The sequence below is a fragment of the Alosa sapidissima genome, chromosome 10, assembly GCF_018492685.1.
Source record: "Alosa sapidissima isolate fAloSap1 chromosome 10, fAloSap1.pri, whole genome shotgun sequence".
NCBI lineage: Eukaryota > Metazoa > Chordata > Actinopteri > Clupeiformes > Clupeidae > Alosa > Alosa sapidissima.
The window spans coordinates 2,523,781-2,595,869 of NC_055966.1; the positions used below are offsets into that span (position 1 = coordinate 2,523,781).

General features: G+C 40.7%; 2 protein-coding genes across 5 annotated transcripts in view; one reads left to right on the forward strand and one right to left on the reverse strand.

The window, feature by feature from the left end:
- The first annotated feature begins 670 nt into the window (after positions 1–670).
- On the forward strand, positions 671–40,700 carry entpd3 (ectonucleoside triphosphate diphosphohydrolase 3). Of its 3 annotated transcripts, XM_042107517.1 has the most exons (10): positions 671–815; positions 1,330–1,452; positions 2,704–2,821; positions 3,913–4,072; positions 17,272–17,431; positions 17,602–17,829; positions 18,732–19,004; positions 19,781–19,891; positions 37,997–38,131; positions 38,217–40,700. In XM_042107517.1, the coding sequence occupies exons 2-10, from the start codon at positions 1,333–1,335 to the stop codon at positions 38,406–38,408; spliced, it is 1,497 nt and encodes a 498-aa protein (XP_041963451.1). In that variant the 5' UTR covers positions 671–815; positions 1,330–1,332; the 3' UTR covers positions 38,409–40,700. The 3 variants fall into 3 exon arrangements, with proteins under 3 accessions (XP_041963451.1, XP_041963452.1, XP_041963454.1); XM_042107518.1 differs by lacking the exons at positions 671–815; positions 1,330–1,452; positions 2,704–2,821; positions 3,913–4,072 and adding an exon at positions 10,641–11,092; XM_042107520.1 differs by lacking the exons at positions 671–815; positions 1,330–1,452; positions 2,704–2,821; positions 3,913–4,072 and adding an exon at positions 12,282–12,388.
- Positions 40,701–48,100: 7,400 nt separating this feature from the next.
- LOC121720958 (gamma-aminobutyric acid type B receptor subunit 2-like) overlaps positions 48,101–72,089 on the reverse strand; it is a 26,125-nt gene continuing 2,136 nt past the window's right edge. Inside the window, exons 2-19 of one of the 2 annotated variants that reach the window (XM_042107487.1) lie at positions 71,628–71,765; positions 70,226–70,396; positions 66,755–66,856; positions 66,463–66,528; positions 65,228–65,416; positions 64,780–65,022; positions 64,503–64,563; positions 58,606–58,683; positions 58,368–58,518; positions 58,122–58,254; positions 57,925–58,032; positions 57,518–57,640; positions 57,263–57,367; positions 51,368–51,592; positions 50,730–50,912; positions 49,846–49,957; positions 49,625–49,697; positions 48,101–48,543 (exon numbers count right to left, since the gene is read on the reverse strand). In XM_042107487.1, coding sequence (XP_041963421.1) covers positions 48,417–48,543; positions 49,625–49,697; positions 49,846–49,957; positions 50,730–50,912; positions 51,368–51,592; positions 57,263–57,367; positions 57,518–57,640; positions 57,925–58,032; positions 58,122–58,254; positions 58,368–58,518; positions 58,606–58,683; positions 64,503–64,563; positions 64,780–65,022; positions 65,228–65,416; positions 66,463–66,528; positions 66,755–66,856; positions 70,226–70,396; positions 71,628–71,765 — 2,388 coding nt within the window. In that variant the 3' untranslated portion in view covers positions 48,101–48,416. The remainder of the gene's footprint in view (positions 48,544–49,624; positions 49,698–49,845; positions 49,958–50,729; positions 50,913–51,367; positions 51,593–57,262; positions 57,368–57,517; positions 57,641–57,924; positions 58,033–58,121; positions 58,255–58,367; positions 58,519–58,605; positions 58,684–64,502; positions 64,564–64,779; positions 65,023–65,227; positions 65,417–66,462; positions 66,529–66,754; positions 66,857–70,225; positions 70,397–71,627; positions 71,766–72,089) is intronic. The other variant, XM_042107489.1, reaches the window with a different exon arrangement.

Sequence of the window (72,089 nt, forward strand, 5' to 3'; positions counted from 1 at the left end):
GGCTAGCACAACAAGACCCTTACAAAAAATAACTGCATTTCTTCAAGTGTCAAACTGCAGACTTCTGAGTATCAAAACCACAGTTTTGGAGGAAATATTTGCAGTTCTTATACAGGAAATGCCATACAAAAAACTGCATTGTACTGCATACTGTAATTTATTGCAGAAATGCAGTATTTTGGACATGAAAATACTAGGCTACTGCACTATAGGCTACTGTAGTACTGAAACTGCAGTTATTTTTTGTAATGGGGTATGTACAGCAAGCATCAAATGCAAGCAACCCAGACCCTTAAACTGGGCATTTATAGCTGTGAAGGTGAGTCACACACAATTATTTTTGTTTTTCCTAGTCCTTTATGGGGGAAAACACTATATTAATGACCACTGCGCAGCGAAGCGGCGGTCATATAGGGTTTAGTCAGAGTTTTTTTGTTTTTTCCTTTTTTTCAATAATTTTGTGTCAACTATTCACGGGACACTGAAAGACCGGGTGCACGAAACTTGCCCGATAAACCTTCGCTGTGCGGCGGCCATAATAAGCCATCAATATCTGTGCATCAGTCTTCTTGATTCATATTTTGTAAAACAGGAATCCTCACCAAAGATCTTTGCTTAAGTGATCACATGCCTTTTAATGGTTAATGTGGGAAGAGCTTGCTTTTGTGGGAGGAGTTTAAATGGAATGATGTAGTCTGCTGGAGCAAAAGATAGACCCATGCAGTTACAGCTACAGATGCAGGCTCATGTCCAGGCAGGCTTTTGAACTGAAGCTGCATTCTCCAACCTCTCAACAACTGGTTTGACACAAAAAGGTAAGTAAAAATCCTTGCATAACAAGTGCCTCCAACAGCACTCTAAAGTATCTGTGAGTGTTAGTGTATGTATAGGCAAACTGTGATAGTCATTTAATGGATGTATTTAAATGAAGATACTGGCGAAAAATTACAAATCTCCACAAGAAGAAGTTTGAATAAAAGAGAAAGAAATATAGATCTGTACCTAGGATTAGGGATGCTTCGTGTCCATAATAAGAGTGATGTATACTTATGATTTCTTACTAAATATAAAAGACTCCATTGATTTAAGCAGCTTTACTCTCACAACAACGTAATATGTGTAAACAAAGTACGCTAAGCACCAGAAAAACAAATGCACAAGCCAGTTGTCAATCAACATCGGTGCTTTTACTGGTGTTTGTGCTACAAAAATAATTATAGATTGTTACGTCAGGTTAAAATATGTCAAGGGTGCTTATATTGTGATCTACTGCAGCTACAAAAAACACTGTTCACTCTTTTATATTGTTTTGTTTTTGCCTGTTCACAGATAATGGCTTCAAAACTGGTGGCAACCTTAGCTTCATTTCTTCTCCTGTCAAGTGTAGGAGTAATCATTGCCATTGCTATAATCCAGACATACAAGATAACCTATGTGTCTCCAGGATTAAAGGTATGTCAGTAAGTCATAAAAAGTGGCACACAATTACAATTAGATTAGCATAAAATATTAATATTTGAGGAGATGGATCTAATCTTTTCAGAAATTCTCTATAATGGATTTAATTGAGTAGGACACACGATTGCTGTGTGGTATCTTAAATGTAAAAAGTTTCTTGCTACAGACAGAAATAACGCACCATCAAGAAGTGGTGTCTATCAGAGAAGTGAAGCAGTTGAGTGTAATCACTGGTGCACCAGATGCATTGCCACGCCTGTTGGGTAACATACTGGGTGAGAATGGGTCAGAAATTCCAAATACTCTGTAGAGAAAAGCATATAATACATAATTTCCATATATTCAGCAATACAAAACAACATTCTTATATATTATGCAATGGACTCGAGTAAAAAGGTACATGTGTAAAAAAGTACAAAGTATCAAATAAAGGTCAATAATTTAGACTTGATTCAGTATTGCAGTAGTAACCCAATCTGCACACATTTCTCTATTTTATGTAAGTAATTGAATAAAAGCTGGAAGTAGATAGAAAGGAACAAAACAAATGAAGGGAGATGAGCAATGACTGTGGCATTAATATTCAGAGGTCAGTCTCAAAAGCACTGGAGAGCTTTTCAAGCCATATATTTTGGGTTCAAAAGATTGGAGCCAAAGCCCCCCCACCCACCCACCCCTCAAGTCTATTTAGAAATAGTGCTTCTATAGTGTCATTGTGAATGACATAGAATTGTATGCCATGGAAAGAATGTTAACATAATGTCTGATGCCTGGGGCAAACTGACTGGATCAAAGGTCATATTTGTGACTTGCTTTCTACTGAGGGAGAGGTTGTTAATTGCAGGCGTCCTCATAGTGAAGGCGCTTTATGAAAGTTTTGTTCAGACAGGAAAGATGTCAATGTGTTCCACTGTGATCCATTCCATATTAGTTGAATTTTGCTTGCTTGAGTTCCATCAACAATATTGGAGTGCTGGTTAGGTGAGAAGAATTGTTCAAGTCATTATTAGTATTAATTATTGTCATTATTCATAATTATCGCCAAAATAATAATAATAATAATAATAATAATAATAATAATAATAAATAATACATCAAGGTATGTTGAAACTACAAATCCACAAAGCAAAGGTGGTCAGTTTTCATATTTTTCCAGTGTTTTTGTGGTAATCATAAGAATGCAAGAATGCATAAATGTAAATGTAAATGCAATGTCATATGTTAATATCACTTTTCTTTGTGCAGTATGGGATTGTCTTAGACTGTGGCTCCTCCCGCACTACTGTGTATGTATATGAATGGCCAGCAGAGAAGGAGAATAATACTGGGATCATTAGAGAAACTGTTAAATGCAATGTTAAAGGTAAAATCAATATATCTATCTCTCTCTCTCTCTCTCTCTCTCTCTCTCTCATATATATATATATATATATATATATATATATATATTAAATAGTTTTTGGGAACACTGGATTCATATTACATACAATGTTTACCATTTAGATTTGCTTATTTAAATTTAACTGGAAATATCAATTTTGGATTATCAGCCAAATTGCATTTAAACTGCTGTTATACTATTTTACACTGTTTTTCTGTACAAGCCAATAAGGTAAATTTGTGTACCTGACAAGTTTCGGCTACCTTGCCTCTGTAGCCTTGATCAGAGGTGTCAGGTGATGTTGGTGTGACGTTGTCTGAGATGTGTTATATGGCGTTTTCCATCCCACCCAACATGCAATAAAACGTACATAGGAGAGACAGGCCGGCAATTCAGCACACGAAAAAAGGAACACCAGTAAGAATGTGAAAGGGAAACATCTGGAACGCTCACCCGTGCAACAAGAATGAAAGCAACACAGGAAAATCTGAAATCTGAAATTTTCAGACCACTGTAAGAGGGAAAACCATCTAATGAACTGGGATGCAGCCAAGGTCATCAGAACGGAAAGCAACAAATTCCATCGATGGATCAAAGAGGCGGTTGAAATCAGGAAGCGGGCCCCAAAGACTGTAAACCGGGATGAAGGAGCCTACCAACTATCCCACACCTGGGACACAGTCCTGCAGGGCCGCCCCCGGCTGTATGAAAAACCACCAGATAGCAGAGGGCGCCCCGGGGGGACACGGCCATCCCACCACATGAGGTGGGATGGAAAACGCCATATAACACATCTCAGAAAACGTCACACCAACATCACGTGACACCTCTGATGAAGGCTACAGAGGCAAGGTAGCCTCACAAATTTACACAAATTTGTGTAAATTTGTGAGGCTACCTTGGGTAACTTTACACAAATTTACCTTATTGGCTTGTACAGAGAAACAGTGCATTCAAATTATTTAAATCCCTGCTGCAGGTTTGAATGCAATAAAACAATTGTATTGAACTGAACATAAATATATATATTTAACATTGGTATTTCTATATACATTTAATTATTTACCTTCCAGGTCCAGGCATCTCTGACCTGGGTCGTAATTCAAGTCAGGATGAAGAGACATGGAAACATTTCAAGAGCTGTATGGTACAAGTGAAAGAAAAGATTCCAGCTTTCAAGCACAACTCCACTTCCATCTTCCTTGGAGCCACAGCTGGAATGAGACTGTTACAGTACGTCTGTCAGCATGATATGAATACTACTAAAGCTTTTAAGTGGGGTCTAATTGGCTAACCCTCTCTTTCTCGCCAATAAGGCTATATTAACAAGCAGGAAATTGGCTGATGAGATGCCTGTAAATCCCATTTCATATTGATTAGTCTGGCATTACTGCACTTACAAACACTAGGTTTGTTTTAAATGTGTTTGAATGTGATTTTAGCTGAAAGAAAACCCTCTGATGGAAAGAACAAAGCCATATCATTCTGTCAAGAGAGAACACCTAGTGGAGAAATGCATTTTATTGAAATGGAACGTACAGTACCATGCAGAAGTCTAAGGCCACCTTACATATTTTGCTTTAGCAATGTTAAAGGGACAGTATATATTTATTTCTCATGCTTTATTACAATGCAATAAGGAAATACAGGAAATACACACAGTATTAAAAAATAAATGTTTTTGTTCTGGTTCTGGTAATGTAAAGTAATAATGTAATGCAATGTGATGTAATGTAGCACACCAACCCTCAGTGCTGGTTTGGTGGGAGTGAGAGGGAAAACTTAACCTAATTAAGTGCTACGGGGTTCGTTATCTTACTTAACTATTTATATATAAGCAAACCAGACCACGGTTTAAAATGATTAGGACAAGGTTGATAATTTACAATTAAAAATGTAAGTGAAGGAAGATACAGATGGTAATTACAATATTTGCAGAATGAAGGTAGGCTATTTACCCCCCAAGAGATTTTGGTAACGCTTTAGAATAACATGTGCTTATTAGGTATTAACAGTGCATAATAAGCTGTTAACAATTGATTACTAACAGTTAGTTAATGGTTGTTATCCTTTAATAACATTAAAGGATGTTTAACATGCAGCTTGTAAGTGTAAATAAGCAGCCTTTTCAGTTACTTACAAGCACATTTGTTAACAGTTGTTGCGTGTTGATGGTGTATAAGATAAAGAGGTGGATAACTAATTCTTACCTATTTGTAGTAAATTTTGCAGCCCCCCAATCTAAAGTGAGGACCATGTAGCCTATAGTTCCACAAGCCCAACTTTCTATCTATACTGATGAACATTTTCGTCAGCAATATAGGAACAGGAGTGTAGCTCAATAAGTAGGGATGCACTCTCTGACGCAGGAGACCCGGGTTTGATTCCTGCTCACAGCAGCAATTTTGAAAGTGCATTTCTCACAGCTAAACCAAGCTAGATAGATAGATACAGTGTATAGAGATAGAAGGTTGGGCTTGTGGAACTATAGCCTACATGGTCCTCGCTTTAGATTGGGGGGATGCAAAATTTACTACAAATAGGTAAGAAAGGTCTTATACGCATATTAGTTATCCACCTCTTTGTCTTATACACCATTAACAAGCATTAACAAGCTGCTTGTTAACACTTACAACTGTTAACAAATATGCTTGTAAGTAGCTTAAAAGGTTGCTTATTAACACTTACAAGCTGCATGTTAACAGTTAGTTAATGTTATTAAAGGATAATAAGTAATCCTTTACTTGTTTTAGTAATGAATTGTTAACTGCTTATTATGCACTGTTAATACCTAATAAGCACATGTTATTCTAAAGCGTTACCGATTTTTTGTATTTGGTTTTGTACATCAAGAAAATATGTCCTCGTTTTACTAAATCATGCGCTCATTTTACTGAATTGTGCACTCATTGTAATAAATAGTTCACTGTGAGCTCATTTTACAAAAAATGGCACAATTTAGCTAAATGGCAAGTACAATTTAGCTAATGAGCCCAGTTTTTGTATATCAATGACACCGCCGGGGTTACACACACGCACACACACAGAGAGAGTGAGTTGGGGGCAGCCGTGGCCTACTGGTTAGCGCTTCGGACTTGTTACCGGAGGGTTGCCGGTTCAAACCCCGACCAGTAGGCACGGCTGAAGTGCCCTTGAGCAAGGCACCTAACCCCTCACTGCTCCCCAAGCGCTGCTGTTGTTACAGGCAGCTTACTGTGCCGGGATTAGTGTGTGTTTCACCTCACTGTGTGCTGAGTGTGTTTCACTAATTCACGGATTGGGATAAATGCAGAGACCAAATTTCCCTCACGGGATGAAAAGAGTATATATACTTATACTCTACTAAATACAGTAGTTTGCATTGTTTTTGCACAACCTTGAATTTAGTGTTGAATTTCATTGTTTATGTTTTAGTTACTTGATTTATTATAGTTATTTTTAAAAATTCAATTGAAATACATATGTGCTTACTATAGTAACCTCTGCTGCCCTTAAAGGGGCAGGAGCTACATAAATGGCCAAATGGAACAAATCAAAGAACAGACTTGACCTCTTAACCTATTTTGGCAACAATAAATATTATTAACCATACTATATTAAATACAAATATAACCGCAAGCGGTGATTTACGGGGTCCGAGCAAAACGAACATGAGGTAGCATAGCTTTTTAGTTTTACATATGCTTTGATTGTTTGGGCCCATTTGTTCTAAAGAAACGTGATCGGATTTCGGCTATCGGATTGGATCAAATCTTGAAAATGGCTTGTTCAAAGGGAAACAAGGATCCTGAAATTCGATTAGATCACATAATCTATCTGATCTGGATAAAACCTTCACTTTGTGTTGTTCAAAACTTTTGAGTTGGATTGGAATAAATCTGATGCTTAAAATTAGGATTACCCTGTGCTGTAACGTTATAGTGTGCTAACCAGGGTGCGATTTGTGTAAAAACCAGAGGGGGGGTGATTTTTGAATAAGTTTGTAACCCCCCCCCCCCCCCCCCCCCCCCCCCAAAAAAAAAAAAAAATGAACGAACGATTCATAGCCTAGTAATGTCATGGCTAATAATAGCCTATATTAATTTTGCCACCTTTGTAACATTTTAGTTTTAGTTTACCGTGGTGTATGACTTTAAACAGCGAGTGTGTTTGGTATGATGATCAGCTCCTCTAATGCAGGGTAGGACTACGTTTTGACAAGCATACAAATTCACCTTGTTCTTGCCCCATCTGAAATTACTCCTCTACTTTTGCTGCCTCCATCCTTTCTGTATTTGTTGTGCAAAAAAACGTTGTATATGATGGCACTGAAGTCTTAAGTTAGTGAATTGGCTAACAGTTTTAGTTGCGTAGGCTACGTGCATTCTCTCTCCTGCTGATTTGCGTTCAGTAGCCAAGTGCGTAATATTGCAAAAGTTGAAAAAATAAATGTGTTTTATTGTAGCCTACAGAAAATAAATAGCCTACTATCATACTGTCAGTTAATTGGCTACAGTGCAGTGAAGAGTTTGGAGAGTAAAGTTATAGGACAACTTGAAGTTTTATGAAAATAATTTATGAACCAGAACATAAAGACCATGAAGCTTCTATTTCTTGCAGCTGTTAAAACACCCGCTAGATAGTTTAAATACCCACCAACATTCGTTTTTGCAGTACAGATTATTTCTGAAAGTTATTTGTCTACTGGCTACTGGCTGATTTATCAAACGAGTGCTTTCTCGTTCGTCTTCCGCAAACTACAGGTGTTTCGATAAAGAGCCATTGAATAAGCGATGCCAAGCAATTTCTGTAACACTTTTTGTGACATTCAGCAAATATCTCCTCATTTAATGTAAGTTCCTTCGGACAATAGGCCTATACGTTCTACTCTACGTGCAGTTGTCCTCCATCTTAGTTGCATCAGTTTTCTAATTTTGAAGGTTCTAAAATATGACTATATGCTTCACTGAATCCTTCTCGTATTCTTTCATTTATCCAGCTAACTTTTCCATTGAAACTAGCCATTTATGATGGATTACACACTCGACATTCTGAAATGTCCTGCACGATCAAGGCCAAATTAAGTTATCACGCAGCCACTGTGTCAGCACAGCAGCATGAGTGCTGACGGTGACGGTGCGTTTCTGATGTCAGATTATTATGTAGGCTAGCCTACTAGACTGTTCTCACGTTGCAGCGCTTTACTTATATGAAGTAGCATTAATCAATATAAAGGGCAGAGGGGGATAAATATTGTCCCCACCAGGGATAAAAATAATTTAGCAGAGGTAGGGATAGGAAAACCAGAGGGGGGGAAATCCTCACCATCCCCCCCTACAAATCGCACCCTGGTGCTAACCTCCACAACCCAACAGTATTCTAACAGTAGTATTCTAGTGCGCTAATCTCCACAACTCAATAGTATTCTAACAATACTCTATTCTACAGGACTATGCATTTGTCATGGATGAGATGAAGGGTCTGATAATGGAAGGCAGTGTTTCCCACAGAATGGAATTGTATTTGTGGTGGTAGGTGAAGAGGGGTGGGGGTGGGTTCTGTGTTGGAGTCAATAAGATGAACAGCCTATAATTATGCAGTTATACTTGCCTTGCACGACAAGTCCTGACAAATAGCTGTAACGTTATAGTGTGCTAACCTCCACAACCCAACAGTATTCTTAACAGTATTCTATTCTAGTATGCTAACCTCCACAACCCAACTGAAGGAACTGTAGGGGGCGATGTGGGTCTAGGTAGAGTGAGTGTGTGGCGAGCAGGCAGAGCCTCGGTCAGAAGGCTCAATGGTATGGAGTGATGACACGAAGATGGCAGGTTTCGGTGCAACACAAGTGAACTTTGAGTTTCAATTCATTTGTTCTTTTGTTCTTTACTTGTATGTGTGCTGCATCAAAGAGGAAACAAACAGAAAATGGAGTAATCAGTGAAATGGGGTAAATCAGTACAGATCCCAACTCACAAACAAACCAATTGACATTTGAACAATAAACTGAAATCATATGGCTATATAAGGTACAACTAAACAATACTTGACATCCCAAGTCAACCAACATCACCTAATCATCTCTCACATGGGACTCCAACACACCAAACCAACAAACAAAGACCTTAACTTTACACATGATGGCAGAGCTACTCTACAAACTGATAAACATCACAAAAGTCATAGTGAGGGTCATTTATGGCGGCCTTACATTGTACGATTTTGGTCTGTTTTCACAGTCGCCGACTAAATTTCCAATGTCGGACAGAAATCATGGGAGTTGTACTGGAATCGAAGCGCGCTCCCGTCAACTAGATCGTTAAGTGTAAGGTGCCAGTCTTAGCGGTTTTAAGTCAGTCGGAGTCAGTCTTTTTCTAGTTTTGCCGTTACGACAATATCAAACATGTTTGATATTATCGCAAGTCTTTCTAGTCGTGGCTCATGCAAATAGTGACGTGAACAATATATAAACCAATAGTGACCTCTCTCCAACACCGAACAGGAAGGGGCAAAGTAGGCGACAGCTGTAGCAAGGGACCTGATGAAACCCATGAATATGATCATTTGATATTTTGTTTCTTATACATCATTAGTCGGCTCTTCCATGTGACAGAACAGCTCTATATCTGTTAGGGATGTCACGCATGAAACAATGCTGCAGAAACACGAAAATATGATTTTAGTAGGCTATCATTTCAGTTCCTGTTGATATCTATTGCACGATGGGTAATAATTTAAAGGAATCTAGTTGCAGTCTTGTAAATAGTGATCCTGCAAGATCTCTAGTCATTGCAAAATCATAGTCTGTGACTTAAAACTCTATTACTTGTCTTTAGATGTGAGAGGGTCTGAGACTGTAGTCTTTCAAAAATATTTTCCAAATCTGAAGATTTGATAATTTTTGAAGCCGGTGAAACTTTTTATGATGTTTGGCTTTTCTCTGAAATTGTGGCAAAAGTAAACATTTTTAGAGCATAAGACCAGGGTGAAAAAGATGCATCTAAATGTAGAGATTAATATGATGAAAGAATTTTGAGTCTAGGTCAATCTGGTAAGGAGAAATAAGCATTTTTGACAAGAGCGCCACCTTTGGGTGCAGTACCCAAATTTTGGGTTACGGGTAGTGGGGGGTACTGCTAACAATACTTGAAAATGTGAAGTTTCTAGGACTTATGTTTATAGGAATATAGGTGATCTAGGAAAAATGGCCTAAGTGGTCTAACTTGGCCTATATCTCTGAAATGGAACAAAATATCAAAATTCTGAGCGATAACTTTTGTGAGGCTTGGTCTAAACATTGTCTGTGAGAATTTTGGTGAAGATTTAATTATTTTTGAAGAGTGTGAAACTTTTTATAATGTTTGGCTTTTCCATGAAATTGTGTCAAAAGTAAACATTTTTAGACCATAAGACCAGGGCCAAAAAGATGCATCTAAATTTAGAGATTAATATTATGAAAGAATTTTGAGTCTAGGTCAATCTGGTAAGGAGAAATTAGCATAATTAACTTTTTTTTTCCAATAGCGCCACCTTTGGGTGCAGTACCCCAAATTTTGTACTGGTACTGGTAACCATACCTGAAAATTTGAAGAGTTTTGGAGTTACGGTTTAGGCTGCAGTATGACTTTTACAGAATTTTGGCCAAAAATGAACGGTACAGAAACAATAGGGGTCCTGCAGCTACGCTGCTCGGACCCCTAATAATATATTCATGACATTTAATAATATATATATGACATTTAATAATATATATATATATATATTACTTGTAGTAAGTAAAACTATTCACTACATTTTGTGCCCAAGCAACCTAGTTACACTCTTCCCCTTCTAAAAGTTTTTGATGTCCCCATCTAACTAAAGGTAAGAATTTAGTGCTAAGATCACTGAATATGCTGCTAAGATATAAAACCCCAAGGAAACTATTTGAATCTAGCACAACCAGAGCATAATGCCAAAGGGTGACACCAAAAGGTGTGGCTTCCACATCTTCCCAGGTCTTTGTAGGTCCCATAGCCGGCAAGCACTCCTCTGCTCAAGATATTCAGTGTTCTATCACAGGGATTTCCTGGAGCATCGTAGCCAAACCTCGTCACGGGTCTACGCTCTCCTCGGGGTCTCTCAGTCACCGGGCTTCTCTGAATGTCAGCCTCACTGTCTCTGGAGTCTTCTCCCCCTTCTAGAGCCATCTCTGCAGCAGGATCCAGGCTGGAAAAGACCTCTACGACTGGCATATCACCGGATCAGCAACATCACACCGTTCAGCTGCGGGTAAGTGGATCAAAGGTAAACACTCTTTCCAGGTTCCTTCTTCTCCCTTGATGCTGAGGACAGTTGGGATCCAAGGCAGACATATTCGGACTCAGAGGAGCTTGTAGCAGCAACCTCAACCAGACCCCCTGTCTATTGACATCTCAAGTCATCAAAGTCAGGAGGCGCTATCCGACGGGACCTTTCTCTGAATGGCTTTTTACCACTCAACCGGATCCAATGTTCCACCCCCTTGGCTAGTCCGACATCCCACTCATCCATGGAGAATACTCCTGTCCTCTCAGCCAGCTTTCTTGAGAGCCTCGCTTTCCACTCCTCAGGAACAGGAGAGTCTTGAAATTCAAACAGGGCTGGGTTAATCCTTCTAGTGGAATTCAGCTCAGCTCCTTTGGGCTCCACCATGGCATCAGCAACATGAAGGTGTACGATAATACAGTAGTGCCAGTAGGAATGGAGGTCTCCTTGAGCATTCCTTAACATGACTAGAAAATTGTTCTTGTCAAGAGCAGAAGAAAACAGCATAGTGGGCTGGACAAACACACTGGTGGGGAGAGCAATAGAGGAGGTGCGCTCTGTGATGAGGTTGCCTTTCTTTTGTGGCTGCACTTCATGTGCCAGGTGCTTGGTGTACCAGCTGTCAAAAATGATGGTCACTTGTGATCCACTCCACTTTAATCTGAGCTGTGGATGGTGGCCCCACAAGACCTTCAGGCACACACCCAGGTCAAGTTCTCACTGCCCCTCTTCTTACCCGGACATCAGAGGAATCATTACCAGCTGAGCCACCTCGTCCTCTTGTGCGCTGCACATCGATGAACTTCTGGAAAACTTCTGTCGGTCTTCAGGAGCTCTGCACTTTGTGGCAACATGCCCATCCTCACCATCCTCACCACATCGGTAGCAAAAGAGTCTGTGAGTATGCACGGCGCTAATGGGGGCTGGGGGAAGTCGGCTGGTGGGCTGGTCTCTCTGTGGCTGCTGAGGCTGGATGGACAGTCATGACTTTGAGCTGCTTTCTTAACTTTCTCACTTCTTTTTTCAGAGCATTTACATCTCCACTCTCACATTCATTGTCAGTGGAGGGAAATTCTTCGCCAACTGCTGAATGTATGGGCTGCACAGCTCTGTGCTTGGATGTTTGAAGTTTCAATGCTGCTATCTCATTCCTGAGTGCTTGCATATCACTGCCAGCATGCGCCACAGCACTTTTCACATGAACGGTAGTGTTGAGACAACCAACTCTTTTACGCAAGTTGGTTCAACCGGACAGGCCTACCTCGGTTACAGTCTCGTTCAGTAAGTAGCCTGGTGTGCGGTCTCTTTGTGACAACCGAGGCCAGCAACGTTAACTTTTAACATTTAACTTTATAACTACCCAGATAACGTGTATTTGTAGCCTACAGTATGTGATGTAGGCTACTTCCCCATCGATAATGTGTGAATTGCCATGAACATAATCATCTACGATGTACTAGAATAAGGCTTGGTTAACTTGCCGAGAACCTAGACCGTTTGATAACATTAGACTCACCTTCGGTTACGGTCTCATTCAGTAGCCTGGCACGGTCTTTGTGACTAGGCTACTATGAAGCCAGCAACATTCTGGTTAATGAATCAAACTGGACGAGAACCAAGACACGATAAAGGGTACAGAGCAGTTGCATTGTTACATTCGGTCTCCTCGTGACAGCCTGCAGCCTACAGTCATTCACTTCTAAGCATTTATTTAAAGGTAAACTATGCAGTATTGGCATATTCCTTACTGTTTTCTCGGTTTTTGCTTCTTTTTCGCTGGTTCTGTCATGATGAATGTCTGAGAAACTCCATCGCTACCTTTTTCTAGCCGGTGCCTGGTGTGTATGTGTATTTGAGTAAAGCAATTCGTTACACTCGTAATACTTCCTGACACTGCCCACCGCCGGCCCACAGTTGCAAGGGTGGTTTTTCCGCTCACAGGCGCTAGGGTGAAGCGAGACGGCCACCATTCAACCCGAAAAAAGTCATATAACCATTCCAATGACTCCTAAGCTGTTAAATTAAGGTAAATTAAGAAAAACTTGCACATTAAGCTAAAAAAACTGCATAGTGTGCCTTTAATGTAACTACCAAGATAACATTAGGCCTATGTGTATTTGTAGGTATGTGATATAATACTTTCCCATCGATATAAATTTCCATGAACATAATCATCTAGTTTATTATTAGTTTCAACGGGTTCTCGCATGTTTCTGCTGAAAAACTGCTAGTTTCATCCAGAGCTGCATGTTATCATGCATTTAAAGATGAGGTTTGTTTGTTTAAATGTAGCCAGTCGCCTGCATTCAAAAACGGAACATGTGATTATATTTCACAACTTTGCTAAGTACTGTGACTGATAAAGGCTGGCAAGCAAGCCGCAGACAGATCAGGAGATTCACTTCCCTGTTTGGTTGGCCTAGGCTAAGCCAGCAACACGCGCTACATGTAGACATCAAATCATGGAATGGACACAAGTTTACCCGACTGCTGTTCCCGCTGTTCATTCTTCAGTTTTTTGCCATGCCCGTCTCTTTTATTGAGCAATGCACCAAGGGGTGTGGGAATTAAAGTCACACTATGCAAGATTTTCAACTTTCCGAAGCCAATTTGATGGTAAACAAACTTGTACTAGGTTAAAACGTTCACCTAGAATAGCTGTACAGCATAGACGTAGCGAGTCCCTACCGAGAAAACCAGCCATGCAACTTCCAAGAGCGGCGCCAAGCCAAATCTCGTGAGAATCGTGAAACATTACCTTATCAGTAGATATAGCTCTTTGGAGATAGTTTTTGCCTATTGTTAATCATTCACCTCCCCAACAAAAACATTTGCATTGTGTACAGGGGGGCAAAGTCATGAGAAGTTTGCTATGTACAATAGTAACATGTAAATACATTGTGACTCTAGAGGGAACTCTACACTTGCCAAAAAATACCTAAACCTAGCTTTAAAAACCTAAGGAGGGGTCTAGCGCATTATCTAAAAATTGCTATCGTACATTACCTAAAACGCATTACGTCACTGACCAAGAGAAACATGGTCAGAAATCCATGATGAGTTGTTTATATGTTATTTTAAGAGTGCATTATCAACAGTGATATGGGCGGGTGCACAACACATCCTGCTTCTCTCATCCACAGTTACGCTGCTTGCTAATAAAGGGAATGACAGATGTCATTCTCATTGGTTTAAATTATGTTTTGATTGATGAATGATGACTGATTGACAATCATAGGAACGCCTTGTTGCGTCATCTGCTCGACGTTTGATAACGTTTGATAAAAAAAACACTCCCAATGTGGACTGGACAACCCACTAAATTTAATTAAGCAATTCACTAGTGACCATACGTTTTAGATCGCTAAAATAGGGGCCGTAAGGTATTTGAGCGCAGCGAAGCGGCGGTCATATTTTTTTCCGCATGTGTAATTTTCCATCAACGATTCCCGGGACACTGAAAGACCGGGGTGCACGAAACTTGGTGGACATGTAGCCCCACAAGGATAGCGTAGGTGGCACTCTTCCCTGTGGCCAAAAGTCACCAAACAAATATCAATCCCAATGCCCTATTGCAGTGACAGGGACACTGTACTGCAGGAGATGTTTTCCTTTGCATGAATGTTAAATTGAGGTCCTGACTCACCATGGTTGTTAAAGATCCCATGGCACTTATTGCAAAGAGTAGGTGGTTCCTTGATTTGCTTTATTTACGTACACATACATAAAGACACACGCACACACACACACTTACATAAAAACACACACACACTACACATGCACACACACATACATGCACACACACGACACGCACAAACACATAAACACACATACACACCCTCACACACATGCACCCACCGTGGCCCACTGGTTAGCACTCTGGACCTGTAACCGGAGGGTTGCCGGTTCGAGCCCCGACCAGTGGGCCACGGCTGAAGTGCCCTTGAGCAAGGCACCTAACCCTTCACTGCTCCCCGAGTGCCGCTGTGGTTGCAGGCAGCTCACTGCGCCAGGATTAGTGTGTGCTTCACCTTACTGTGTGCTGTGTTTCACTAATTGACGGATTGGGTTAAATGCAGAGACCAAATTTCCATCACGGGATCAAAAAAGTATATATACTAATACTAATACTATACAAACACACCTACATACACAAACACACACACACAAAAAAAAAACACACACAAAACACATATACACAAAAACAACCATACACACTCAATTACAAACACAAAAAAGGAACAAAGTAGGAAATAAACACAATTTGCTAAGCGTGAATTATTTGTGTGGAAAAAAATGTGCTGGACTGGGCAGCGGTCACATTTTGTACCTCTCTGCGGTACATATAGTCTCTGAAACAATCTCCTTCCAAACTTTCTGACAGAACCTTTTTTCTCCTTTAGTCCCGCTCCTGAGCCAATCAAAATATTACAATAAAAAAATGGATCTACTTCATAGGTGTGCAAATAACATACGGTTAATGGTCGTTACGGTTAAATTATGTAGGACAATGGGAAATTCAACCAAACAGTGGAATAAAAATACATAAACGCCCAAACGGAACAAATGAAAGAACAGATTTGACAATAAATATTATTAACCATACTTTGAATACAATAATATATTCATTACTTTTAATAATATATGTATTACTTTTAGTAAGTAAAGCTATTCACTACATTTTGTGCCTAGGCAATTCGGTTGTTAAATCCGATGTCACACGCCCAACAACTTTTTCGTCAAAAATGCTTACTAGCGCAGCTAGCTGGTTTTTGCAACTTGTAAACATTGTCACCCTCACCTACTGTAGCTGTGCAGCTAGATGATACAATCAAGGGGTAACGCCCAGGCTTCCGTGAAAAATAGGATTTTATTAGGTTGAGGCAACAAGTGAGTAGTAGGACGACAAAAGGCTGCTCTGAATAGTGGTAGAAATAGTTCATTGTTGCTGTCTAGGGAGAAAAACGAGCAGCTCTGAAAGCTGTTGGACCCGGAGAGAGTCCAGCCCGAATGGCTTAAACCACATTTGAATGTGTTGTTTTAGTAGTATTTTAATGACCAATTTTGCCAGGTTTACTGAGCCATCATTCCCCACCTAGGCCACTGATGGGCAATGTGTCAAAACTAGAACCAACCGGCTCCATCTACAGCTTCTCCCAGCGAGATTGTTAACACTGCTAAAACAATGGAAGAAGTGTGGTCTGCACAATGCAATTGCTCCAAAAATATAAACTCTATTATTTTAAAAACATAGCAACGTTTCAATCACCCTGGATCTTCGTCAGGCAAACATTTCTTTGGATGTGTGCGCCCACTCTCCAAAACATTGCTAAAACAACAAATCTAATGGTGGCCTAAGACTGATACCACAACAAGAAGTACTTGGGTAATGCTGTAAAATTATGTAGGATGTATAGTCGAATACATTTTCATTGTGCTGTTGTAACAGAGGTCGGTTCGTCCGCTGCTCACGGGCCTCGAACCCGCCACCTCAACACACACCGGTGTGGGAGTTGGACGCTCTAACCACTGAGCTAAAAGCCCAGGCTTCCAACTCTGTGGTTAGAAGTGTTCTTAAGGTTAGGGGTGTGAGGATTTACACGTGCAACTAGCATGCTAGCTCAGCTCGCTTCCGTTACACTGAAGTGTTCCATTATTTAGGTAAAATAAGAATAGTATTTCCAGAAAATGGGTCAATGATAAATAAGTGATGATTCAGTAATTCAGTGAAAGCAACACGATGGAAAATTCTTATTTACCCCTTAGCTTCAATTTTCCAAGCATCGGGTGCATCTTTAGGATCATTATTCAATGTGCACGGTAACATGAAAGTCTTATTTTGTAATTTTATCAGACTGCCTTTAGCCAGTGCGTCCAAAATTAGCCAGTGCGTCCAAAAATGACAAAAAGGGTCATGTTCCTGCACAGTACATAGTGCAATACCAGGCATTCTGGGCAAGCAGTAGCAAAGAGATACCATACTTCCTACTATAAGTAAGTCAATCAAAATAAGTTTACTTAACGATAAGTTTGGTGATGTTATTTTAAGGGAAAATAATTGCATAGTATCTCTTTTCTTTAAATTTGAATTTCCTAATTGAGTTAAAATTCCATTTCTGAAATGTACATTGTGAATCCAACATTCATTTCTAATCCCTCTGTAGGCTTCAGAATGAAACCGCTTCAAATACAATCTTGCAGGATATGAGGAATTACCTGCAATCATTGCCATTCCAATTTCAAAATGCTTCTATTATTTCTGGAGAAGAAGAAGGGTTGTATGGCTGGATAACAGTGAACTATTTAATGAATAACTTTCTGGAGGTTTGTCTTTAATATTCTGTTCAAGGGACACTTACCGGTATTCATGTAGGCTCATTATACCTATACAATTACCTAGAAGTTCTGATATTAATTTTTACTCAATTCTTTTGTAATATAACCAATATATATCTGCCTATCTAAATGTATAATTATGTTTTTTGTACCTGTAGAGGGACTTGTGGAACTCCTGGGTGCGCCCCCATGGAGCTAAAACAGTAGGCTCCCTTGACTTAGGAGGAGCATCCACCCAAATTGCATTTACAACAACTGATGACGCCATGGGGGAGGGCCTGACAAAGGTCACTCTTTACGGTTATGACTACACAGTGTATACTCACAGTTTTTTGTGCTTTGGGAAAAATGAAGCTGAAAAAACTGTGCTTGCGAAGTTCGTCCAGGTACTGGCTTTTCAAGGGTATTGTTAACATTTGAATGTGTTTTTTGTCATGCACTGTCTTCTGCAGTGCTGATGTATTTAGTAATAAATGCATTTCATGCTCTTGAATTTTGCACTAGCAGGGCTGATGGGGGCAGCCGTGGCCCACTGGTTAGCACTCTGGACTTGTAACCGGAGGGTTGCCAGTTCGAGCCCCGACCAGTGGGCCACGGCTGAAGTGCCCCTGAGCAAGGCACCTAACCCCTCACTGCTCCCCGAGCGCCGCCGTTGAAGCAGGCAGCTCACTGCTCCGGGATTAGTGTGTGCTTCACCTCACTGTGTTCACTGTGTGCTGAGTGTGTTTCACCAATTCACCGATTGGGTTAAATGCAGAGACCAAATTTCCCTCACGGGATCAAAAAAGTATATATACTTATATACTTATACTTGATGGATCCTAATAATATATTCTCTCCATAATTGAACAAAACTATGATGTCTGTTTATGTTTAAACAACAACAGATTAATCCTATGAATCAGTTATAGATTATACATTCTGTAAATATGCTAATGATATCAGAACATTTTTAATCCCATGGCACTTGAATCAAGTGTAGTATTAAATATAGTATGACTAAGTATTGTGATCAAAAAAACTAGTATGACACTAGTATGACACTAAGTATTGTGATCAAAATTATCAAAAGATGAAGGATACATACTGTATTCGGGTCAAATCTCTTGATCCATTTTTACAAGTTCCACGTTTAGTTTGCTGGTCATGGACTGTCATGCTCCCATATTTCAGATTCATAATTATATTTGGCCATAATTGAACAGAATGTTTACCTTGATATATGGTATACATTATTTTTCTATGTGTAGCATTTATATCTACAGATTCTACATTATCTGTTCTTTAGGGTTCTACTGACCTCAACAATGTTCAGAATCCCTGCTATCCTGTTGGATTCAACATAACAATGACCGAAGAGTTCATTTTTGGCAGTGAGTGCACTAAGGACTTACGAATATCCAACTACTCTCCAGAGCGGAACATAACCATATTCGGAGGAGGAGATGCAGCCGAGTGTAGAAATGCTGTGAGACAGATATTTAACCTCAGTTCCTGTGATGGTTCCCAGAATTGCTCATTCAATGGAGTCTATCAGCCACCAGTGTCAGGACAGTTCATGGTACTACTATCTCAATTAATCTCAATATAAATGCATAGTGTGTGTGTGTGTGTGTGTGTGTGTGTGTGTGTGAGTGTGTAAGTGTGTGAGAGAGAGAGAGTGTGAGAGTGTCAACGTAAATATAGTTGAGAATTGATACGCTGGGGCTTTACGTCAATGAGTAAATGACTAGTTCAATCATAAAACTCTACAGGTGGTACAGGTGTTTACACTTGTAATATGGCTTTATTCTTTAACTTTGACAGAGTGGGATTCTGTTCATGTCTTGTACACTGCCTGCCTGGCCAAAAAAAAGGTCACCACCTGGATTTAACTAAGCAAATAAATCTGGGGTTTCTGCAGTTAGTCAGGTACAGTACAGTAGGTTCAGTAACGTTATGTGCCCAAAGAATGAGGTCAGCTGACTACTTGAATATACTGAATGACCAGGTTATTCAATCAATGGATTTTTTCTTCCCATTCATTGAGCTCAAATTGTGAAAGAGTGGCTCAGGGAGCATGAGACATCATTTTCACTCATGGATTGGCCACAGAGTCCAGAACTTAACCCCATTGATAATCTTTGGGATGTTCTGGAGAAGACTTTGGACGGAAATAAATGTTGAGACATTGCAGAAGCTTGTCGAGATGCCGTAATCAAAGCTAAAGACGGTCCAATGAAATATTAGAATGTGTGACCTTTTTTTTTTGACCAGGCAATGTATGTAATATTTATGTTATTTATACTGTTTATATGTTCCGTGATATTTCGTCACCATGTGTGGTTTTGGATCCAGGCCTATGCAGGATTCTACTACACTGCCTGGGCTCTGAAGCTTGTTGGAGCACCTACTCTTGATAAGTTCAACTCCACACTGTGGTCATTCTGCTCCATGGACTGGACAAAAGTAAGTATGCTTTACAAGAATCTGGGATGGAATACAGAGTTACAGAGACAGAGAGACATGTATTGACCTGAATAGGATAATATCAGGTGTCAATAAGGGTACAAATTCATTCATTCATTCAACCTTTATTTATTCTCTGAGGTTTGTTGAAGGTAGTCCTCATTTCAGCAGAGGTGGGCGAAGTACTCAATTTCAGTACTTAAGTCAAAGTACAGATACTACTGGTCAAATGTTACTCCGATACAAGTAAAAGTTGCATATTCAAAATTGTACTTAAGTGAAAGTACTGAAGTACTTGATTTTAACAATACTTAAGTATTAAAGTACAATTTGAAATTACAATTGTAAGGTTTAACACTTAAATGCATGCCCCTGACTAGCTTGTATAAGCTGCAGAATAAGGGATTATAGAATGTTACAGAATGAAGAAACCCAACTGACAGAAAAAAAATGTTTATTTTCTATCAAACTGGCTTGACATGAAAGCAACATTCAAGCAACTTTACATCACAGGTCCAACAGTGGCTCATGGTTTCTGAGGGCAAGTAAGGTAGGTGTGTGTGTAGCACAGCCTACTTCATGCTTAAATCTAACCAACCATTTCAAGGAAACAAAAGAGACTACATGGGTGCACAAATTCCCTTTCCACTTTGTGTTTACAGTATAGACAGCCAACCATTTTAAGTAAACTAAACAAGTCTACATGGGTGCACAAATTTACTTCCCATCACTTAAAATGGTTGCCTGTCTATACTGTAAACAAAACAAGACTACATGGGTCCACAAATTCACTCCCCATCACTGTGTATAGACACCAGAATATGCTTCCACAGGTTGGATGGCGAATTTTTGTATGCAGTGATGTGGTTTACTTTCGGCAAACAAAGCACACATTTAAAACGATAGGAATCGTTCATCCGTTCAGTAAACTTAAACATTTTGTCGAGATACGGTCATGGGTGCGAGTACTCGACAGGGCATCCGCCTTCATCTCCGTCTCCGTCTACCTCCATCTTGCTGTCGATTTAGGAATAGAGAACGGTTAGACGTTGAACTTGGTTTTATAGCCTAGCGCACAGATGTGACGCAACCGTGATTAGTGATAGGCTGTCACCTGCGAACAAACCATCACATTTTAGAAGAGAGGGGAGGGGGGGACAGAGTTTCGATATAGGCTAGACCTAGTTTATTGAAAGTTAAAAGTAACGAGAGCCTTAACAGAAATGTAGTGAAGTTAAAAGTACGATTTTTGTCATTCAGATGTAGTGAAGTGAAAGTGAAAGTATTTTTTTAAAAATTAACTCAAGTGAAGTACAAATACTCAAAATCTGTACTTAAGTACAGTACTTAAGTAAATGTACTTCGTTACTGCCCACCTCTGCATTTCAGTGAAGCCGAGCTTACAGTAACAATGAAACAGCAGAAGAAATAGTATGACAATTGTACAACCCGAATTCCGGGACACTTTGTAAAATGTTAATAAAAAAAACAATGCCATGATTTACAAATCATGTCAACCCTATATTTAATTGAGAATAGTTCAAAGACAACATATCAACTGTTGAAGGAGAGAAATTTGACTATTTAATGGAAAATATAAGCACATTTTGAATTTGATGCTAGCAACAATCAAAAAAGTTGCGAAATGCTGGAAATGTTAGTGATGATAGGAACAACAAAAGGAAGAACATTTCACAACTAATTAAGTGAACTGAAGTCATGAATGGGGATAAAAAAAGAGTATCCCAGATAGACTGAGACGCACCCTGGGTGAAGGTTTAATAAAAGTGGAGTGCATGGCGAGAAATTCATCACTTTATTGGGTGTAAGATAAGAACAAGCCCTTCGTCGTGCTTTGTGCCAGGTGTACGATAAAGCTCTGAGTCTCTCAGAAATAAAGATGAGGAGGTATTCATCACTCTGTGTAAACCAGTGTGGGCAAATGATGAAACAATATATAAGGATTATAATGTTTTTTAACATTAAATTGCGAGGGATTTGATGATTTCATCAGTAGGGCATAATATCATTAAAATATTCTGATAATCCAAAGAAATCTTAGATATATTAGATGGCCATGTTCTTTTGAACCTCAGATGGCACTGCATTAGAACCAGACCTTTTTCTGTAAAGTAAATCATTGTGTGGGCTCAGGAAAACTTCTGATAACCATTGTCTATGAGTACAGTTTAACGCTCCATTCACAAATGCTAGTGCTAATGCTAGTGCCATGCAAAGAAGAAATTTTATTTAGACACGATACAGAATTATTGTATTTAGCAGAAGCTTTTGTCCAAAGTGACATACAAATAACAACAATACAAAGTTAAATTTAACATTAAACAATTTAAAAAGTTGGTGGGGCAATTTCTCTGACGCTAGCTTAGCCACTTTTTAGAGTTTAACATGGTTTAAAACTCGCCGGTGATGCAAGAAGTTACTTGACGTCTTAAGTTCCATTGCTATGTCATATACCTGTGGTTTAACCCGTGTTGGGATCGTTGCTCAAAAAAAGTAATGTATTACACATTACTCATTACTGTAAAAAATGTAATCCCTTACATTACTTCTTTACTCTCTTTACTCTTCCAGGCAGCGCTGCATGGAAGACATAGGATTAAGCAAGGGTTACAGTTAGGGATAAAGTTAGGGTTAGGTGCCTTGAAGTTGATGCTCTCATCCAGGGGTCGGGAACCTTTTTTGCCTGGAGAGCCACTTTTACCAATATTTTTTAATCTCAGATGAGTCACATAAAGACAAGAAAAAGTTTGGATATTTAACTTACAGTTACTTTCATTCAACAGAGGATTTTTTAATACATTTTCTACTAGTTTTAAAAGTAATGTGCAAGTAACTTGAAATGTAAAGTGGAATGACAGAAGTATAGGCCTTTAGGCTTCCCATGTAAGCTAAATACCACCCCCTATTTTACCAGTGTCCTTTGGTAAGCAAAGTAACATCATAGTTAACAACACAACACTCAATTTTCGAATGCTAAGATTACACTCAATTAGGCCTACTAGAGATTAGATTGGGTGATGGTCTTGTAGTCTGACTGGCTCATAATCAGTGAGGTGAAGTTTCATGCAAGAATTGAGGCTGTCATCATCTACAGTAAGGGCAATTCCACGCAAAACTGTCATATCATTAATGGCAACTAGTAGGCTACAGTTTTGCGCGGAATTGCCCTTAAACGTGAGCGCAGGTTTGTCTTTATATTTTTCATACGTGAGAAAGATTTCTCACATGCAAGTGGAACCGAACAGGGTTAGCACAGCAATACTAACTCGTTGCAGTGTGCGATATATAACGGGCAGTTCATTTCGCGTTTTCAGAATCAGTCTTCGGATGGAAACTTTCCCATTTCAGCCCACTTGTGCTCGCTCGCAAGCTATGTGTAACCTGCGTTGTGTTGAACCTGCGTGATTCAGCCCTGCACACACCCGGACTCGAACCCGCAAACAGCAGCACCTCGGATCGGGAGGCGAGCACGCTAACAATTGAGCCAATAGCCCAGGCTACCTGGCTCGCATGCCAGCAGCACTCTTGAGGCGTCGGGGAGTGAGGTTTACCAACGTTCCACAAGCACAGCTAAGCTAGCTGGCATCCGTTACATATGCTCGCTGACTTTTCCTTTTTGACATTTTCCTTATCTAGCCTAAAGCAAGCGCACACATCAACAATAACAATTAAAGTGTTCTCGTTGACTGAAATGGAGGGAGATCTGTGATTTTGTTTGATATTGACATCGCAACGAACCGCGAAACAATATTGTGCAAGCTACGGTTACGGAGTCAAGTGAGGTGGAAAGTTATATTAAATTACTCAGATAGACCTACATATTTGCCACGAAGCCTTGTCATTTTAATTTTTTTGTTCATCTTTCGCCAACCCATGCTCTCATCGCTACCTTGAAGTTGACGCTGGGGGCTTAAACATGTCCAGTCCATGTCCATGTCCATGTGCAGTCCACTATTCCAACCACCCCAAGCATACTGGCATGAAAAACGCCGTGGAGATGTCTCTCTGTTCATCCTCGTTTGCCATGGCTGTGTAGTTGAGGTGAAGTGCGGCGATCAATATAATTTTTTGCTCCTCGTAGTAATGTTCTATTCGTGACAATTGATTGATTGACTGATTTAATTTCATTAACACACTAGATGAGGTGAGGGCAGATTCAAATTCCAGATTTCCACTAAAACTAGCCTAGACTATTTCATGATACATGATCATGCATTGCAATACATTTCATGTATTCACACCAAGTTGACCTACCATAACTTCCCAACCAGGGTTGGGTCAGATTACTTTGAAATGTAATCCATTACTGACTACAAATTACATGGCAATTTTTGTAATCAGTAACAGTTTGTTACCAAAAACATGTAACGTAATCTGATTACTTTAGGATTACTTCAATAAATATGCCCATTAAGTAAAAGACACCACCACAGAATTGATGAAAGAATTCTCATTCTATTTTTCTTCTCCACTCTTCTCCAAACATGCACAACTCAGCTTAACCCTTATAAGGGCACACCTGGACAAATAATTTAGCTTTCGCTGGATTTCTTTGACCCAGGGACATGGCCTGAGATTGGCATAAAAAAGGGAAGTATAAACCCAAATGACACCATGTCCGTTTCAATTGTGGGGGTGAGAAAATTATTATTTTGGGATGTTTTTCAACTGGGGGGACCTGGTGACTTTCTCAAAGTAAACGGTAACACTAAAACAAGAGGCTACATTAAGATTAGGAGGAAAAGATCAGGCAGTGTGCCGAGAGACCTGCCCCAATAGTAGCCTATGTAAGTTAGTAAGTAAGTATATCTTTTGATCCTGTGAGGGACATTTGGTCTCTGCATTTATCCCAGTCTGTGAATTAGTGAAGTCGAACTGGCAAGCCCAAAGGCCGAAGCCCTAACTAGTAGGCCATGGCTGCCCCAAAAGGCAGCATTTGAACATTAAACCACACAATGATCCAAAACATACAGTCAAACAAGGCAAGAAATGGTTAACAGAGAACAATATCAACATTTTAGAGCGGACCTCAATCCGTCAAAAAAGTGAGCACAAGGCCAAAGTGATGGCAAATAATCGGTCCTGCCTCAAAACCCAGATTGCTGCTAAAAAGGTGCAGTCTACAATCATTGTGGAGACATGAAGAGGCTTGGTGGGTATTATATGAACCATTTTGAGAGCTGTGGTGGTAAATAAAGATGTTTCCAGTGATTGTTCAAAAAGGGTATGAATAATTTTGAACACGCAATTTTTCATAAAAATGTTAAAAAAGATAAAAACACTTTTTGTTTATTCCATGTTTTTACCACATTGTCTTGCAACCTTTTGGCATGTGCAAGTGTCATTTTAAGTAAGAACAAACATATTGGTCAAGAGAAAAATCAATATTTGCCAGGGGTATGAATCATTTTGTTCTTAACTATATCTTAAAAAAGTCTAAAAAGTGAACATCCGAATGAAATACTTGTCAAATTAAAAGATACCTAGGCTATCATAAAAAAGTTGCATTGTTTGCATGATAAAATGTAATCAGGTAATCCCCAACAATGTAACTGTAATCTGATTACACAATTTTGTTATTGTAATCTGGGCTGATTATAGTTACTTGATTTTTGTAATCTGATTACGTACTGTATTTTCCGGACTATAAATCGCTCCTGAGTATAAGTCGCATCTGTCAAAAAAATGCATCATGAGCAGGAAAAAAACATATATAAGTTGCACCGGACTATAAGTCGCATTTATTTAGAAATGTATTTCACAAAATCCAAAACCAAAAACAGACTATGTAACTGGATTATTGAGGCTAAAAAAGATTAATGTTAATGAAGACGAAGGAGTGAAGGCAGCCAAGAGGAGGGCAGGAAGGTAATTGCAAAGCAAAAGATCCACTGAAAGAAAATGCCATGTGGTAGACCAAAATGTATCTAAAATGTGGAGAATACAATGCAATCAAGCATTTTGGGCGATGTGGAGTCACAAGCTGGCAGCAGATTAAATGCTCAAGAGAGAGAAAAAGATGCAGTTTTAAAAAGGCCTGACGGTAATTGTAAAGCAATTTACAAAAGATTCACTAAACAAAAATGCTGATGTGGTACATAAAAATTTAGCTAAAAATGTGGAGAATGCAATGCAATCAAGCATTTTGGACGATGTGGAGAGACAAGCCGGCAGCAGATTAAATGCTGGAGAGATAAAAAGATGCGGTTTTAAAAGGAAGTGCAGACCGAAGCTGCTGCAAGCAGGTGATATTTAGAAATATATTTCACAGAATCCAAGACCAAGAACAGACAGACTATGTAACTGGGCACATTGAGGCCAAAAATATTGAGAATTCTACAGGGAATGTTACTGAAGACGAATGAGTGAATAGTGGCAAGAGGCAAGCCGAAGGCTGCTGACAAGGGCCCGACGCTAATTGTAAAGCAATTTACAAAAGAAATCACTGAACAAAAATGCTGATGTGGTACATGAAAATTTAGCTAAAAATGTGGAGAATGCAATGCAATTAATCATTTTGGACGATATATTGGCACAGGCTGGCAGCAGAACAATTGCTTGGCTGGCCACCTCCGAGAGAGCAAGAGAAAAAAAGATGTGCATTTAAAACCAGGGTCTAAATTCCAGTGCGGGATTGCAGGTATTGCGAATAAATTATTACTGGGTATTGAGCATAATAATAAAAGTCCCGCAAATCTAGCCATCATAATGCGAGAAATTCCCACACATTTTACAGCACTGTCTGACGTTAATATAATAATGGAGCGGCCTGAATGCGCAACTATTGACGGACCAACTCTGACTTCAATTGAACCCCATGCAGAGACACACACGCGCGTGCGCAGGACCACATTGGGGGTGCCTCTCTCTCGTTGCTCTCTCTCTCTCTAGGCCTTTTCACACAGATCACGCTAAATTTGCGGGAAGAGGGGACGTCTTTATGCCGTCTTTTTGTGTCTGAAAGCGAGGTGAAAATTTGCCGGCCTGCTGATCTGTTCACATGATGCGGCATTTTTATGAAGGTATATTGGGTGCAAAAGTGGCGAGCACATTTAACTGCAGATTTTGCATGTGCACACTAAAGTCATAAATGTGTAACAGTAAAGTTGAAGTTGTACATATTTTTTTATATCTTGTTAACACAAAATAAGGGCTACGGGCTACACAAAATAACTTCATATAGCTGGACTTACCCCACGTTTTTGTCTGTTCTTGTGGCAAAGCATGTTTATAATCCAACGCTATCATGTGTTTCTCTATGGCAAAGCATGTTCATATTCCGGTTTTGAGATCCTAGCAAATTCCTGCATGGCATCCAATTCAAGGCTCACGTTGCATCCCAATTTGTTCAACAAATAAACACCTTTTTACCTTTACTTTGTTCATGGCAATGCAGTAAAAGGTTGAGAATTATTATGACTGCATACACATAGGCACGCAGACTAACACGCAACCTCGGGTCAAGTCAGGTCAGATCAGTTCGTGTCACAGATATGGAGCGCAGAAAGGTCATTTTTCATCACTAAATAAAAAATGGCATTTATTTCCGTAAATCACACAGCACATATTTCTGTAGATTGCTCAGCCCCAGAGTATCCCTCCAACATGGCAATTATATTGCCCGATTCAGGACAGTCTGCCCTACACACACATGAAATGCATGTAGAGCTGTGAGCTTGCTGTGGTGAGATACATGTCTAAATATAAGAATTTCTATAATACACTTTTTATATTTTAATTCTTTAAAAATCTAAATAAAATCAATGCTAGTATTAATACATGAAATGATGATCTGGATAGCCTAGACTCTCCTGAAAAAAACAATATATAATATGTGTGTGTGGCACTTACAATGACCAGAATAAATCCTTATGAATAAAGGTAGTGAAAATGCCCTAAAAACAGCTTAGGGTTCTAAGGGTTAATTGAAACATGCTTCGCGCACAAATGATAGCCTAGGGCAAAGAGAATGGACATCTCAACATAAGGATACATTAGAAGATGATGATTAGTGTAAACTTTGTCACACGACGTAAAAACGCAACGTTCCATTCAGTCATAAATCATTCAAGCGTAGGCCTAGTGCTCGTTATGAAAAGAAAACAGCAGCTTAATATTTTTCAGATGTTTAACAGTAGGCCTAGGCGCACTGTTAGCAGTTATGCCGAAGGCAGTGAGATTATTAGGCATTGCATCCTGTCACTCAACATCGCAGTTCGGGTTGATAAGATTCAGTTAATGCAATTATGGATCGTCTCAAAGTTTGGGACAACCAAACAGCAGTGTAGGCAAAGCAAATCCTAATTGTTAGGTTACCATAGCTGTCTTTTCTCTAGGCCTGGGCCTATCGGAAATCGTGACATAAGCACATTGGTTTCTTTTTTCTTTTCTTTCTTGTTCGCGTGTTGGGTAGTGAAGCGATAATGCATTTAAAGCAGTACATCATGTGAGCCAGAGCCGATATGGCCAGAACTGCTTACTCTGTAAAGGTATTTCTGTCCCACCCAAATTTGCTGAACTACTTGCGAAGTAGCCTATTCATCACAGACATCATGTATCACACGAAAGAGCTTTTTCTCAGCCTTTAAACGATGTTAGTCTACCCATTCATCTTGGTGGAAACTTTCCCTCAACACATGACAAACCACCAGAATAAACAGCAGACCTCACCGAACATAAAGGTGTAAAGCCCTGCACAGTTAGCCATTCCAGAGTAATCCGGTTTTAAATTTGCAGCAATGTCTTTATGCATGTCTCCAACTTTGCGTTCCCAATGTGTTTAAATTGTTCAATAAGTCTACATGATTTTAACAGGCCGAATACAAAATAAATGTTACAAATATCGCCTAGATATCTGTAAGCATTACAATCAGAGGATAGCCTATACATATAAGGCAGACAGACGCTCATGAGTTCATGCTTTGTTTTATCGCTGGATTTTAGGATAGCCTATTATGGCAACTGATTCCATTCCAAGCTACAGTCAACTCTAGCAGGCATTGAATGACTGGAGACTTTGTGAATTTATAGATTGACATAATGTGCTGTCTCTGCTATTGCTGCTTTTGATCAGTTAGATTTATTTGCAATCTCCTGTGGTGGGCTGGACATAGCATTAAAATGCCCGCCCATTCCCCTTTCCGCCTTGACCCATTCACACTGGTGGCGGAACGAAAAAACTTGGCAAAATGTCTAGGGGGCTTGGTAGTAAATTTGGCGAGACACTTTGTCCCGCCGTTCCGCCTCGGTCTATGTGAAAGGGACAGTCGTTCCGCGATTCTGGTAGCCTACATAAAATCGCGGCGATTTTGCCAGTGAAAGTGAAGTGAAATTATAGCCTAGGTGCTTCAACATCAACCGCTATCGAAAGGAAAGGAAAACAAACGTTTAACGATCAGGAACCGTCAGGAATTTTGCAAACACAGAAGCATGACCGCCTATAACACGAGTGAGCTCCAGAAATTGAAACTCAATCAGGCCAATGAAATCGTGTATAGAGTCGTTAGGTGGGCTTAACATAATGATTGATGGCAGAGTTGCAACGGTTTGGCTTGAATTCCCTGCTACTTGAAAACAAATAAGATGGTACTGTTGGCGAACAGTGTGACACGAGTTAAGCTTTTATTAAGTTGGCAAACGTTTGAACTAACGAAGTAGCTTCCCATGGTGGGAAACGCATGGGACTCATAGCGCTGCCGCTGTCCTATTGCGTGCAGAGGGAATTTGAAAGACAACTGATTATCCCGCCCCTCGGACTGAGCACTGCGAACGCGCGCGGTCATAATTATGATTTCCGTCAAGGATTCCCAGGACACTGAAAGACCGGGGTAGACGAAACTTGGTGGGCATGTAACCCCATATGGATAGCATGGAACCATCGTTTTTCGTTTTGATCTGTAGCCCCCCCGCTGGACTGCACCCCTCGAAAGGAGGGTAAGGCAGACACAGTTTTCTGTAAATATCTCGAGAACCGTAAGGTTTAGGAGGACCTTTTTTTTTTGTATGTTGATCTCTAGGGGCCATGTCAACCCATTCCATAACCACTCATTTCATGTATAGCGCCACCTAGTTAAACACAAAAAAGTAAAAATGAGGTGTTGTAATCGCAGGTATCTGTGACCTAACATAGTCAAAACTGCACGAAATTGGAAGTGTAGGATCATTATGACACCCTCTGAATGCACGCCACGTTTCGTGGAATTCCGTTCATGGGGGGCCACACAATAAATTAATTTATGTTACTATACACCAACTGGCCTGTAGGTGGCCGGAGACAGTTTTCTGTGAATACTTAAGGGGGCATGTCAACCCATCCCATTACCACTTATTTCATGTACAGCGCCACCTAGTTAAAAATTAAAAAGCAAAAAATTAGGTGTTTTCATCACAATATCTTTGGCTGACATGGTCAAAACTGCACGAAATTGAAAGTGTAGGATCATTATGACACCCTCTGAATGCATGCCAAGTATTGTGAACTTTCGTTCATGGGGGGCCTTACAATAAAATAATTTATGTGTACATTTAGTGACCGTACACCAACAAGGATTCCCGGGACACTGAAAGACCGGGGTACACGAAACTTGGTGGGCATGTAACCCCACATGGATAGCATGGAACCATCGTTTTTCGTTTTGATCTGTAGCCCCCCCGCTGTACTGGACCCCCCGAAAGGAGGGTAGGGCAGACACAGTTTTCTGTGAATATCTTGAGAACAGTAGGGCCTAGGATGACCAATTTTTTCCGTATGTTTGCCTCCAGGGGTCATGTTAACCCATTCCATGTGCACACATGTGCATAAACAGATACACACGCACACACATACATTCACAGTAATCATACGTATGACACATACTCACACAGTAGACATATGTACGCATGCATGCACATGCACAAACACACATACGCAGGCAAACACACAAGCACGCACACACACACACACACACACACACACACACACCCACACACATAAACATAAACGTGTACACGCACACATGCACACAATTCAAGAATTTCTCAGAATTATGAACAGGCAAGATGGGGGTGGAGTTGTATAAAATGAATTTTACATGTGAAATATGAAATATTTCACATGTAAATATGAACTAATCATGATTTGGTACTTGTTGTCTAGCAGATACCAGTGAGAATTGAGTGTGGATAATGCAATTTAGTGAGACAGTTAGACAGCGTGATTTATTTTTGTGGAAAAAATGTGCTGGACTGGGCGGCGGTCATATTTTGTACTGCTCTGCGGTACATCTAGTTTCTGTCATTCTAGTGTCTTTCTGAGTGCATGCGTGTGTAGCCTACGTGTCTGTATGCCACAGAAATGTGATAGGTTTGCTTGTTGTACTGCGTCAAGATTGACAACAATTTCCACCAATCATGACTGACTTCAGATCTCAAAACGTTGAGTGCATTCTGAAGCCGGCCACTTGTTGATTTGTTGTGGATAACTTATTTTATTTTTTCTCCTCTCCGCATCGACGACAATCGAATAGCGCAATGTAAAATGCAGATGGCTTCTTTGCTACTGATGCATGTTGCAGAGAAACCCAGCCCTCCACACACACACAACAGCCCTCCCTGCATGAAACGTCCCTCTTCATTCTGCTAACATTTACAGTAGCTATTCTGACCTCTTCCTCAATTTGTCCCAGCTGGGTAACGTCTCTCTCCTCCTCCTCCTCGTAACGTCTCTCTCCACCTCCTCCGAATTCACCTGTACTTCTCCTTCCTCTGTGTTACTACACTGCACATCAAACGTAACGTCTCTCCTCCTCCGAATCCACCTGTACTTAAGCCTTCCTCTGTGTTACTACACTGCACATCAAAGCTGTGTTCCACTCCTTCAGCCTGAGCACTCGATGTCGACGATGTTCACCCCTGCACCCGCTGTAACAGTCAACCTTGGGGTGAACATTTCTGTGATTTTGACATTTTGCTGCGTCCACTTGTATTCTTTTTAGCCTTTTGTCTCGCCCCCCCCCCCCCCTTTGCGCTTTTGTGGTTTATTAGGCATATTAAATTATGACAGCACCGGCCCAAAAATGTGCGTCGGCCCACGGTACGCCCGATGGCCAGTCCATGCCTGATGACTTCTCCATTTGACGTTATAATCGATTGCGGACGTGAACAGACAGCTACAGACACAGAGCGCACAGTAGGCCTACTTTCACTTTCTGTGCGTATTCATTACGTGAAAGATAATTAGTAGCAAAACAGCGATCAAATATTACATGGCAGTGAGTTTTGTTTTCAAATGTTTTCATGTATGTCTAGATAACGGGTGAGGAATGTTTAGGAGACTCGTAAATCCTCAAATTTAGGCTGCGCAAAGCACAGCACCTTTATTTGGCCATGGCTTGTATTCGAGTCAGCTATATAGTCCTTTATTTCTTGCGTTTTATTGTGAGACATAGGCCTACTTTTCGTTTGGAGCGGCATGGGTAGGCTATCAAAAGCAGATGTTCAATTTGAGATTTAATTTACGTTTGGACTGTTTGATTATATTGCTAAATATCGGGACTGATGACCACTGAAATCTGTGGGGTATTTAATGGCTTACTATTAAGTTTCATGTAGTGTCGGGATTTCGATTGCCATCCACTTATTGCGAGATAAGGTATCCGCACTTTCATTCATTCATACGTGTGCTGTTCTGCAAGGGAAACCTTATTCCGTATAGCCAAAGAGGTCTAAGAGCCTAAATTTAGTTATTTTTTAAATTATGCATGATTTACTTTCATAGGCTTCATAGGCTGATGCCTGGCAGCAACAATTGTGTTTAAATGTAGGTTACTGCTTCAGCCTCTAGCTTTGAAGGGGGCGGCATGCGACTGGTAGCTTGAGAGCAATGAGAGCAATGTGTTGGAGACTCATGGTGTAGGAGAATGAATTTTCATTGGCAACCATTGCAACCAACAATATAAAATATTAAGAAGAGCTGTTTTATGAGTTAAATTTAAACAAAATTATACTGGCTTTTATTTGTCCAAATCTGAGGCCCGGCTATAAATAGAATCCCAGCCATAATTTGATGATTTAGGTATGCACGTGTGTTTCAGGCATAGTGCAAGCACTAATCTCTGACTGAAAGTGCACAGGACTTGTGCATTTGAGAGCGCTCTCTCGCGGCTGTAGACGTAATGTTTCACGTAGGGTTCATGTCAGTTAATATAAATTAACATTTAAAATAGTGCTGGGCGGTATGACCAAAAATGTATATCACGGTATTTTTCAAAATTCTTACGGTTTCACGGTATATGACGGTATTTTTTTTTCCATGCATAATCAGATGTTCACAGCATTTTCTACAGGTTGAGAGAGGAATTGCTGCAGTACATTGACTAAGGATGGTCTATTTTACTGTCATGATGTAGATCAGGGGTCTCAAACACCCGGCCCGCGTCCGGCCCACGACGTATGTCAAAATAATAACGTAATCCGGCCCTTGAGACTTTTTAATTGCGACAAACAATGATGCTGATTAAAATAGACGATAGTTCCAAGTACGGTGACGAATCTCATTTGTACTCTGCTCCACTATGTGCTAGACATCCAGAGCTTCATTCAAACCAAAAATCGCTGCGCAAAGTTTTCAGGAAATACTTGTATTACACGCGAGAAACACAAAGACGTGCAACTGTAATGACGCGAAAGCGATGCAGGCCATAGTGTTGCATAAATTGAAGCAGAAATTAAGCAGAAATAGGCCTACACCAAATGTTGAAAAACGTTTACGTGTGATGAAGTCTTAGGTAGGCTATGTTATTCACCTATTCTAAATCTGAAGGAGAATATCTTTTTGGAGATTATGATCGATCGTCTATTGAATGGAGGTGCGTCTGCGTGTATACGATGGTGTCCACTAATCATACCATGCTTATTTCGACCCTCCGCCCAACATAGCTTGGAGGTTGCAGTGGTAATCGTGATGATAGTGTCCGTAATGGACGTGGTACAGACAGCAGGCCTAGTAGAAATAGGGCTCTAAACTACAAAGTCACCCACAATATGATGCAAATTTCTGGGTACTCAGATTACCCGCGATAGGAACTGATTTGACCAGAATACTTTATTGTAGGCCTTGTGGTTTAGAAACCATATACATCTTAGGTGTTGGTATACATCTTAGGTGTTTTCCTGTTAATTTTTTATGTGGGTAATATGAAAAAAGGAAAGTAAACCTGCTCAAATATGTTCATCCAGTAGCCTATTTACTGAAAGGTGCATAATTTGAGGTGCTTGCCATCCAGTAGCAAATTAGATGGGTAAATGTACCCCCTTCATAAACTTTTGTTTTACTCAAAGATTTTTACATTTACAGTAGGACTTTATCTCTGACCACTTTCAAGCCATGGCCTTTTGAAATTTTGATATAAAAATCCAATGGTGTTGCTTTCTCAACCCTGACGCCTATAGTTTGCCAGGTTTAAAAAAGTTATGAGAGGAAAATATTTTTATTTGGTGTGAAACACACACATACCTGTTTTTATGCTTTTCATTTGTTTTATAATTTGTATTAATATTTATTTTATCATTATTTTATTTATAAGCTAAGGTTGCTAGCAGGTGTCTAAAACTAGATAAAAACACTTGCACTTTCTGTTTGCAGTTTTGTGTGGTATTTGAAAAAAAGAACACTGCATTTTCAGAAATAGCCGGCCCTCCAATCAGATGACGTTGGCAGAATTGGCCCCCAGCTCATTTGAGTTTGAGACCCCTGATGTAGATTAACTCCACACTATTGGTAATGCAGTTTCGCATGGCCCCAGAAAATGATTCTGTTTACAAAGAGCCACTCATGATTCTAATGAAGAATCTAATACAGAATTTTTACTGTGCAAATTTCACAAACATCTTGTATAAAATCAATACAAAAAGTAGTGCAACTTGCAATAATTATACTTTTTTGAAAATTATACAATTTAAAATAAAACCTCTCTCCTAATATGCTTAAATAGGCCTGTCAAATAGGCCTATCAGAAACATGCCTTATTGTTATTGTGTGGTTTACAGTGGTCGGCTAACGTTAACTTGATGTGGATGTCTTGTTAGCCTGCCATGAGCTTCGGTTCGGTTCGCTAGGCAAAACATTAACAAAAAAGTTAGTTTTGGTGCACTGATGACAGTCAGGATCCTTTCTAACTAGCCAGCTAGTATTGCTCAGTGCATGTCTATAACACATGCTTTACTTGCTACCTGGATAATTTCAGCGAATATTCTTAAGGTGAGATGAATGATAAGAACATTAAACTTCACTGGGTTGCTAACACGAAATCACCTACTAGCCAGCTAGTTACAGCTGTTGAACAATCTCAATAGAATTTTCGTGACGGTAAATCCCTTTCAATGCAGTATCCCTTAACGTTTTTCCTTAACTAGAGAAACAATTTAAGGTATTCTGTGCAACACCCTTAAATAAACCCCTTACCTAAGGAGAAATTAAGCCTTTAAGGCCCATTCACACCAAAAACGATAACGATAACGATAACTATAAATAAATATCGTTAATATGAATGACGACGTTCACACATAAACTATAACGATAACGACATGAAGAACGATATCGTTGGGGATCACTTTCAGAGCGATTTTCACAACGATAAAATGCTAATAGCCAATCAGAACCCATCGAATTTTAGCCCTCACATTTATTAACACAATGAGAGACTTTGTTTATCGTTGTTCAGTGTGAACGCTTTTATCGTTGTGGTTATAGTTATAGTTATCGTTATCGTTTTTGGTGTGAATGGGCCTTAAGGGTCATACTTCTTCAGGGAAAAACTTATTGGGGGCCAAGCAGCGAAGCTGCGAGGACCTCATTATGTTTCTACGTTTTCCTATTATTATTATTATATGCAATGGAAGTCAATGGCAGCCCATAGAACCGTCTGGTAAAAAGTTAGGAAATTTGGCACACTAATTGGGGACGGTCCCATGATTCATGTCACCAAGTTTCATGTCGGCAACTCGAACCCTCTAGCGCCACCAACAGGCCAAAGTTGGAAGTGTGTTCACTCACGTAACTTTTGACCCGTAGGTCCGATTTTCAAAAGTCAGGTATCGTTGGAATCCTTGGACCAAGCCGAGTTCAACTATGACGTCATTTTCCGCCATGATGGATTTTCCGCCATTTTGGATTTCATCAAAAACACTTAAAATGTATCAGGGGTCACATACTTTCTCTGATTCCCACCAAATTTTACACAGATCATCTTCAGACCAAGCCTCACAAAATTTATCACTTTTTGTCTTCGGAAATATTACCGTTCGCCCGTAACAGCCAATCAAAATTTGCGGCGAAGCCGCCAAACAGGAAGTGAGCTCATATCTCAGCAACCCTTGCAGTCATCAAATCCAAACTTGGTATATGAACTCATGACCCCATCAGGAGGACGCTCTAGAAATTTGGTGACCTTTGACCTCTAGGGGGCGCTGTAAATCAGTAACATGCCTTTTGGACTGTAGCTGCTGTTGTGCCTACAATTACAATGTACTAGTGGTGTCTGTGGTAATACTGTGGAAGATCCTTATGTCGACAGATGGCAATTCATGACATCAACATAATTGATTTGGCCGCCATATTGGATTTAATCAAAACCACTATCAAATTTCCCTAGGTCACAAATTTCATCGGATCCTCACCAAAATTGGCACAGACCATCTTCAGACCATGACTTATCAGTGCTTTGATTTCCATAACAATTGACGGAAGCGTTTGCCCGTAGCAGCAAATCGAAATTGGTGGCGAAGCCGCCAAACAGGAAGTGAGCTCATATCTCAGCATCCGTAGCATCTATCAAAAACAATATTTCAATATTTCCTGTAAAGTAAAGTTTGTAAACACGTTCTCAAAATCAACTTAATGCACGCACAACTTTTGTTTGAGCAGGAGAGAGAATAACAGCGCATGGACGCAGCAATTACAGAAGTTGTAGGCTAGGCTACTTGCTGCTTTCTTTTACTATCTATGGTTGCTGGTTATCAGCATACAATAAGCTGATTTAAGCTAATTCACTAACTCAAGACTTCAAGGCCATCATGGATATAAAACATTTTTTGAAAACAACAAAAGGATGGAGGGAGCAAAGGAGGGAGGCAGCAAAGCTAGGAGTTATTTCAAAAGGGCAAGAACAAGGTAGGCAAAATTTGGGTGCTTGTCAAAACCTTAGTGTTACAGCTGGAATAATGCTTAGGCTGATGTTAAAGCGCACACAATGTTTAAAGCCATACACAACGGTAAATTGGAACTGGCTAAGGCTGGCCAAATTTCAATAGCCGTGTTTCATTGGTTCGTTTAGGTAGGAAGGCTTTAAACATGAGGTTTCTCTCCCATCAGTGCTGACATCAGAGTTATGAGATGATCTCTAGTGGAATGGTTCCTGACAGAGATGTTATTATTTTTGCTCATTTTTGACCACAGGTATGATAGGGGAGTCATGGGAGGGTGGAAAAATGATCAGTCCCTTTATTTAAGTATAAGTATATACTCTTTTGCTCCCGTGAGGGAAATTTGGTCTCTGCATTTATCCCAATCTGTGAATTAGTGAAACACACTCAGCACACAGTGAACACACAGTGAGGTGAAGCACACACTAATCCCGGCGCAGTGAGCTGCTTGCAACAACAGCGGCGCTCGGGGAGCAGTGAGGGGTTAGGTGCCTTGCTCAAGGGCACTTCAGCCATGCCTACTGGTCAGGGTTCGAACTGGCAACCCTCCGGTTACAAGTCCGATGCGCTAACCAGTAGGCCACAGCTGCCCCTATTTTTTGTATGGATAAACACAACAGAGAAAATGAGGAAATAGATTTCAGCGCAATTACGACCAGGGTGGCGATTATAATGTAGACACCCACCACTACTGAAATATGTAAGGTTTACTGATTAATGGATGCAAGCTGGTAAGATCTTCCTGCATTTACTTATTTACTCGGCTCAGTGGAATCACTATTCAGTGCTAGTTGCAATTCCTCACTTGATTCCAAATTTAGTTTATTCTCCCTTTTGAGTAGTTTTAAAAATCTCATTCTGCAATTATTCAATCTCACTGTGTTGATTTGTTTTGGAATCCCTTAGCTCAAGAGGAACTACAACATTAATGAGAAGCATCTGAAGTCTTATTGTTATTCAGCAAACTATGTCTACACAATCCTTGTGGATGGCTACAAATTCAATACTGCGTCATGGAATGATATCAGGTTTGAAAGACAGGTAATTTGTGAATTTTACTTAGTAATTTGACTGTTTTCTCCACATAATATCATCTTGTAACTAATTATTGTATACATTGTTACAGGTGAAGAACACAAGTATTGCCTGGACACTGGGCTACATGCTAACCCTTTCCAACATGATCCCAGCAGAGGCTAAACATATGCATTTGCCAATGGAAAACACCCTCTTTGCTGGCATCCTCTTCCTTTTCTCAGCTCTGACAATTATAGCTCTTGTGTTTCTCATCATCCTTCTCATTAGAACCTGCTACTAATTTTTCTGTATACAGGGTTCCCATCCATTTTCACTGACAAAAGTTCAAAACCTTCATGACTTCCAAGTATGCAAGTATGACATTGCTGTCTTTAAACCACAGGCTAATTATAACATGTCACTTAAACAATGACATTGGGGAAAACATTGCTTTCTCTGTTTTCTCCTCCACTTTTCCATTTCCATGAAAAAGTGATTGAATTCCGTGGCATGTACACCATCTCCTACCTATGTCCCTGGTAAAATGAAATTTCATGATTTTTCCAAAACTTTGATTTGATTTCTCCTGGTCTGGAAAATGGGATTTAACATTTCCATGACTTTTCCAGGTTTCCACCGTGGAAACCCTGTCCATGGTTACAGAGCTTGATTTGTTTTTAGATGAAGATAATGACATTTGAACACCAATTTGATATGAATGATAAGACGATTACCATGGTCCAAAAATGTCATTGACCAACATTAGTCTGCATGTTGACTACAAAATTACAACAGAGCTACCAGATAACATGTAAGGGATAACATATTGTCCACTGGTCAATATTGGAAAATAAGTCCAAGAAAACAGGACAAACAGGACCCTGGCGTGAAATGGTGGGGTCTTGCTTCGTCCTGAATGAACTTATTTTCTGTGATTGACCAGCAGGTAATACATTATCCCACTTATTATAGGCTACTGATACCTTCAAAAACGAGAAAATAATCTTCACACAATGTATCTTTTCGTGGCTTCTGCTGAGAACTAAATAGTTTGAACTTCAAAGTTTTAGATGTTGAATAGCAACGATCTTGCTGACTTTCGATCTCAATGAAATTCCATTGTGATCAGTGAACGGACTGCATGCGGAGTGACATGAATCAGAAACACAAAACCTGTTGCCATTGACAGTGGTAATTATATGGAATTATCAGAACCTTGAACATTGGGAAGGCCCATTTATGTCAAGGAAACTTTCTGCAGCATTCTAAACAGTCATATAATACGCCAGTTGAAATTGATGAAATTCCTTTCTGTAAATATTAGCCCAAGCATGATATATTTCCGTATAAGCCTACTTTACTATAAAAACATATACACAATCTAATGCCAGATTCTCCCAGATTTGAACATGAGGTGTTGCTTACAATCCCTTCACTTTCCACCCAAAATGTTTGCAGTCACTCAGGTACATTTTAAAAGATCATGTTCCGGTGTGTGCCTTTACCAGACTCACGCAAAGGGAATTGGGAACTGTTGTTAGTTCCATCTCTCTCGTTGTCAAGCAGGCATAACATAACCCAGATTTCTGTTGAACCTTAGCTTTGTAAAATTGCTGTTTTATTACTTAGCCTTCTGCCTTGTAACTGAGCTAAAAGCCACCTCGGTCATATATGCTACAATGTTGCTATGCACTGAACGTTGCTCAAATCGCTATTTTTATAGCACTAATGCATCGTGACGAAAATCCCTGACTGTACCTTATGAAGGTCTTCTGATATTAAAATGGTCCTTTTCCTCTTGTATTGGGGAAATGTAATACTATTCTACCTTTGTGATGAGATGATGACAGTTCAAAATAAAGAGGATGCACATTTATCCTTGAGCTTCGTTATCTATGGTTTTGCAAAAATGTTTTGACCAATTATGTTTTGAAATACAAGTATGATTAATTATCTTGTATGGTAATCAAATGGTAAGAACTGAAATTGTGAGCTAAAGTCCAGATACCAGACCACCACTTTTGAGAATAGAATAGAACAGAATATACTTTAATGTCTCCATGGGGAAATTTGTCTTGGACTCATCAAAACATAACCCAGTGATAGACATACTGTACGTCAACAGGGACATGACAGAGAACATGTTACATAATAAATGTAACATAATAATAATGTAAACAGATGCAGCAACATGGGTTGTGTGCGTGTGACACTAAGCCCCAACGAAGAGTAGCCTACACTGATAGAGACGGTTGATAAAGAATATTTGGTATTGACATTGCAGCAGAACTAGCCTGCCTATCCCTGTGATCCCAAGGCTGAATGAGGTTAGGATGAACTGTATTGTATTCATATAGCACTGTACAAGCAGTGGGTAAAAGTGCTTTACATCGGCAAATCAATTAGAAAATATAAAAACAGAAAACAGAAAAGTTATATTACAAAAATAATTTAAAATAAAAAATGACCAAGTGATGTGCACACAACACAGGCCTGATCAATACGATAAAGTATATAAAAAAGTAAAACCCCTTTGTTTACTGCTTGGAAAATGTACATAAAAATAAATACAAATAAATGTTGTAATTGTGTATATAAGTTGTTTTCTGACATTATTATTACCATACCAAACTCTGTCACTGTCTACATCATATAGGTGCTAGTGGCAGAACATTTTTGGTTCTCATAAGCTTACTTGTAAAAAATTCAAGAATTTTGTGAAGCAGCACAATGGAAGATTTGATCTTGGGGTCCCCCTACACTTGATAAGTGCAATAATAAATTAACTAAGTGTGCTTCTTTGCCCAACAGTCTGTAAAAAGAGAGCTCCGAATTTCTGTAAGTGTAATAATCCGGTTTTGAGATCCTAGCAAATTCTTGCATGGTATCCAATTCAAGGCTAATTGAATCCCAATTTTGGATAGAAACACTTTTTTGCCTTCACTTTGTTTATTGCAATGTTTCAAAAGTTGTTGTCAATACAAGAAACGTCACGAGTGCACACACACGCTACTGCGCAAGCTCAGGTTCAGGTCAGGTCAGGTCAGTTCGTGTCACAGATGTGGAGCAGAAAGGTCGGAATGAGAGAAGTGAATGATCACATTTTTCATCACTAAATAAAAAATGGCATTTATTTCCTTAAGGCACACACACCATATATTTCTGTAAATTGCTCAGCCCCAGAGTATCTTATAATCAGTTGAAAATCTAAATCAAATCGATCAATCAAATGCAAGTAATAATACATCAAATGGTGGCAGATCTGGGTAGCCTGACTCTGTGCTAGTGAAATGCCCTGAAAATAGGCTGATACGGTTAAAGTGATTAACTGTAACATGTTTATATAATACCTGCGATATTTTACACTGTAGCAGACACAAACAAAAATGTCCACACGAACATCACCACCAAAAAAAATCCATGAAACATTGACCTGCACATGAGAGCTCAGTGTGTAATGTCGTGATGTGTATGTAAGAACCATCTTATGACATGGATTCAAGGTTTTCTAAACAAAACTTCAAAACTTATCGAGAGATGAAGCAAACCTGACCTTCCACGTGTGTGTTGGGGAGTGCAATGTTCCAACATTCCATTTGTTTACTATGCGAGAGTAGGGGAGAACCGGTGTTCCAGTTTAGCTGGTGAGCAGGTTAACTTGTGATATTTGCATAAAATCTGTGAATATTCAACAAGACCCTACCTACTTGTTAACAACGCCTGCCTCCGCCCATCGAGTGCTGGAGATTCACATTTTCATGCTTAAGCATCCACACAAAATGCTGCGCAAACAGGAAATGTGTCAAAGTAAAACAACAAAGGTTTTGTTGGGTTTGGAACATGAGTCTCACAGAGGCAAAATAAGCACTAATACCACTACACCACAGAGATCATCACTTGACATTAGTAGACTAATACTAGTCTACTAGCTTACTAGCTATCCTGATGTCCATGTTAACTGGTGATAGCCTATGACATGAGTGAATGCATCCCTTGAATAATGCAGATGAATTTTGCCTTACCAGTAATTTTGCATCACAAACAGTAAGAAATTGGCATGACCCCATCAGACGTTGTTCGTTTTTTGTGCAGAAATCGCAAAAATTATAAAGATCACTTGTGGGCCTCAAACTGCTCACTAAAATGACAAGCTAGAAGCAATACGTACCCTGGCTAACCAGTTAAGCCACCAAATCGAGATTCGTAACGATTAGCATATCTTCCCATTAAATCAATGCGTATGTTGTCTTGTGACAGCTTGTTACTTTATTAGTTACTTTCAGCAGCTGCCAACAACACCCCCACCGCCTCAACATAAAAATGATAACCGATTTTGCCAATACTCACTATACTGGAAGTGCATTTTAACAGTAATGTCAACAATGTATAGCAGACATCCCAACCTAACCTACTTAGATACTGAAATTCAGATGTTTGTTCAATAATGTCTAGTCAGTACACCAAATAAGGAAGGCCTATTGATAGAAATTGTGATAGTAAAATATGTAGATTTTGGTAGTTTGGCCTTTTCATGTAGCCTTGGCAACTAGCCATCTAGTATAGGCCTGAGTAATATGCAAATGAAATTACACTTGTAATCAACAAGTCTTTTGCAATCATTTAACCCGCCGTGAGCAATGCTAAAGTCACTGTTACAAACAGTGCAGTGTGCAAGACTATCATTATATTTTACTCTTATGAGACAATTGGGTACACTTTTGTGTAGTCTGATGTGAAGTGGGTCTTAAATGTTCCTTTTTGAGGGGCACTGACTCTGCCATGCCGTCATGATCTGATTAATTAAGTTCGGGAGAAAACAGATATAAGCCCACCTACACTGAAAACTGATTGGTTGATTTAGCAAAACAGACCAGGATGCTCTCTGTCTTGGATGCGCTTCAGGCACACACGCACCACTCCTCTCTCTCTCCCTCTCCGTTGTGTGCGTGTTAAACTCAGATGCACACGCGATTTGAAGTCCGGTCAGGCTTGCGTGCTCTAGGTTCCGGGAGATTTTATGTAATTTGCGGGCGTCAGGAAGCCGCTATCAATATGTGGGAGACTCCCAAAACTTCGGGAGACTTAGGATGTCTAGCTAGACAGCACTTTGTCGCCAGCACAGAATGTACAATGTACCTTAATGTTGTCATGTTTAGCTGATACAAACTCAAAATAATGACTGTATAGATAAAATGTGCATCTCTCTCCTCCCTCCATTGTTGTTTACGTTTGTGTCGCTGCGTGGTTTAACACGTGAGTTGTCCTCATGCTGAAAACGTGAGCATAGCCTATATTATTATATTGAGCAAGGCACCTAACCCCTCACTGCTCCCCGAGCGCCCACTGTCGTTGCAGGCAGCTCACTGCGCCGGGATTAGTGTTTGCTTCACTTCACTGTGTGCTGAGTGTGAATTCACGGATTGGGATAAATGCAGAGACCAAATTTCCCTCACGGGATCAAAAGAGTATATATACTTATACTATACTGTTAACTAAAAGTCCAATATATAAATAGAAATCGCGAAATCTTTTCAGCAGTTCGTGGTGTAGTGGTCTGGAAGATATAGTAGCAATATTCTCACCTCTTTTGTCATTGACATCCAAGGTTTGAATCCCAGCTAGATATCTGGTTGTTTTTTAATTTTGTTTCCGTTCATACAGTATGTGTCGTATTTGTGTGGATAATGCTTAAACGGACATGTATTAGACATAAACTGGTGATGTTTTCAGCGATATCTGTTTCAATTTACATAAAGACGGACTGTGAAATTTGGCCAGAAAGGAGTCGTACATGTTTACTCCATGAAAGTTTAAATTTAACTTAACGGCAACATGTAGCCTACCTTTGTTACAACCTGACACAGCAGTGTTTGTTTTCAAAACTGTGCAACTCACCGAGTGGTTAGTGGTGTTCGTTGATTATTAAAAGCAAATATATCCGCACAATGGATGATTTCCAGCCATCTTAACCACTCGGTGAGTTGCACAGTTTTGAAAACGAACGTTAAGGGTTGTTTTAGGACATGTTTGAGTAGCCTACTACAGTATGCCTGTTGGCAGCCACTCAGAGTAGTCAAAGGCGATTCAAAACGAGTCAGAAAAGTCGAGACAGGACCAATCGTCAAAATTTCGGTGTCCACCACTCTAGTTCATCCAAAACAAACCAGAAAAGGGACTCAAAGTGCTAAATACCGGAATTTTCCTTTAAAGGGTGTACTTTAGCAACACCCTAGCAACCATCTCAATTATTCTAGTAACAACCAATGAACATTATTACCCAAAGCAACCAACACAGCAACTGTTTCATTTAGCATAGCAACTGCCATATCTACTCTAGCAACACCCTAGCAACCATCTCAATAGACTATGTGCACGAAACGCTCTATGTGAGCTGGTTTGTTTCCAGTGGAGCTAGGTGTGTTTGAACCTGCCGCTATTGTTAATGTAATTACTGTCTACACGGACCCATTTGGGTGTTGCACTAGGGAATCAGCATGTTACGATAAAGGATTTATACATGTGTTAAAATTGTTTTGTGCACCTAGTCTATTACCCCTAGCAACAGCCACTTCTATATTGTCAACCAACATGATTACTAACCATCACTGCTGCTAAGACGGCTTTCTACAATGACAAAATCAACAGTGCTACAGACACTCGAAAACTTTTCTCAACCTTCAAATCGCTACTCAACCCTCAGCTCCATCCTGCCTTACTGCAGATACCCTCGTCTCATTTTTTACAAACAAAGTGGCGGCAATCAGCAGTCAATTCTCTACATGCCCACTCAACGCATCTGACTCAGATACCTACAACCTCCAGGGACTGCTGGAACATCTTTTTCAGCATTCACGCCTCTCTCCGAGAGTGAAGTATCTAGACTCCTGACATGCAGCCGTCCTACCACATGCTCGCTGGACCCTATACCTACGAGCCTACTTCAGTCCATCAGCCCGACCATCGCACCAGCTATCACACATGTGATCAATGCCTTGCTAACCTCCGGCACATTTCCAACAGCGTTCAAAATGGCCCGGGTAACACCGTTACTTAAGAAAGCTTCTCTCAACCCTGCTCAAGTCGAAAACTACCGCCCTGTCTCACTCCTGCCTTTCCTATCCAAAGGCATTGAACGCGCAGTCTCCAAACAGGTCTCTGACTTCCTTTCACAGAACAACCTTCTGGATCCAAATCAGTCTGGGTTCAAAAGTGGCCACTCTACCGAAACGGCTCTGCTGTCTGTAACAGAAGCCTTAAAAGAAGCCAGTGCTGGGCCCCCTTCTCTTTGCTATCTACACCACCTCCTTGGGACAGATTATCCGTTCGCATGGCTTCTCATACCACTGCTATGCCGACGACACACAGCTCTATCTGTCCTTTCCACCTGATGACCCCATGGTTTCAGCACGGATCTCGGATTGCCTCTCAGACATAGCTACATGGATGAAGGCACACCACCTCCAGCTGAACCTCTCAAAAAGCGCTTTCAGATATAACCTCCGGAGTACATGCGGAGGTTTGTCAAACGGAGGTCCTACCCTTTGGATGATTCAGATATGATGCTAACCTGCGGACCTAATACTGACCTTATACGGACGTATGTGTGAACGACATACACGCACATTACAGAATCTCCGTGTGGTTATCGAGTGAGGGGTGGGGGCTTGTAGAGTTCACAAGATGCGAGATATGACACAGAATATATGCGGCCGCTGCCTGTAACAGCTGCTTTTTGTTTACAACGTGTAGCCTATGCATTATGTAGGCTAAAGAAGACAAATCTATTGTGCATAGGCTAATACTTGAAGTAGGCTAGTCAAGTAAGCAAACAGTATTTGTATGTGTGCTTCGAATAAACACATTTATCTGTTTTCAACGTTATGTACCAGAATTACTTGGCTATAGAACCCCACATCTGGTTTGCGTTGGAGAGAGAGCATGCACAAACTTTATGGTAGGCTACCAGCCAATTCAGTAGGCTAACTCAAGACTGCAAGGCCATCATACAACGTTTTAAGCAATAAACAAAATACTAACATAACAGTTAAGTTCGTTTTTTCATGGTTTATTTTTTCCAAAAGCATCCTCTCCCCATGTGTCTATTGCTTTTACGTAAGGAGCTTGTAACAAAGTTGGCTTTTCTTCGTTTTCATTTTCTCTAGGCATATATGCTCAACAAATATCAGCGAGCTCAGCGAGGTATCAATGAACAGAAAACCATGTTGGCTAACAATTTATTAAATACTCCTGTTATTGTCGTCAACGACGTCGCTGTAGGCTACTGCCTTTTCAGCGCCTTCTGCTTATGGTGATTCAGTCTTTTGAATTCGTTTGCCATGCAGTTGTAGGCTACAACGTCTCTTGCCGTTCCCTTCATGTGTTCTATCAAAATGTTGTATGCCCTCATGGACAGTAGATCCGTGATGTCTGCATCTTACCAGGTCAGAGATTTTCTGGACAGCATTATGCCACTCCATCATAACACTGGCATTTAAGTAAGATCTAACCACATGGACGCACGAAAGAAACGTCACCAACACGCCCTCTCACTAGGTGTGATCTTAACCGCATGTCCTACGCTTCATTCAGACACAGCACATTTACATAATGTCCGGAGGAAATACTAGGGGGGGAGTAGTATAAACACCGGGTGAATTCGGACTTCCACATGAACGGTTATGTCGTTCAGATATACGGCCCCACCGTTTAACATCGGCAGAACCTCCGGTCTTACACGTATGTCTGAAAGCGCTTAATGACTGAACTGCTGGTCCTCCCAGCTAAACCTACCATACACCACGACATCAACATCAAATTTGACTCCCTGTCTGTTTCACCTACCAGGACTGCAAGAAATCTAGGAGTTGTTCTCGACAACCAACTAAACTTCTCAGATCATGTTGCCTCAGTCGCCCGGTCATGCCGTTTCGCACTCTACAACATACGGAAAATCAGGACTTACTTGACTCAAGATGCTACCCAACTTCTGGTTCAGGCAATAGTCATCTCACGCCTCGACTACTGCAACGCCCTCCTGACTGGTCTCCCAGCCTGCGCAGTGAAACCACTTCAGATGATCCAGAACGCGGCAGCGCGCCTGGTCTACAACCAACCCAAAAGGGCAACCCGCTGCTCATCCAGCTACACTGGCTACCTATGGCGGCCCGCATCAAATTCAAGGCTCTAACGCTTGCCTACAAAGTAGTCTCTGGTTCTGCTCCCACCTACTTGAATGCCCTCATACAGACATACACTACCTCCAGACCGCTGCGCTCCTCAGACGAACGACGTCTAGCTCTACCACCAGTATGCTCAGGCCAATCCAAACTTTTCTCATCTGTTGTTCCTCGTTGGTGGAACACACTGCCAGTTCCAACAAGGGCAGGGCCATCCCTCTCCGTTTTCAAAAAACTCCTGAAGACCCAGCTCTTTAGAGAACATCTCCTCTCATAGCAACACTTACAACAAGTCTTGCTGATCCTAGCACTCACCAGCCGTCTTAAACTGACACGTAACTGTTAAAAACAGCACTCACTGATGCACTTATTTTTACTGTACTCTAATGTTTTTTAAATTGTCCTAAAATTAATGAGAATTGCTCTAAAACTTAAACTGTTTACCATGTTGTTAGTCGCTTTGGCTAAAAAAGCGTCAGCCAAATGTAATGTAATGTAATGTAATGTAATGTAATGATTACCCTAGCAACCAGCATAGCAACCACTTTATTTAGCATATCAACCACCATATCTATATCAAATGCCTTTGTGTGAGCACAGAAGAGATCCATTACTTTTTCTGCAGGTTTCTTGTGTAAATGAGGTTTTTGGATAATATGTTTTTCACCTATGTATGTTTCTGTATGTTTCTAGATCAACCTGAAGGACTTTGCCTTCTAGACTGGTCTTTATTATTTTTGTAATAGTAGGATGATACATAAATACCACAGACAAATAGGTGTGGTCAGAGGTAGATGAATAAAATGTTGGAAAACAATTATGGCAACAGCTTAATGTCACTATTAGTAAGTAACAACATGTAGAAAAACATACTGGACATATTACATAACATATATTTAGAAATAATTGTCATCACTTAAGGCAAGAGGTCTTAATTGTAAGATCTCTGTATAAACTGTACAGATCAACAAAATAGCAGATAAGCAAAATAGCAATAGGCTTGTTTGCATATTGGGTATGGGTTTGTGTGTGTGTGTGTGTGTGTGTGTGTGTGTGGGGTGGGGTGGGGGGGTTGATCATTGAAGTGGTGGTGCATCAAAGCTGCCCGTAATGATCGATGCTTCTGATCTGTGTTAGGGACTGGGTGCAGGACTGTCCAGTGGTGTACTAGGACTGGCAAGGCTGGCATTCACTCCTCCAATAGACGGGAGGTAAGCATGGTGAAGGATGGGCAGCTGCACAGATAGCCTCCGCTGGATGCTGTTGGACAGAATTACAGAACTTTTGGAACAGATAGACAAATCTTTTCATTTTGCATTTGAAGAGTATTATGACAGTCAGTGGATCTTATAGATCAGGGATTCCCAAACTGTGGCACATGTACCACCGGTGATACGCAAGCTTCCACTAGGGGGTACGCGAGATGAAAAGGGCAATGTCGGAAAGGTATTACATTTTTTTTTTTAATCTTAAACCTATGTTCTCTTTGTTCTTTATGTTTCATAATGCGTCAGTAGAATGTTATACTTTTCTCTGTGTCAGATGGTGGGGGTACACGAGCCGAGTCAGGATGTAGGTGGTGGTACGCGGGGAAAAAGTTTGGGAACCGTTGTTATAGATGAAAGGATCTACACTAGGCCTACTTTTGATTAGTCTGGATTCACCAAACCATTTCACTTTGTGAATAGGGTCTAAGAACATTCTATTGGAGAATGTTTCCAATTGTAGTGTAACAGAGGTCGTAATTCGTCCGCCGCTCATGGCCCTCGAACCCGCCACCTCGACACGCACCGGCATGGAAGTTGAACGCTCTAACCACTGAGCTAAAAGCCCAGTCTCCCAACTCAGCGGTTAGAAGCGTTCTTAAGGTTAGGGGTGTGAGGATTTACATGGGCAACTAGCACGCTAGCTCTCCGTTACAGTAGCATCCTACTGTAATGGGCGTAGACTTTTGTTTTAACTTTAAAATCATTAGACCAGCCTAACCAATTGCATTTATAAAGGATTGCTAACCTTAGTATGTACTTTGCCACTTTTGCAAATTGATAATAAACATTGATATTCTTTGATGTTTTCTGGCATTGCAATTACCATTTTATTGCCTCATCTAGCTCTACCACTGCCACTTTCTATTTTGAAACTAACGTCATCCCCTCTGGTCGCTGATTGTTTCACCAACCTGTTGGCTGAGGGAAAATGACTGTTTCCAAACTGCTATCTCTGTGAGAAAATGAACTGAGATACAGGTGAGTGGAGCAAGGCTAGCACTTTGTCAAACTTCAGCTTCAAACTAACAATGTCATGTCATACAACAAAAAAAGGACAGCAATATTACAATTACCGTTCTGGTGAGTTAATGTCTCTCAGCAGATCATCATCTGTCCTGGAATCTTCAGGAAGGGTACAGCATTTTTCTTTGAATGAAAATATTTTCCAGTTCACCAGAAAATAACATCATGACAGAACATATAAGATAGTAAGACCTGCATGTGCCATGGAAATGTAAAGAAAATGATATAGCTTTAATCTTACACAGTATATCATAGCAGTGTTTGCATTTACCTGATATATCTGCATGGGTGATGACAACATATTCTGAGCAGGGTTCCGGAAAGTTGTGAGAAACTGGTATGCCATCTAATTGCATGTTGATCTCCTCAAGCTCACTATCAAGCTGATAAAAAAATCAGAGTAATGCAATGTATTTATATGACATACACAACATACCATCTATTGTATGTGGAACAACAGGGCATTCAACCTTGCCACCTAATGTAAGTATCATTAGTAGGGCTGTCAAAATAACTGATTAATTTCGATTAATTAATTTGAGAAAAAATAACTGATTAAAAAAAATAACGCAGATTAATCGATTCTGTATGACCATTGACCCCAAAACCGTTGTAGTCAGTAACCATTAGACTGTAAAATGAAGGAGAGAGAAGAAAATGTGCTGCCTACATCATTGATTGGAACATTTACTTTTCAAAAACGGCTTGATGGTATTGGTAAAAATAAAGTGTTGATTAAAATAAAGTCCTCTGCAATGTATGTGATAAAAAAACCTTCTTTCCGAAGCACTTTTGAATTTATTTCTTCAGCATATTAGGTCATATCATAGATTATTATGGCCATTAAAATAATAATAAAAGAGTTTTTGAACTTTAATGTCACTAATGCTGATTATTCAATGATTGATTTGAATTTAAATATTTAAAATACTTTCACAGCAAAAATCATATATGCGATTAATTTAGATTAATTAATCACAGAGTATGTAATTAATTAGATTAATTTTTTTAATCAATTGACAGCCCTAATCATTAGTATCATTTTCTAAACAGGTTCTAAGAACAGTTATGCCTCTTTTGGTGAAAATGTATCTTGTTAGCTCAACAGTGGTTTAATTTGTTTTCTAAAACAGTCTATGTATTTGTTTTATTTACCTCTACAACACGTCTCCTGAGCAGCTCATTGTAATTCTGATTGTCCTCCACCCAGAATGTCTTGTTTTGTCCAGCACTGGAGATGGAGCTAGATCTCCATTGATCCTTCCTCACCGTTGTCTGGCTTAATTTAAACTGATGAGATTGAATGGCAAACTTAGAAGGAGCTTTAAGTAGGATGAGCTATGAGAGAGAAGATCTCTTTGAAAACTTGTAAAAAATAAGTATGCCAAAATCACACTTTCAGTATGTAATATAGTTAGGTTTGGCTTGAATCATGTCTCTCAGGATGAATATTGAATGTGTCTCAGCAGGAACAAATGTCCTCCACCCTGCCACAAGAGTTCAACAGAGCTTGGTAAAGGATAGATTTGACACTTTCTCTTTTGTATACACTAACTTATCATGTGGATGACACTCAACTTATCCTCTACCCCAGATGACAGCTACAATCTCCTTTGTTGACTGAGCCTCTTGATATTCATCGGCCATCAGTGAGGACAGACAGTAGCCAATGTAACATGACTTACAATGGCAAGGCTCAAAAAATAACTGACTTATTTTGTACCATAGGTTTTTAAAACACATGGAAATAAATAACAATCAATTAGCTGAAAAATATTTGAAGTCCAAATGACCTTTGGGATGAAAAGCAGAAGTAGTGTCCCAGTGGTGGAGATGATGATGACCAGTGAGATGATACAGAACTGCACATTGGGCAGCTCTCTTGTCAGGACGGAGGCAATTGCACCAATCATACACATAACGGCCACATTGTATACACTCCATCCAATGTATTGGCTGTCATTCAGGACTGGAATGCTTACATGCCGGGTCTCCCAGGACAGGAAACAGCAAAATACCTGTGCAAAGGAATAGACTTTGTATAAGTTACCCATCCACTTGTCTTCAAATATCATGTTGTAGCTACATTAAGAGAATTTTATCCAATTGTTGAAATTCTTTAAGGGCATTTTTTTCTCTTTCTTATTTCTTATACATGGTGATAAATCACCAAATACAGTGGGCATTGCTTCGATTTGGCCAGCTTCCCTCGCGGTCCGCGTGCGGGATCACGCGACTTTAATTTGTATTTTTCCAGTGACGCTGCAACGACGCTGCAACAACCCAAACAACAGGCAGATGTCTCTTGTGAGCAGGGTGTCTCGTAAAAAGAAATGGAGCCTGGAAAACCCTACACAGACTTCACTACAGACTTTAGCAGACTGGTTTAGAAATAATTTAATAGCCAGAAATATGCCTGCCCTGCCCTAATAAAGAAATATTTGGTTAACTGCGAGTGAATCCCGTTTGCAGCTGTAGAAGAAACGCAGGACATTCCGGTTTTCTCCGAGTGCAACGATGATAGACATTTGGACAAAATATAGAGCATATTAACCACCGTTGCTCAGCTCATTGAACGGTTCTGTTCAGAGCTATACATGCAACTGCATTTGACAAAGGACCGATGTATGTTGCTAGTGACAAAGTATTAACTTTCAGTGTTTTACAATGTCTTTGTCATGTCATGGGGAAGTGTTTTTCCCCATGCATTTATTCTAGGCTAGTGTCAGTGACTGTCGCGAGAGAAGCGGGTTCTGTGTTGCGTTCATTTCAGTGACTGACGCGAGAGAAGCAGGGTCTGTGTTGTGTTGCGTTGCGTTAATTTACAGTATTTTCATTGGGCATGCCCTGCCGTGCCGTCCACAGCTCTTCAGTTCTGACAAAGCCGAAATTACTCATTTTGAAACAATGAGTGCAGGCCGCGCGTTTGTATGGTTATATTGCTTGACAGGGGGGGGGATCCCAAGCAGCTTTCAGCCATAAGGCTACTTTGAGAACATTTCCTAATTCACCTATTACCTAACTATTTCGGCATAGCCTATAAGCAGTTTAATTAAATGTTATGTTAGTTGTAAACAAAAGGGCTACTTTCTGAGGCTTGGCCTCACAGATGCGCTCGTGCCTTAGATGGCAAGAAAAATCTTCACGATATAGGCCTATTAACTGACCGCCCGATTCACGTTGGCTGGGGGCCATCAGACATTTGTGCCCAGTTAATCCGGCCCTGCCCCCAACAAATCACACCTTCCCACCTCTGTGACAGCTTATAAGAAGAAGAAATAATGTTTGTAATGATACCAGTTAGGCCTACGTTTAACAGTAACATAAGTGTAATGAGCTATTCATTGTCGAAGGTGCATGGTGAAGTAAAATTCTTACTTTGGAAAACAAACATTTGCCGATATCATTGGATAGGGGATAGGCCTACTTTTTTACGTAGCCTACAATGGCCAGTTCAGACAAAGCCGAAATTACTCATTTTGAAACAATGAGTGAGCAGGCCACGCATTTGTATGGTTATATTGCTTGACTTAAATCCCAGAGAGTATCCAATCCCCAGGCCATCCGAACTCTGAACTCACACTATACTGACTTTGCACTCATTCACTCCTCAGCACTCATGACCCCCCCCCCACACACACACCAACATGACTTTTAGCACTTTTACATCCCTCTCCCTATGCTACAGACCTTTTATTTATTTTCTTATTTCATCACACGTCAAAACACACACACACACACACACACACACACACACACACACACACACACACACATATCTGACTTTCTCCAACTTTTGCACATCTCCATAGAACTTTTTATTTATTATTTTTGATTTCTCCTCCATCTATCTACCCATGTCCTTGATTGCCTAGCCTTACTGCCCCCCCCACCCCCACCCCACCCCGATCCCCAACACACACACAAAAAACACACACACTTACATCATCACTGTCATCACCTCACATACATACAGTACACTGCTTGCTACAGTAAGCCTCCTCTACATACTTGCTGCACACTGCCCCCCCTCCCCTCCCTACATACCCAGCACATTGTCTTCAGGATCTTCTCCAACACACATCCTCTACATACTTACAGCACACTGCCCCCACCTACCCACACACACACACTACACACACACACACACACACACACAGTCACTGCTCCACTCCCCTCCCGCCCACACACACATCTTCACTGTCATCACTCACATACATCATACATACAGTACTCTGCTTGCAATAGTAAGTCCCTTCACCACACTTGCAGTACACTGCACCCCCCCCCCCCCCCCCCCCCAATACACAGCACATTGTCTCATGAGGAAGCTTCTCCAACACACATATTGCACACTGCCCTCTCCACACATACACAGCACACTATCCCATCTCCCTTGTCATCCCCCCAACACACACACCAAGACCCCTGGTAGTTGGGTTAGCCCCTTGAGCCGTGGATCTGCCCAAGGTTTCTTCCTTGGTAAGGGAGTTTTTCCTTGCCCCTGTTTCTCTTGGGTGCTCCTTGTTGGTGCCCCCCCCATCCCAATCCTCCCCCACCTTTCTTATGCAGCCCTTGCCACTTAAACAACTAAACCCCTCTTCTACTGCACCTTTTACCCCCCCCCATAAATGCACAAATAGGCTGACACCAGACATAATTTCACTGCTATAACTATATGCATGTGACAATAAACTTCCTTGTATCCTTGTATCCTTGAGTAGGCTACCGCACCCCACAGTGATGGGCCTAGCGGTCTTATGCGTTCAGTGTGGGGTATAAACAAGCTGAGAATTTAGCGGTGTCACGTCTGCCTGTCACAGACGTGGGGAGCTCTTTGAAGCTTGGGATAATGTGGTACAGTTACTACAGTAACAGTATTTTATTTTACTTTTATAAAGGCTTTATTTGAATGCTGTTGGAACAAATAGTAGTTGATTATAAAGGCAACTTTCTGTTGCAATACTCTGTGTGTTCTGGACTGCAGGTAACTTGTTAAGCCAGTGGTTCTCAAACTTTTTCTTTCATTCCCCACTTTGATCAAGGGGGCATTGACTGATGATAGTGGAGATAACGTGTTATCCCGAGGCCTTTGCAAGTCAGCATCTTCGACGGTAGTCTACCCTATTATAAATATAAGTTTTCGATGCCCCAAACGGAGAGCCATACTTTATTGTTTTAACGATCTCTATGCTACTCACCAAAATGTAGGCATGGGAACATGATGAAGTATCCAACTGTTGTGTGTTAAATTATTGTGATTACGAGCCGGTGGTTTTCAAACATTATGCATGACTCGGACATCTAACGAAATGCAACAGGCTCATATCGTCCTCGCATTCGCAAAATGAGGACATACAGACTGCTCAGATAACAGGTGTACCTCCAGTTTTGCACGGTTTTAGTCAAGTTATAGGCCGGTTTTAGTCAAGTTATAGGCCTGTTTACCTTTAAAGGTTCTGCATTCTGCATTTTGCAATGAGCAGTGCTTTCCCTTTTGAATTGGAAATGCTCTGTGTCATGGTGTGTGTGTGTGTGTGTGTGTGTGTGTGTGTGTGTTGTGTTTCTATGAATTGTTAATCCGGCCCTGCCCCAACAACTCACCTTTCCACCTCTCCACCTCTGGCCTATGTCCAGGAGGAGGAGGGGCCTGAGGCCTGGACAAAGTCATCAACAGAGTCATAGCACTGGAGGGAGAGGCAAATGCCATATGATCTCCCCACGGGCCAATGGATGTACAAGTTTTCTCCTGTGCCTACGATATTTAATCCAGTGTTTTGCCAAATTGCAAATTGCTATTCATTTTAACGAATTTGTATGATAGTATGAAGTACTTTTTGTACAGGCTACTATCTTAATTGGTTTATACTCAATACTTGACCAATGGCTATTGCATCTTTCTATTGCAAGTGAGAATGTGGCAGGTGATCTACTGTATAGGCTTCATAAAATAAAATAAACGGGTGCGTTTCCCGTACAACTACGGAGGTTAGCTTTTTACTAACGTAGTACGATGCATCGTTCAACTAACCAACATGTAAGTTACGACTGTTTCCCAAAACTATTGTACTTCCATAGTACTTGTAAGTTTGGACCATGATAGTTTCCAAACTTCAGTAGTCTGGACTAAGGTGGTTAATGACGTTTAGTAGCACGTGACGGGCACACCTGCACATACAGTAACAGAGACTTAATGATGGACTACCTTAGTTTAATCCGTGAAATCTGTTTTTCTCAGGGTCATCAAGTTAATTCGTTGGTTCATATAGACTGACCTTGTAAATGAACCACTGCTTTGAATTAACGTTTAACACGTGTCATTTAAATGTGCTGGTGAAACAGTTGTGTACTCTATTGTTATTTATCCCCTATTCACCCAGGCCGGGTTGAATCTGGGTTAAGCGTAGTTAGCTTTTGGGAAACGCACCCCTGATGTCTGATGTGTGATCAGTGGAATATGGGGAGGGAAGTGGCAGTGTTTTTTTGCGTGTCTGCAGAAGTCAAATATGAATGTAATTCTGCAGCATAAAGCAGATGTATTTGTTTATTGTACAGAAAAATAAAAATGACATGTCAAGCAGTCAATTGACTACATTGCAGTCAAGAAGTAGGGCAAATTAATTTACGAAACCAAAACGTGGGTCATAGCCTAATTGTCTAAGCCTCTATTGCGTAGCCTGTTAAAAACGTTGCTAGATAGTATTAAATCGCCAACAACATTGTTTTCTGCAGAAGCCTACCCAAGGCTACAGATGAATTCTGAACAGTTATTTCTCTACTGGCTCATTATTATCACACAAGATTTGCGTAGTTGCGTTACCCCCAACACTGACAATAACGTAGATAGCAAATTAAGATATTTTTTTTGTTTTGTGGAGCGGCACTGGTAGGCTATTAAAATCAGATTTCGATTTTTGTTACCACCGTGTAGTCAAGCCTTAAGCCATACCCAAGTAGCCTAAATCGAGGTAATGTTTAATTATGCATGATTTATTTTGTTATTGAATTCGTAGGCTGGGATTCCTCTCTGCAACAATTATGTTTAAAGGTAGCCTCCTGCTTTTTCAGAAGGGGCGGCAGTCAGGCTACTGACAGAGCGATGTACAGTGGCAGAGCGACGCAAAGTGGCTGAAAGTGGTGCTAAAGTTTTACGCAGCTTCACGCCATGTAATGCGCGACTGAAGTGGCCATTTGAAAGCAACGCCCACTGTATATGTATGTATGTTTGCAGTAATCTTCAAAATGTGTGCTGAAATCCAGTTCAGAAATATCATGCTCATGACTGTATGCTTGGCAAAGCACATTGAATGACCTCTGTGTATGAAATGCGCTATAAATAAACTTGACTTGTATTGACTTGACTTGACTTGGCACTTCAGGGCATTGTTCTCTTCAGGGACATCACAGATAAACATGATTTACTGTATAAATGACTGTCTGATCAAAAGATCGGATCTCAACAAATAATTATTGAGCATTAGCATACAGTTAGGTCTTTTCTATTGAGCAAAACATTTTAAATGGGAAATTATGTTACCTTTTTTGAATAGTTCATATTTGCATATATTAGCATGTAGTTTATATATGAGCCCCCTAGCTCAGTAGTTAGACCATTCCATGGAACCATTTGGGATGATTCCAATTTTTTTTAACAACCCCTGTCCCATCACTCCAGAATTCATTCTTACCATGAGAACACCCTTGTAAACAAACAGAATGGCTAGCCAGGTGGCTGTGTGTGCACTCTCACAGCGCTCCAGGAGTGTATAAAGAGCCACATCATTCCCATCAACCTGCAACTCAAAAACAGATATCGGAGTGAGTGTGGCTTACAATATGATAATGTATCATAATTTCAATGAGGAAAGAACACTGGGCTATTAAATTGGGATTTGTGTGTGTGTGTGTGTGTGTGTGATGCTCAAATCAACAAGATAAAATACCTCTGTCCTGTATTCTTCTACTGTCCTCCTTAAGGGATCCATGATATGCCAGCAGATTAAAATGCAAAGATCAATCAGAAGCATTCCACCAACCACCACAAGCAACCGTAGATCTTTAATGACCTTCATGGGGAACAGTAGGTTTGTGGTGAGATGAATGGATATATGGGTCCAGAAAATGGGAAAATAAGGGAGAAAGAACAATAGAGAGAGATTATTGTCATTATTGACATTTAGGCACCTGCAAAAGAGTTATACCTGTGCCAACAATACTCTACTTTACCACGAATGGCAAAACATGTGTGTGTTTTCACAAACAGAAATGATTCATTGATTTTGATACACATCAAATAAAGTCTGATATATTTACAATGAAGTCTTATGGCTATTATGATTTACACAATTACCTTTTTCTTAAGATGCACATTTTTAAAGATTGCATATACTCTCCATGTTTTGGCAAACATGGCGCCAAATGCCATTGTAAACCCAATGCTTAGAATCCATGAGCGAATCTGTCCGAGGAAAGTACATTTACTTGGATTAATATGGTAAACTTCAGACCCTAAAAAACTGAAATGTATGATTTGTTTGAGTCTCTTACTTTGCATAGGATTTCAAATGATCCATCTGAGATTAATGACCCATCTAGACCAAAAATGATGACGAAGGAGTAAGAGAGCATTCCACCCAAGATTATTATATTGTTTATGAATGGACTGGACATTTGTATGATCCTGGTAAAGGAGAACAGTTGATAGTTTAATATTCTTTGCACAGTGCATACCAACTTAATGATTTAAGAATGGAGAGCAAATGTAAATATGTTATGTCAAAAATGCATGCCTACCGATGATGCCGATGTTTTATGTTGAAGAACAGGAAAGAACTGGCCATAAACATGCCTAATATGGAAATAGCTGACAGTATGCTATAGACCACAATGTTTATCTGTCCTCTCTGATGCAGCACCATAGTGATATCCCTTGGGGGGCCTTTTGCTATAGAATAGTAAAAGGAAGGAATATTAGCGTTGGTCTACTGGGTGGCCTGCAGAAATTTGCTGAATTAAGGTCCTGAGCTCCAACCTGTGAACCGCATGTTTTTGCTAAGATCCAGTCTGTCTTCAATTGTGTTGTATTCACCAACTTGTATTTCACTGCCATCTGAAGACAGAGAAGAAAAGTGTACGATCTGAATACCTGTTGGCATACCTATTCTACATGTTTCATAATGTCAATTTATTAGCCATTACCGTTAAATGTGGTCACCAAGTCTAATGTTCTATCCTTCACTAGCCTTGATGCACTAAATTGTCGCAAGTAGTAAATGCACCTAACCAGCAATCACAGTCGTCTGAATAATATAACTAGATGTACCGCATAGCGGTACAAAATATGACCGCCGCTCAGTCCTGTACATCCGTTCCGCGAAAATAAATCACACTTCAATTTGTCTCCATATTTTACTCCATCCCCCACTCTTGAAACTTTTGTGTATGCTTGTTTGGTATGCCTGAGTGTGTGTGTGCGGCTGCACAGAAAGTAGCTTACTGGTGCTGAAAAGGTGAATAGATTGTAGAATAGCCAAAGAAGATGTAGTATTGTTATAAAACCTTTAAAATCTCTAAACAATCACAAGAAGGGCAGTTCATCACAGTTCATCCATTGCAACTGAATTGATGAAAGGTCACTTACACCTGTAGGCTACATTGTATTTTGGAAAAGCAAAAGGTATCAGCATAATGTTATTTATTTATTCATTTATTTTTATGTATTTATAAACAAAAACATCTCTGTCAGTTCCATGCCGTTTTCAACAGCTATCAAAAACAAAGGTCATTTTTGGATGGATGGATTTTTTGTGAATGTTTCTTCTTCTACATAAGATTTTAGTCATCTTTAGTTCATGTAATACTTTATTGTCAATGCACAAATTAAGTAACAGTAGTCTGAAACGTTATTGTTGATGCACAAATTAAGTAACAGTAGTCTGAAACGAAATGCTGTTTTACATCTAACCAGTGGTGCAAATAACTGACATGTCCAAATGGGCCTTGATGAAATGCGTCGCTAGACTGTTCAGCTAGACTGTTCGCTAGACTGTTCGGCAGAGGCAGGAGGGACCTTGGTGAACACTGATTCCTATGAAGGTGGCACTGATAACACCACTAGAACACCAACGGACCCCAGAACACCTTCACGTTCAGACACCCAAGAACCAGGACCGAGGACTGAAAGGAAAGAACCAGGGAGGAGGCAACCAGTGAAATGGCCAAAAGCGAATGAGACCGCAGTTTGGCAGCAGCTGGACAAGGACCTCAGCATCATCCTAGAACACTCACTACGCGGGCAGGTGGAGACCAAGCTGAACAACATTGGGGACATACTGTATGAAGAATGCAGAGGCAGGTTTGGGACACTGGCAGCAAAGCGGAGCACCGGCCCAAAGCAGAAGGGGAGGAGGAAGAGGGAGATTGAGGCACTGGTGAAGAGGCGGCGTCATCTTCGAAAACAGTGGAGGAAGGGGAGTCCAGAGGAGAAGGAGGGCCTGAAGCCACTGTGGGAGAGGGTGAAAAAGAGCATCGCCAGCCTACGGAGGGCGGAGCACATCCGCAGGCGCAGAAGGCGGAAGGAGAAGGAGAGAAGCAGCTTCTTCAGGAACCCCTACCAGCATGCAAGACGGCTGCTTGAGGATAAGAGGAGTGGGAAGCTGGAGATCAGTCAGTCAGAGCTGGAGAACTACCTCAAGGAGCTCTACAGCGACCCAGCAAGACAAACCCCGCTAGGACCACCAGGGTATGTTCCTCGCCCAGCTCCGCCAGCTCACCTATTCGACACTGCTCTGCCCAAGCTCAGTGAGGCAGCAGAGGTTGTTCGGAAAGCAAGGGCAGCCTCAGCACCAGGCCCCAACGGTATACCCTATAAGCTGTACAAGTATTGCCCAGGGGTCCTGAAACATCTATGGAAGCTCTTGAGAGTGGCCTGGAAGAACCAAGTCATCCCGACAGAGTGGCAAAGAGCAGCCACTGTCTTCATCCCGAAGGAGGCTAACTCCACCACCATCGGTCAGTTTAGGAGTATTGCGCTCCTGAACGTCGAAGGCAAGATCTTCTTTGCCATCCTAGCCAGGAGGTTGACCAGCTACCTCACAAACAACGGGTACATCGACACCAGCTGCCAGAAGGCTGGGGTGCCAGGCTTCCCAGGGTGCGTGGAACACTCTGCAGTGATATGGGAGCAGATCCAGCGAGCAAAAAAAGAGAAAAGCGACCTGCATGTGGTGTGGCTAGACCTCGCCAATGCATACGGGTCAGTTCCCCACCAGCTAATCAAGTATGCCTTGGACTTCTTCCATATCCCTGTCTGCATTCGCGCCCTGGTGTCAAGCTACTTCGCAGACCTCCAGATGTGCTGCACACATCAAGACTTCACCACGAGCTGACAACGACAGGAAGTTGGCATTGCCATGGGATGTTCAATCTCTCCCATCCTGTTCGTCGCAGCATTTGAGGTCATCCTCATAGGAGCAAGGAAGATGGCAGGAGGGGTGAAGCTACCATCTGGACAAAGGCTGCCACCAGTGAGAGGCTACATGGACGACATCACCACCATCCTCCAGACAGCAGCATGCACAGCGAGACTGCTGAAGAGGATTGACGAGCTTGTGACCTGGGCAAGGATGAGAATTAAACCTGCAAAGTCACGCAGCCTGTCCCTTAGGAAAGGGGTCAGGAGCGACCACACCACCTTCATTGCAGGTGGCGAGGAGATTCCGTTGCTGGCTAGTCAAGCCGTCCGTAGCCTCGGTCGGACCTACACGGCAGACCTCTCCGACAAGCAGATGGGGGAAGCAGTGAGGAAGCAGCTTGCAGAAGGCTTGGCAAGGATCAGCAAGAGCCAGCTCCCTGGCAAGTACAAAGTATGGACTTACCAATTCATACTGTACCCAAGGGTGATGTGGCCACTGAAAATGTGCGAGGTCCCCTCCTCAGTGGCAGATAAGATGGACAGGTTAGCAAACGGGTTCATCAAGAAGTGGCTGGGACTGCCAAGATGCCTGTCAGATGTGGAGCTATTCGGGAGGAACATTCTCCAACTGCCATTGCAGTCCGTCAGCCAGGGATACAGGCAGGAAAAGGCTCGAATGGTGCTTGAGCTGAGGGAATCCACTGACCAGCTAGTGAGAGCAGCTGGCGCCCAAGTAAGAACAGGGAGGAAGTGGAAAGCCCAGGAGGAGGTTGACATGGCCATCAGCAGGTTAAAACACCAGGAGGTCACTGGAAGAGTCCAGGAGGGTCGAGCAGGGGTGGGGAGGGGCGAGACCCCCCTCTTCTGGTCCAAGGCCTCCAAGGAACAGAGAAGAGCCATGGTGGTGGCAGAAGTGGCAAGGACGGAACAAGACCGTCTACGTGTCAAAGCGGTGTCTCAAAGCCGGCAGGGAGGCTGGATGTCTTGGGAAGGCGTCACAGGCAGGCCCATGTCATGGGCAGATCTGTGGAAGACCCCCCAAGCCAGACTCCGCTTCTTAATCAAGTCCACCTATGACACTCTGCCTTGCCCCCGAAACCTCAACCTATGGTTTGGCGCGGAAGAAAGCTGTCCCCTGTCCAACACCATCAACGCAAGCCTCCAGCACATCCTCTCTGGATGCATGACGGCACTGTCACAAAGCCGCTACAGGTGGCGGCATGACCTGGTGCTGAAAAAGCTGGCAGAGGTGGCAGAGGTAGGCAGACAACAGGCCAACAGCCAACCTCCTGCCCCAGTGAGACGGCACATCTCCTTTGCTAGAGCTGGGGAAGATCCCAAACCCACCCACCAGACAGCAACACCAAGACTCCTCTCACCCGGTGGTGAGTGGACCATGAGAGTTGACCTGGGGAGACAGCTCCATTTTCCAAGGGAGATAGTGGAAACATCGCTCCGGCCAGATCTGATCTTGTGGTCAGTTCCAGACAAGACCATCCTGATGGTGGAACTTACTGTCCCGTGGGAACAAGGCATGGAGGCTGCCAATGAACGCAAACGTTCCAAGTATGCAGACCTGGCAGCAGAGTGTCAGGAGGCTGGCTGGAAAGCCATTACACACCCTGTTGAGGTGGGGTGTAGGGGCTTTGTGGGCGCCTCAACAGTTCGCCTGCTGCGAGACATTGGCTGCACAGGAGCAGGGAGCTGGAAAGCCATCAAGGAACTGGCGGAGGAGGCAGAGAGGGGCAGCTTCTGGCTGTGGCTGAGGAGGAGAGATAGAGGGTGGGGGCAGAACACCTAGGGCATCAGCAGGGGGTGGCAGGTAGAGATACCAGCCATCGCTCCGCCACCAAGAGATGTACTGGGGTTAAAGGAGCGAAACATCAGTGACTGGTGGTCCCCAGCTGATGACCCGTTCCTGCCCATAGGTGTATAGGGGAACACACTTGCATAGAGTGCACTGGTGGAGATAACCTAATTTTTTGGTTACACATAACCTAATGGTGCACATAACCTAATTTTTTTAGTCCCTGGGGACGAAATGAAATTTTTCCGTAAAAGTCTAGTGGGGCTACATACCCACCAAATTTCATGTACCCCGGTGGTTCGGTGTCCCGGGTATCAATGACCAAAAATTCAGGAAGTAGATGACGGGCAAAATTCTTGAATTGTGTGCATGTGTGCGTGTACAAGTTTATGTTTATGTGTGTGGGTGTGTGTGTGGGTGTGTATGTGCGTGCTTGTGTGTTTGCCTGCGTATGTGTGTTTGTGCATGTGCATGCATGCGTACATATGTCTACTGTGTGAGTATGTGTCATACGTATGATTACTGTAAATGTATGTGTGTGTGTGTGTATCTGTTTATGCACATGTGTGCACATGGAATGGGTTAACATGACCCCTGGAGGCAAACATACGGAAAAAATTGGTCATCCTAGGCCCTACAGTTCTCAAGATATTCACAGAGAACTGTGTCTGCCCTACCCTCCTTTCGGGGGGTCCAGTCCAGCGGGGGGGCTACAGATCAAAACGAAAAATGACGGTTCCATGCTATCCATGTGGGGGTACATGCCCACCAAGTTTTGTGTACCCCGGTCTTTTAGTGTCCCGGGAATCCTTGTTGGTGTACGTCACTAAATGTACACATAAATTATTTTATTGTAAGGCCCCCCATGAACGAAAGTACACAAAACTTGGCATGCATTCGGAGGGTGTCATAATGATCCTACACTTTTAATTTCGTGCAGTTTTGACCTTGTCAGCCAGAGATATTGTGATGAAAACACCTAATTTTTTCTTTTTAATTTTTAACTAGGTGGCGCTATACATGAAATAAGTGGTAATGGGATGGGTTGACATGCCCCCTTAAGACCAACATACATAAAAAAAGGTGGACCTCCTAGGCCCTACGGTTTTCGAGATATTCACAGAAAACTGTGTCTGCCCTACCCTCCTTTCGGGGGGTCCAGTCCAGCGGGGGGGCTACAGATCAAAACGGAAAATGATGGTTCCATGCTATCCATGTGGGGTTACATGCCCACCAAGTTTTGTGTACCCCGGTCTTTCAGTGTCCCGGGAATCATTGACGGAAATTTGGGCATGCGAAAAAGAAAAAAAAAAAAAAAATCTGACTAAACCTATATGACCGCCGCTTCGCTGCACGGCGGTCATAATAATGACGTTGATCAGTGGTTGAAATATAGCAAAAGCTTTTGAGACTAGATCTATATGTGTCAAGGTAAACCAATTTCACAAAGTTGCATGAAGTTGTTGTGCAGTGTTTCTGGTTATGGCTGATTCATTTATTTATTTATTTTTTATTTATGTTTAGTCAATCTAAACTATGGTTGATGGGTTTCTAGGAGCATGCACACTGACATTATTGAGAAAATAAATATTTCAAAGGATAAATAAGACTGCAAAATGTGGTTTAACATGTCTGTGTAGACAGCACACCATACTTAACTAATTGTGAAAGTTTGAGAAAGAAAATCCTCAAATAATTAGTTATTTACCTTGAAGCTGGGTAAATCTGATGATTCCCATTCTCTCTCCATTTTTAAACCTCACTTGGCCCTAAACAAAGAAACGATCATCATGACAAGCACATTTGTGGAAAAATCAAAGCAAGATACTATAATTATAATTCTCTCTCTCTCTCTCTCTCTCTCTCTCTCTCTCTCTCTCTCTCTCTCTCTGTTTGTTATGTTTCTATGTCAAAAATGTCAATTTAATAAAAGTGTTATATAAGGCAGTGTTGCAGTGTTGAACACAATATGTTTTAATACTCACAGTGACACCCAAAAATGTGGTTTCGTTCATGGCCTCAATAATCATCTGAGACAGCTCTTCATCACTGACTGTATAGTTGTGGTGCAGACTGTACTTCTCATTGTGTCTCATAGCCTCCATAACTCGTGTTAGTGCTTTTGTGACAACCCAGATGGCATCATAGGCAAAACCATGGAACCTGCTGGAGTTAACACCTTTCTGAATGCAAAGCTGGTCATATTCTTTCTGATACTCTTGTGGTGTCTGAGAATAAATGAGATGTAAACAATTGATCACCAAACCTTGCTGAAGGCAGAGTACAGACATATCTGTACTCACCTAGTATTTCTATGTAGCTATCCATCTATCTTTCTATCTATCTATCTATCTATCTTGCTATCTATTTTATAAGGCATTTTACAGTTTTAGTTTGAATACTTTTCAGACAGAAATTGTGAAGCAAACTCACCTTTCCAGAAATGCCCCTGGTCTCTTTGGAACTAAGGGGCTCAAAGTCCACACTGATAGATCCCTCCATGGCCTCCATGAGACTCAAAGAGGAACAATTCACTGTCCCTCTGTTAACCCACCAGTTCCTCTGGTTCCATCTTGGAATAACCCACTGATACCTACTGCTGAACATGTTCAAATGGTAAGCCTTAGAAAGGATGACAGTAGAAAAAGGAAATACGTTTAGCTGATTTTACAACTTAATTTGTATGTATCTCTCTACAGAGTGTTATGGTTTGTCCTTTTTGATCCAATGGCAGCACAGCATTGCAGACTCCATCGAGGGGGACTTGCTGCCTATGTGCATATAAATTGCTAATTCTATGCTAACGAAAGTCATCAATTCATATTTACAGGTAAATAATGAAAACATGGTTTTGAACACTACTTTACATTTCAGCTAATCACCATTAAAGGATAATTCCAGTATTTAGCACTTTGAGTCCCTTTTCTGGTTTGTTTTGGATGAACTTGAGTGGTGGACACCGAAATTTTGACGATGGGTCCTGTCTCGACTTTTCTGACTCGTTTTGAATCGCCTTTGACTACTTCAGAGTGGCTACCTACAGGCATGCACAAACATGTCCTTAAAACAACCCTTAACATTCGTTTTCAAAACTGTGCTGGTGATGTGTACATGTACATTTCATAAAATGCTGAAATTAAAAATAAATCTGTTAAGTCACACACATCCTCATGTTCACTAGACAGACAAAAACATACTGTAGTTCACACCCTCAGTCTACATCCACAAAAAAGTTCCTCAGAATCAGAATTGGACACATTAGTAAGGAAGATATTATAAGGAGATATTTTTGGGTAACAATAATATTGTTACCCAAAAATATCTCTTTATTTCATTTAAGTCTTGCTCTCAATTTCTGCTAGAGAGTTTTTGATGATCACAGTAGTCTTTTGATCCCCTCAGGGAAATTTGGTCTCTGCATTTATCCCAATCTGTGAATTAGTGAAACACACTCAGCACACATTGAACACACAGTGAGGTGAAGCACACACTAATCCCGGCGCAGTGAGCTGCCTGCAACAACAGCGGTGCTCGGGGAGCAGTGAGGAGTTAGGTGCCTTGCTCAAGGGCACTTCAGCCGTGCCTACTGGTTGGGGTTCGTACCGGCAACCCTCTGGTTACAAGTCTGAAGCGCTAACCAGTAGGCCACGGCTGCCCCAGATACTCACAGAACAGAAGATTTTAGCTGCTGTGCTTTCATTGAAAAGTCCAATAATGATCCTCACATCATTTTCCTGAAAAAAAGTGAATCATAGCTTCATATGATATATTGTGTGTAATTAGTCTATATATACTCTGTGAATAAACTTATTGTATGAGATTTTTTAGCTGGCAATGAAACAAAAGCCAATGCATTTATAAATCCATTATTCTCATCTGTAATGGCAAATATGGTCAGAAGATGGTAAATACAAAACTCACAATTTGCAAATTTCAAATAAAATGGAAAATTATAGTCACCTTCAGTATTCTTAGGCTGACAGAGGGATCGCCGATGAAGTTTTGTGTAGCTGCTATCTGAATGTTAGCCCTTAACAGCACCTTCATTAAATCTCTTTGGACCTGTTGGGTTAGGTGGTTGCATGTCATATCAGTAATGTCTACATTTAGTCTAGCTAATTCAGGTGATTAATTATCAGAATGTTGAATTTCGAAATCCTATGGGGGTCTCCCATGTGTCTAAGGGTGCATAAGTCAAAAAAAGTGCTTAACTAAGCACTTTTTCAGCCTGTGCAAATTCTCCCCTTCACTTAGCCTACAGCTGTCATTTAGCTGCAATGGAAGGAGTTACGCATCAACCCCAAAATTTAGGCGTTTCTTATGAAACTCTTGCGTGCATTCTGCCACTGACTTAAGCACCTTTTCAGCTACGCGCCCCAGAGGGCTGTATTAAGGTTGAGCACCACTACAAGGCGAAACAGCATATTGCTTGATGTTGGCAGTAGACCCAGTTCTAAATACATGTAGGTTACACAGAATGTTACAAATTAACATAACAGTATCAAATCTTGTGCTTAATAGGCTGATACAGCTTTATGTTGTTAAATAGGGAAATCCGTTATAATAACCCACTTTGAATATTGGAGCTTACAGACTGTGCATCTTCAGTTTTAACTTGACCCATAGCCTACTTTGTTTGAATCTGTCCATTTCTTCCCAACTTGACTGAAGTCATCTATACATTTGCACAGACGTGTGCACTATTGGCGAGCAGCATAGTTTATATTCTCCTGTCTCTTGATTTGTTTGTAATAGAGGCTGATATTGTTATGCCAGTCTCTATTGTATTTAAAACTGCAGGCGTCATTCTACAGCTACATTAGCATAGATACATTGATATTATGAAAAACAAGTGCCATTGAAACAGTGAGTTTTAAATTTATGAATTTACACACCTCAAGCACGTCTTGACTCTTTATAAACAAACCTCAAAGCAAAAGTGAAATTGTCAATTCTTTGTTAGTCTATACAGTATGATGATGACACACCATTTTACTGTAGGCCGTTCACTATTCAGTTCACCATGCTTACATTTTCAAAATCAAAGACTGGTTTGTGTTCTTTCTGGACTTAAATGGCATTCAGAAGGTCAACTAGAAAGTCCACATTCCACGTTTTCATATCAACCTAAATTAATGAGGTGGTGGATCAGTTTGGCTTTATCTTAAATAATTTGCACCTCTTTCATAAGGCCGCCTTGATTTCAAACTTGCGCGCTGTGGGTATGACAGAAGCGGGAATGGGAGTATGCATAATTGTGTCATAAGTGTAACGTAAGTGTCTGCTCGATAGTGTTCAGACTCTGAGGCTTGTGCCAATTGAGCTGTACATTGCAAAAAAAAAACTGTTAAAAATCTAGTAGTTATTGTTTTTAGTATAAAGAGACGTACGCTTTGCGCTTTCTCGTAAATTAATCTATCTATAAATTACAGGAACGTCTGTCTGTCTGTCCGTCTGTCATGGGTAAGTGCAGTGCCAAGTTTGCCGTTGTTTGGATAAGAAATGCAAAAGATATCATTAAATATATTGGTAAAAGAAGGCTTTTACCACTCTTTTATAACCACTCCCCCTCTCACACAGCACAGAGCAGGACCAGAGACAGAGAGGGTAAGCAGAGTTTTGGCAGCACTGAATCAGGGCACAGCACGGGTCAAGATGCAAGATGTTTGGATGATTATCATGTTTGACCTCAACAATAAAGACTCCCTGTATGCGGTTTGCTTGCATAGAATGATTCTGCGGATTTTGTAACACGCCAACAAACACTGGTATGCAGTGGCTGTTCAAAACAACGTAAAAATGATGTGCAATACTGACTGCAAGGTCCCAAATTGAAATGAGTGATAGGGTAATGGTCCCGAATTTAAGGATATTTCAGAATGCCACACAGCTAGAGTGGCAGACAGGGCGACATGTCACTTATGCTTACTTACTACCAAAGACAGTTTTTGAGTCACATCGTTGCAAATCACATATGATGATGCATCTTTCTACAAAATGGTTTGTCTTCTATATCATTAAGTTATTCAATAGGCTAAACATATAGCCTTACATCAAAGCTTTAGGCTGATGTCATTTTGATCAGCTACAGACAACAAGTAGTAGACAGAGTGTGATGTCACTTTTAGGCTACCAGATATTTTTTTCCCAAAACAACATACATTATATTTTAACCCTGGACCAAACAAAATATACCAGAGAGGTAGCTCCCTCAGGTCAGTATTCCCAGAGAAACTCCACTTAGGGTTTTTTGCTACCACTTAGTGGCTGCTACCACTTTCTTTGTTTCCAGTTTTCGGAGCCTGGGCTGTCTTAACATTTTTTTACACTGCTCACGGTATGGGCATGTCTTGAGGAGATGATTGCTGAATGTGACAGAAAATGTTATGAACTTCAAAATGCGTAGGCCTACAATAGGCGTAGGCCAAGAATGACACTTGGTTAGATTTATTTTTTTGCAGTGTATGCAAAAACAAAATTTGCCAGCAATTAGTTTCATATAAAAGAAAGATGTCTGCCCAACGACTTTTGACTTTGTTTTTAAAAGTGCTTATTCAAGTTCAACTTGATGACGTAAATTAGGCTTTGTAGTTTTTATATTAATAAAATGACATGAAGTTCTCGAATAGGAAGGTCTTCATTTATTTCATTTATGTAGACGTTTGCAGCAATATATCTTAAGCTCTCATTTTTAAAATAACTGTCAGATAGCCTTCTAAAATCAGAAGCTTCAAAATAAACAGTAATACACATATCGATTGACATGTGTATCACTGTTATATTCTTAAAAGGCTTACACGCGAGTTACGCACAAATGGGAGAATTCGGCCCTAAGTGCCTACTCCATGTTGTTCAGACTCTGACGCTTGTGCCAATAATAATAATACATTTTATTTAAAGCGCCTTTCAAGTCACCCAAGGACACTGTACAATAAGACAAAAGGATATAGACATAAGAGTAGCATAAAGACATCAAACAGAGACAGTATACAAGAGAACATGGACATAAAAGCAACATATACAGGGACAGTACCAGTAGACAGTACACTTAGTAAAACACACTATACATTCAGCAGGAGACAGACATAGCCAACAAAAGTAGAATAAAACTGAGCCAACTGAGCTGTACATTGCAAAAAAGGTTAAAAATCTAGTTGGTATTGATTTTAGTATAAAGAGACTTTGAATCATCTTTAAATAACTGTCAGATAGCATTCTAAAATCAGAAGCTTTAAAATAACCAGTAATACACATATCGATTGACATTGTGTATCACTGATATATTCTTTGCACACATATTGAGTTTGTCATTTGGTAAGATTCTCACAGAATGGTTAATTTGCCATGGAATGAGCATATGACCAGTTTCTGGAAAAAAAAAACTTTATGACTATAACTAAAGTTGTAAGTTGTCTGTAAGATGAAACTTACCTCAGAGACTCCCTGGCCATCCTGAGTCAGTATTCCTACCCGATTCCAGTTATAGTGTTTGACAAATTTTATCACAGCTGGATGAATTGCATTGTCTGATGGGACAATTCTGAAGAAGTTTGGATACCTTCTTTTGTCCTCAAATGCAGGAGCTGTCACAGCAAAAGACAGCTAAAACAAATTGATATAATTCCTTAAAGATCATGTGCAGTACAATGTAAAACTATTTTAAAACTACTACAAGTGCAACTCCCAGTTAATGGGTCAGATATTTTAGAGATACAGATTCCACCCAAGATATCAGTATATTGAAATGGTTTCAATTTTATTTGAACAGATGTCATGTTTTTTTGCTGTTTTTTTTTTTTTTAACTTCTGAAAAATTATTGGTTTAAATCAGTGGTACTTCAACTAATCATTCACTCATTTTTCATGCTGAGGTGTGCATATTTTCAAGTTTTTGTAGCGAAATGAAAAAGTAGCCTACCCATGTCAATATTGCCACCAGCAATTTCATTATGTAAGCAATTTTATACTTCTGTGTGGCTGTTTTTTTAGATCTATCTATCTATCTATCTATCTATCTAGCTATCTAGCTATCTATCTATCTAAATGCCTCTTTTTCACAATCTGTACCCCATCCACTTCACTCCATCTTTACCCTCTATGCTGTATATTTTCATGTTTTTTCAAACTCTATCATTTCACTCCTTTTGGCTTTCTGTTTTTCATCTCACTCTCCCCAATTTAACATGACAACATGTTTTCTCTTCTTGTCATTTCCATTCTCTTCATGCTTTAACAAGTTTAATTTAACACTTTGGAGCCTATGTTTTTTTCAGTGTAATTTAGGACCATCTATAGTGGTTTTGACCGTTCGATCATGCAGCGGTGTGCAGATCTAGCTGAATCTTTACAACCATGCCTTACGTTTAGAATGGGCCCGCTGATATGGGGATATGTAGGGGATATGTTGTGCGTGTTCGGTTTATGAATGTGTGTGTGTGTGTGTGTGTGTGTGTGTGTGTGTGTGTGTGTGTGACATGTGTATTCTTATATTAAGATAAAATAATTAGTTGGTATCATAAAGACACTTACCTAGAGCTCATTACAGCCAAAGTGAATTCAATAACAATTTGTATTATTTTAAGACATATAATCAAGAAAACAAACAAATTTGGCTGCCAGTGCATTAAGCAAAATTGTCTTGATAAGATGTCTTATTTTGCATGCACTGGTATTTCCTTAAGGAAGTGCCTCTCTAATTTAAATTGTTCCACTTATTGTTCCACTGAACAAAATACTGACAAAAGCAAACCCTTTGCAGGATGTAATGCCACTCTGGGCAACCTCCCCAGTATTGCCATTTAATTATTAAGAGGCTAGACATTCAGTCATCTACCTGCACAAGATTCCAGCCCTGAAGAGACTCAGCAATGATGGAAGTCACAGATGGACAGACCCCTCCAAAGATCATGAGGTATTTTGGACCATGGCATATGGCATCAAAGAAAGCTTTCAAGCCAATAGCATTGTCACACTAAACAGAGAGAAACACAAGAGAAGCAGGAAGGGAAAGAGTAAACTGACAAATCGTTTGACAACTGGAAGTCATATAGGAAACATCAAACCAGCATCATAATCACTGTATCCTTTTCCAACTGGCCATAAAACACTGCAAAAACTGCTTATCTAACAAAATCTAACCAAGTGTTATTAATCTTATATCAAGATAAAAAAAAACTAGTTGGTATTGTTTTCAGTATAAAGAGACTTACCTAGCGCTTTCTTGTGAAAACATTTGACTTAATTTAAAAAAAGATTGACTTATTTTAAGACATCTCATCCTGAAAACAAGCAAATT

Bases quoted from the DNA above. Each gene is read 5' to 3' on its own strand.
- entpd3 (XM_042107517.1), top strand. From the start codon at position 1,333: ATGGCTTCAAAACTGGTGGCAACCTTAGCTTCATTTCTTCTCCTGTCA. The intron at 2,822-3,912 runs GTAAAATCAATA...TTTACCTTCCAG, and splicing joins TGTTAAATGCAATGTTAAAG to GTCCAGGCATCTCTGACCTG. The intron at 38,132-38,216 runs GTAATTTGTGAA...ACATTGTTACAG, and splicing joins ATATCAGGTTTGAAAGACAG to GTGAAGAACACAAGTATTGC.